This window comes from Heteronotia binoei, chromosome 7, assembly GCF_032191835.1.
Source record: "Heteronotia binoei isolate CCM8104 ecotype False Entrance Well chromosome 7, APGP_CSIRO_Hbin_v1, whole genome shotgun sequence".
Classification (NCBI taxonomy): Eukaryota; Metazoa; Chordata; class Lepidosauria; order Squamata; family Gekkonidae; genus Heteronotia; species Heteronotia binoei.
Window position 1 is genome coordinate 106,735,528 of NC_083229.1, and position 61,129 is coordinate 106,796,656.

At 40.4% G+C, this 61,129-nt stretch overlaps 2 protein-coding genes across 2 annotated transcripts; one reads left to right on the forward strand and one right to left on the reverse strand.

Moving 5' to 3' along the window:
* Positions 1–437: 437 nt before the first annotated feature.
* Positions 438–22,319, forward strand: DEK (DEK proto-oncogene). The gene is made up of 11 exons (XM_060244154.1): positions 438–749; positions 3,002–3,130; positions 5,472–5,573; positions 6,999–7,108; positions 8,139–8,233; positions 10,655–10,775; positions 13,438–13,623; positions 13,809–13,944; positions 15,415–15,563; positions 19,193–19,261; positions 20,781–22,319. The coding sequence occupies exons 2-11, from the start codon at positions 3,013–3,015 to the stop codon at positions 20,790–20,792; spliced, it is 1,098 nt and encodes a 365-aa protein (XP_060100137.1). The 5' UTR covers positions 438–749; positions 3,002–3,012; the 3' UTR covers positions 20,793–22,319.
* A 1,590-nt stretch (positions 22,320–23,909) lies between these two features.
* KDM1B (lysine demethylase 1B) lies at positions 23,910–59,575 on the reverse strand. Its single transcript, XM_060244156.1, has 20 exons — positions 59,451–59,575; positions 57,478–57,602; positions 55,120–55,209; positions 54,161–54,272; positions 51,225–51,341; positions 49,713–49,751; positions 47,894–48,098; positions 46,046–46,224; positions 43,560–43,736; positions 42,621–42,695; positions 41,917–42,054; positions 41,054–41,225; positions 39,928–40,055; positions 38,872–39,003; positions 37,928–38,002; positions 35,584–35,700; positions 34,305–34,430; positions 29,868–29,990; positions 29,105–29,257; positions 23,910–25,597 (listed from the first exon to the last, which is right to left on the reverse strand). The coding sequence occupies exons 1-20, from the start codon at positions 59,538–59,540 to the stop codon at positions 25,514–25,516; spliced, it is 2,457 nt and encodes an 818-aa protein (XP_060100139.1). The 5' UTR covers positions 59,541–59,575; the 3' UTR covers positions 23,910–25,513.
* Between the last annotated feature and the right edge of the window lie 1,554 nt (positions 59,576–61,129).

Consider the following 61,129-nt stretch of genomic DNA (forward strand, 5'->3'; position numbering starts at 1 on the left):
TAGTTGTTGTTTTTTTTAAAAAAACTGTAAAACATTTCACGGAATTTGTATATTATTATTATGTGAATGAATTACTCTGAGAGCCCTGGTTAAAGAAAAAAAGGATACCAAGCGAAATAACTAAGTAAACTGTAAATGAAGGTGATCCGTGACATACGGATCCTGTTCATAACTGGTGGGAGATAATGACACATACATTGCAATCCTAATATGAATTACATCCTTCTAAATCTTCTGGAGTCAGTAAATTAAGAGGACAATTCTCTGTTTAGGGCTGCAGTGTGAGTTTCCAGGCAGCACGGCGAGAACGCTGGAAAAACCGCCCGCCACCTGCAACATCTCCTTGTAAACACACGCCGGCGGCCTCCCCAACCAAAGCAACGAGCACCCCCTCACCGCGCATGCTCTTTGCGTCCTCCCCAGCAACCTCCCCTTTCACTCTCGGCTTTCTCCCCTTCCTTTCTTTCTGCCCTTCACTTTTCCACCCCGCCTGGCTTCGCATACGTCCCGTGAGCTGATTGGCTGGCGTTTTCCCGCTTCCTTCTTCCCCTTTGACAACCCGCCATTTTGAAACGTTGTTGCTTTTCTGAAAGGAAAGAATCAGGCTGAACTCGCGCCTAGTCCCGCCCCGCCCGCCTTGCCTTTTTCGTCAGTCTCTGGGACTCTGCTCCCCCCCCCCCTGCGCCTGTGGGAGGCTTTTGTTTGCGGTCGCCGCCATCCTCACGCTTAGGGGTCTCTCTGGCAAGCAGGTGGGTTTCCGTTACTCTCTCGGTAACCGTCGAAAACGGGGGCCCAACGTCCCGAAGCCGAGCTGAGGCCTCACGCCGCGCTCTGCAAGAAAAGGCTCTAAGCAGGCCGCCTCTGCCCCGGGCTCACCGTGAGCCTCTCGTGGCTCCCGCCTCCCGTCTTTTGTGAATTGCGAGGCCTGATGTCCCCCACCAGCTAGCTCCGCTTTCCCGCCGAAACTCTCTCGCTTCCTTCTTCCTCCGGTTTCCTTCCTTCCTCCCTCCCTCTTATTGCCGAGACGCTTCCCCTAGTCTTATAAGAGGGAAGGTGGTCCCGGGTGGCCAAAAGGCTTTCGTTTTCTTTCAAATATATTTTATTGCATTTAAATCATCAGATATTAAAGGTCATGCATATGATGTAGTAAGAACATGCACCAAACTTAAAACGTAATAAGCGAAATAGTTTACTTATTAAAATTTATTATTACAGTTTTAATATGAAAATGTGCATATATCGTATATGTGAACTGCGAACCAAGTGCTAACGACAGAGATGAGATAGAATTCTACCATAAAGAAAGATCATTAATTAATTATATTAGGAATAGATCCTTGTGAAGTGAGATATTCTAAAATAGGAAACCAGATGGCAGAGAAAGTAAAAGGTAAGAGGACGTTCAAGTTGATTGATGTTATCAGAGATCTTAGCCATTATGTAAGTACTCCATAACTTTTTTTTTTTCAAGATCCCACAAATGTTCGTCTGCTGCGATTTTCCTCCGCAGCTACCTATTATGTAGTTTAAGCAAGGGAGGAGAGGCCCAACAGTGTCTCTGTAGTCTTGCTGTTCATGGAGGCTGCAGAGCCAGAATGGTTAAGAATGAGGGGAAAGTTGGGATGTAATAAGTTTTTTTTTCATTTTAAGCAAGAATTGCAAAAGAGCCTGTATGGTGGCATGGCTTTTGAATATTTAGAAAAGAAACAAAGCCTATAGTAAAAGTTTCTCCATAAGAAGAGATCGTTGTAACTGGGATGCAGCCCGTGCTGTGTTCTTCTGAAGAGATCTGAGTTTGATTAGTTTGTAGCCAAAATAACACTTGTGTGGTACCTTAAATAGCAACAACTCTTCCTATGGATTAACCTTTCGCAACCTAGAGTCTGATTAATTAGTTGCTTGAAGTGGTCTCCTGAGTTGGGTGGAATGTCTGTCCAATTGATCCCAATTTTTGATACATTGTTTACAAAAACTTTTCTGTCATAGGGAGTACAAAGATGGCACGGAGTGATTGCTCATTTCTACCCAGTTGCCCATTTACAGAAGACAGGAAATGTTACCTAATGCCATCTGCCTTTCTGACCCATGTGGTTTTTGTCCTTGACAGTCCTATGATTCCTAGTATCTGCTGCTCAGGTGCTGCAGAAGGCTGCTGTAGCAAGCAGGGCCCAGTCCACAAGTGCAAATCTAGTAAAATATGTATTTTGTAAATAAAAATGAGTTGATGTGTTTGGTAATTGGTAATCAGACATATGCTGCCTTTTGTGCTCAAAATAATATAGTATGTTAAATAGTTTTACATAGAATATTAAAATATTTTTCTTGCATTTGTTCAGTTTTGTGTGCTTTATACTATACCCAGTATTTACATATTGTGGAGTTTAGATTTTTTTTTACAAAGTTCACTGAGGAATAATAACAAAGTCAGACAGCAAAGAAGCTTGACTTTGCTTTTTCACAATGCTACCTGTATGTTTCTGAACCACACTGTATCTGATAAACATTTTAAAACAAAGCTGCAGCTTCACAGAGAGCACATGTCACAATCATTAAGCTAGTGTGCGAGTGTATAACTTGTTTGCATAAAACAAGTTTCATTGCAGATGATTCTTCATTTGTTCTTTGTCCCATTCATTATTGTATAAGGTATGGTGCTAAATGTGTAGTGAATATTCATAGCTATCAAGGAAAGTCCATATTTTCCCCAAAATATGATTTTTTGATAAAATATATTAAAACACATACAAATATATTGAATGTTCATATAAGTTTAATGAAGTAAGTATTTATTGTGTTTTTTTGTATTAGTATATATAGCTGTTTGCAGCACATTTCACAGTGAGGTTGTATGTTTAGTATAGTTAAGTAGTAGTGCCTGTTCATAAAATAACTGGGCACTCCTTAAGTCTGCTGCTGCAGCTCTTTCCTGTGTTGTAAACAAAATTCACAGTCACACATTCAGAGTAATGTTGATGTTTTCCCCTCTTCTATTTCTATGCAGCAATACCAGCCATGACTTCTGTTTCTGAAAAAGAAGATGTGCAATCTGGTGAACAAATAGAAGAGAAAGAACCTAAAACTGAAAATACCGACGACGATGATGATGAGGAAGAAGAAGAAGAGGAGAAAGGTGGGTAATATGATCAGAAAAGACAACTATGTTATGAAACCATGCAGAGCAGGAGTCAGTGTAATGTTAAGGAAAAGGCTTTCAGTGCACACATGTTTGAATGTACATAGCTATAAGAAATATAATTTAAAATTTATTATCTGTATTACAAGGAGGTAATCTGTATTATTCTGTGGTTGCATTCAGGCATTGGAGTGAACCTCTTGACAGGTACAAAAATCTGCTTGTTAATGTGTTCACATGAAGTCTTCCTGGTTTCAGAAGCCTTCAGTCAAGTTCCAGTTTGCTGGGGCTGGTATCTGAATTCCAGGGTATTCTGCCTCTGTGTTCAGACTCCTGCTATGGATGGGTTACTACCTCCGCTTGTAGGTTCAAGAGCTGCAATTCAGTCTGTTCCTTTGCCTTGGTTCCCACTGCAAGAGCATTTTCATGGTTCGTGCACATCCCTAGCTGCTACGAATCAGACAGCATTCATAAAGAAGCAACTTAGTACCATCGAGATGCTTGAGCCTTTATTTTTAATCCAGCCATATCCCTACATAATTGTGGCACAGAGTGGTAAAGCTGCAATACTGCAGTCAGAGTCCTGTGCTCACAACCTGAGTTCAATCCCAGCGGAAGCTGGTTCAGGTAGCCAGCTCCAGGTTGACTTGGCTTTCATCCTTCTGAGGTCGGTAAAATGAGTATCCAGTTTGCTGGGGGGAAAGTGTAGATAACTGGGGAAGGCAATGGCAAACCACCCCATAAAAAGTCTGCCATGAAAATGTTGTGAACGCAACGTCACCCCAGAGTCGAAAACGACTGGTACTTGCACAGGGGACTACCTTTACCTTTAAACCTACAGTCTTGGTGATTATATGTCTAGCCACTGAGGGGGGCTGGTTATAGGTAAGCTGAATATGTTGAGTGCTGCCAAGGTGCTTCTGATGTTTGGTGACCCTGTAAATTAATTACCTGAACAACGTTCTATAGTTAACAGGCTTGCTCATTTCTTGCAAACTGAAGGCCATGACTTCCTTGATTGAGTGAACCATTTCATGTTGGGTCTTCCTCTTTTCCTGCATCCTTCAATTTTTCCTAGAATTACTCTTTTCCAACAAGTCTCGTCTTCTCATAACACAACCAAAACCTTAGTTTGGCCATTTTAGCTTCTTGGGAGAGTTCAGACTTGATTTGACTTAGAACTCACTTATTTGTCTTTTTGGCAGGCCACAGTATCCATAAAACTCTTCTCCAACATCACATTTCAAAGCAATTAAGTTTCTTCCTGTTAGTTTTCTTAATTATTCAACTTCCATACCAATACATATTAATGGGGACTACCTTAATATGAGTTACCTAGATCACCAGTGACACATCCTTACACTTAAGAATCTTTTCTAGCTCTTCCATGCACTGTTTCTCAGTCTTCTTCTCATTTCTTGGTTGCAGTCTCCCTTTCGGTTGATAACTGAGTCAAGGGTTAATTTTTTTTAATAATTTCAATTTCTTCATCATCACCCTTTTGTAGAGAAAGCCTAGCAGGAGCTCATTTACATATTAGACCATACCACCTGGCTTGGGAGCGCGTGGCTGCTGCATGGCAGGTCTGGTCAGCCCAGGTGGAGCTCTGCTCCTGCAGAAAAAAGCCAAATTTAGAAGGACTGAAATAATAACCAGGCCTGTGACTAGAGAAATAAGGTGTTTTGATTATTAAGAGGGTGCAGCCACACCTGATCATACTTGTTTGTAACCTTGGACTTCTCCAGGAGCTTGCCAGCCTGCAAACTGTAGTTGAGTTAGTCTTGAAAAGTGTTTTTTACTATCTGCATTTGCTGTCAATAGACTGATGTCTTTTTTGATTTTAGACATGGCCACATCCATACTTTGGGGCTAAACTACTATAATGTGAGTCTGGCTCTGCTGATTGCTCATCAGTGACTTGCTCCTGCAGGAAGCATGCACATTCTGCATCCTAGAAAACAAAATGCAGGTTGAAAGTAAAAGAGATGGGAATGTCTTGTGTTATTTATAATGGCTGGTTTTGTTATATCGCAGTGGAATGCCAATGTATTGTGGCTAGAGAATAAAATTTGAGGCGGTGAAGACCTGGATTCAGATCTCTACATGGCCCTAAAATTTTCTGATGATCTTCACTTAAGACTGTAAGATTATGACTCATTTGACAGAGTTGTGGTGAAAATAATATGGGAGGAGAATCTTGAAATTCCTTGCAGGGTAAAATAGGTAAAGTGCAAAGCTTTCAGCATCTTCTAATTTGTGGGTGAGAAGAATGCTCAAGAATACACCAGTAAAGAATACCTGCACAGAAAGAAAAAAAACACTTAATTGTCTCTTTCAGAAAAGAGCCTCATTGTTGAAGGAAAAAGAGAGAAGAAGAAAGTAGAAAGACTGACCATGCAAGTGTCCTCATTACAAAAGGAGCCTTTTACAATTACACCAGGCAAGTGTTTCAAGCATATTTCTGTAATAAGCACAAATGATCTTCTTTTGGTTTAGAATCTGTAAATGTGCTAAATTTAAACAGGTTTCCTCTTAGAAATTAATTGTAACAGCAGCCAACTTTCACAACTCCTTTTTCTTATCTTATTTTCTGCCATGTTACTAATAATAAGTTCCTCAGGCTGGAGAGGTATGAACCACCTTACTACTTATACCCTCAGATTTTACTATACCATATTCCTTGTCAACTTCAGGTATGTGACGCAAAGTGGATTTCTCTTAAGTTTGTTTCTTTTACGCACAAGGATACCTTAATCCTATAGCAGACAGCAGATCAGTTACAAGATCCAGAGCCCTTTTATTTGGATCTTACAGAGTATGTAGTGGGTTATATGAGTTGAGCTGTGGAGTCTTGTGAGCAAAAATTCTACTCCGTGAGTTACTAGCATTAAAGTTGTGAGCTACTGCGTAAATTAGTTTGCTCTGGGGGCATCCTTCCTGAGCTAAGACAAAAACATGTGAGCCGGAGGCTAAAAACTGTGAGCTAGCTCACACTAACAGCTTAGAGGGAACACCACAGGAGTCACATCTAACAAATTACATAAGTTTATTTAGTTGGTGGGTGAGACCTGTACTGTCATCCCACTGTAGTCTGATACACAGTTACTAGAGCTGGGTGGTGTGCTATGCTTAATAATTAAAATGTTCTTTAAGAATTTCATATTTAATGATACTAGCTAGACAACTTAACTCACTGTTTTTATTGAGCAACAGCATCTAAACTTTGCTTACTTAAAATCATAGACTACAATCCCTCCTGAACTAGTCGAAATACGTCTTTTCCTTTCTCCCTCCAAACCCTAACTGGTCTCTTTGTCTGTTGATTGACTGTTAAACTCCTCAGGGGGTTTTTTGCTCACCCTAGCATTCCATTTAACATTTCCAATCCAAATCATATGTTTCAGAACTGATGCTTGGCTGCCTGGTGATATGAATAGGTTTATGCTGTAGTGATGCTAGCGGTGTCCTACATGGCAACATTTGTAACCCAGCTGAATAAATTGTTACTGTTTCACTTCCCAGGAAATTCCTCTTATCTCTCTTCCTCTCAGGTATAAGCCTGGCAACTGCAGCTGTGCAGTATTGCCATCACTTCTCACTGCTTAAATTCCTGAATGAAACTTGCTCTTCAGCACTTGACTTTCTCTCAGAAGGGCATTATAAATATCAGTTCTTACAATATAACTAGAAATTAAATTCTGGCTCCTCCAGGTAAATCTATAGTTCTTTGAAGAAATAGTAAAAATAATTCTGTTTTAATAAGCGGTGCATAAACTGTCTGATGGCTATAATAAACAATTCCCCTTTACTCCCTTTAAACAAATATTCAGAATTCCATTGTTATATGTCCTCTTTTTTTGGTCAGGAAAGGGACAAAAACTCTGTGAAATAGAAAGGATACAGTACTTCTTAAGTAAGAAGAAAACAGATGAACTTCGAAATCTGCACAAACTTCTTTATAATAGACCAGGCACCGTAAGTATTCTTAAAATATCGTCTTTCACATTAATTTGAGATTATTATGAGGAATACAATGGCTTTTTAAAGGTATTTTGTTTAGGGTATTCTGCTTTTTTGTATAGCTGCCTAAGGTAGCTAGATATTCCTTAGTTGAACCCTGATAATTTCTAAATTGGAAATGTGGTGGGGGGGTTTTATTTGATTGAATAGACAAACAGGTACTCAAGAATTCTTTGATACGTAGCCTGTATTCTGTGTAACCTTTTGACTTTATTAAATGCACTCACAAAATGTTTGAATCTACAAAAGCCATATTTATGAAGCATCATATTTGAGGGGAAAGCCCAACTTTCTGCTTCTGAAACTACCTGCTCAGTTCCTGGGATTGTCTTTGTGATCCTATAAATTGTAGTTGCCCTGAATTGAACCTGGGGCCTTCTGCATTCAAAGTAGATTCTCTCCTGCCGAGCTTTTTGTGTTGTATTTTTAGGTACTTGTATTAGTGTGTCTGGTGCCTTCTTCCAGCACAAGAGGTCTTTCATCAGTGCAGAAAGTCATCTTTCACTAAGAGGACACTATCTAGCAGAACAGATCAATAGGCATGTCTGGGCCATTGAAGCTGCATTTACAGAAATGTGGAGAACTGAAAACAGATTGCATGCAAACACAGTAACACTTGTATTCATGTTTTTTTTTTAAAAAATGACAATAATCATTATACAGCCGGTTTTAGCATGCCTTTTGTTGCCCACAAGTATTTGCAGCTTGTAGCATTTCTCTGCCCCACCCCAAATTAAGGGTGGTTCTTTGAAACCATGGACAGGTTTCTGTATCAGGAACTGCTGTAGCAGTTGCAAATAACTATGGCGTTCAATCTTTTTGCTCTTTAATCATCATGAAATAGTAATATTTACATAAAATTGGCATGTGGGCTAGAGGTTTTACCTTAGCAATCTGTTTTTGAGCTTTAAAGAAATAGCTTATGATACACAGTCTCTCATAAATTTCAACATAATTTTTTTACATTTTTTGCATTCTGTCATAGGTTGCTTCATTAAAGAAGAATGTGGGACAGTTCAGTGGGTACCCATTTGAAAAAGGAAGTGATCAATATAAGAAAAAGGAAGAAATGTTAAAAAAGTAACCAATTAATATATTTTGATAAAATTAAATTGTGCTAATGCATACTTTCTAGATCTTGGGTAAAGCAACTGCATAAAGTCCATTTCTATCCGAGAATATAATTTAGTTAGCATTTTCACTGTATAAATATTTTGTTTTAAACTACATCATCAACAGTGTATACATGGATACTTCTGTCTGAGATGAATTAGTTTACTGGCCCTAAATAATTTCTGGTATTACACTATGTCTGTTAATAAACAGAAGAATATCTTATTGAGATTTCTCACATCAAATTGAGACACAGTCGAGTGTCACTGAAGCCATTTGAACTCAGCATTGTTCTCAGATTGAAATGGAAAACATGTAAATGTATTTAATTTTGGCTGGATTCTGAACTGGATGTGCAACTATAGTTTAATTTCTGCCATCTTAATATTTTTACAGCCCTGATTAATATAGTTCTGTGAGGCAGAACTTAAAATATTGCAAAGTATCTTTTCTTTCCTTTCAGGGTTCTGATTTTTGTGGCTGACGAATGCAGCCAACACAAGTTTATTTTCTGAGTTTAGCTAATATACACTCAGCAAAAAGATAATGGGTATTTCTGCAACTTATATAAGTATTTTAGATTTTTTATTATGTTTATATCCTGCATTTCAGTCAATGTTGGCTCTCAAAGTAGCTTGAAACTAAAATCTATCACAAAAATAATATTAGAAATATGTGGGTTTATATATCGCAGTGTCTGCTGGGTCCCTGGCAGTTGATGACGTAATCCAGTTTCCAGTTTTTTCCCTCCAGAGAGTGAAGGTAGAATAGGTAGAAAGGAGACTGAATTGATAATAAAGATGACTGTCTGCAGAGGCAGCTGTTCTATTGGTCTGGCAGGCTCTTCTTCACTTTAGCTATGTACGCACATTGGTACATAATGAGGTGCTGAACATGACAGCTTGTAGAAGTTTGTGCTTTATTCTTCGGGACCATGCACCGGTTTTTCAATTATAGTGAATGTTTGCAGCCGTAGTCAAAGCAGAGAGCCAGCAATGGGGTGCAGGTGGAAGGCGAGCAGATAGCTGACAATTAAGGCAGGCAGAAGGCAAGCAAAAAACCAATGATGGGGCAGGCAGAAGGTGAGCTGAGAGCTGAAATAAAAGTTGGGACAAAGATGAGAAAGCTTTAGAGAGGAGTAGCAGAAAAGGTGGGAAAAGAAAACAAAAGTGGTGAAGGTGAGGGAAGGTAGGTGAATGAGTGAGGACAGGCATCCTAGGAGGAACAGAAAAAGGTAGATATATAGGTGCACAGGTAGGTGGGAGAGAAGGACAGAGAAGAGGCTGCAAGCAAGGTTGGAGAAAGAAAAAAACAAGAGGGAGAAGGCAGGGGGTAATCAGACTCTTCTTATACCTTCTTATGAGTCCTTGCAGGTCCTCCACTTGTCTTTATTCTAGTAGCAAAATCAGCCAGATCTGGTGGTACTTAAATTCAGTGACTGGACAAGACAGATCTTTCCATAAACCTGAACAATCCTCCAAGTTTGCAGAAAAATCTTTTTTTTTAAATGAAGGGGGTAAAAATCCCTAAATGATGAAAGGAGTGCCTGTAGCTTTAAGAAGCCAATGGCTGATGCTAGACAACCACAACAGGCTTGATTTCTTGTCATCTGGAGCGGACACCCAGCATGCTTGTTACCTGCCCCACACCAAGGAAACAGCATCCAGCCCACTCAAGCCCTGTATGAAACAGAGAAAGTAGCATCCATCCAACTGGCTAAGCAAGCGCCTCTTCCTTCCTTCCTTTGGGGTGGGGCCATGGTTGACTGGAGTAGGGGCGCCTATTCTAAGGGTATTGATTCGCAGTCCACTACTTTTCTGAGGATAAAATGCAGGAGAAGAGATTGTCAACTGCTTTGGGTCCCCATTGTGGAGAAAGGTAGGGTATAAGTGAAATTTTAAAAATTTAAGCTGAAGATGAGGGGGCACAGATAAAAGTTAGGTTGGTCTTTGGATAGGAAGCAGAACTGGATGAGTATATGGGGGTTACCAGGAAAATTGAGAGACAAAATAGCGTGCATAGGTGAAAAGGGAAAATGAAGTCCCCCTTCACAAGTCCTTGCAACAGCCGCAGTTTTTCTGAGAGGCTATCAGAGGTAGGGAGGGAGGGAAAATGGAAGACCGGGCAGGAGAGAAGAAGACCGGAGAAGTAGAGAGGATATTGGGGCTTTCAGAGAAATGAAAGAAAATAGCTTGGGAGGGGGAAATGAAATGCCCCACATAAGTCTTTGCAGATTCCCACTTGTATTAATGTGTAGTGGTGTTTTGTAATTCTTGTTTTAATAGCTGTAATCTATTTTTATAATCCTTTATATTAAAAAGAAATATCAAACATTCTTTTCTCTGTATTGAATTAAAATTGATTAATACTTTTTTTCCCCCCCTGCAGATACAGAAATGCTATGCTGAAAAGTATATGCGAAGTTCTTGATTTGGAAAGATCGGGAGTTAATAGTGAACTGATAGCCAGAATCTTAAACTTCTTGATGCATCCAAAGCCTTCAGGCAAGGTGAAATGAGATAAATCTGTTGTTTAAAATATGAATCAGCATAAAAAGGGGGGTGGGAAAATCTGGAAAGATGTTCATGCTTTTAGTATCTAAACTGGAGTCCAGTAGTACCTTAGATACTAACAAGTTTTTTTGGGGGGTGGGGTTTTGAACTTCTGAGAATCTAAGCTCCCTTTGTTAGATAGTCTGACAAAAGGAGCTTTGACTCTCAACAGCTCATGCCTTGAAAACATTTTTGGTCTCTGAGGTGCTACTGGACTCAAATATAGCTGCTCTGTTGCAGACCAACATCCTACCCCCTAATACATGCTTTTAATATGTAATGTATTACATATTAATTTGTAATCCTTTTATCATCAAGAGTATATGTGAACAATTGTGAGCCACTAGCAACCATCTCATAACTGTTCTATGTTTTAGCTTGTGGAAAACACAAGGGAGTGGAGAAAACAAATAAAAGGCAGAAATGTGGGAAGTTAAGACTAGCATTAAATAACAACAATAGCATAAAAGCTGAATTGCGCAGTAGGGTTACCCCAGGAGATATTTTATAAAGGAATTATGCCTGATGGCTATTGAGATTATGCAAGGCTATACCACATAGGAAGCTGAATGCTTTAGTCTTCATAGAATAAGATTTTGATAGTGCCTTTTTGAAAATAAGTCAATCTAACTGAGACAGAATATTGATCTGTAATACACCATGGGTAGCCAATTGGTGCCAGTTTCATCCCAGTGGATTCACTCAGGAAGAGATGTATATCTAGAATTCTTGTATGAACACTGGACTTTAAAACCATTTTGCCATATGGAATATATATTTCTATCATATTTTAATTTAGACTATGATGGCAAATTGAGCATATTTTGAATTTGTAATAATATCCTGGTATTGCAATCTTGTGTGCATGGATATTGAGCTTTAATGCTATGTGTTTGGCTACATTATATATGTAACTTTAAAATAACAATACTTTTTAATTACATAATAATTTCAGCAAATCTAACTTTATTTAGATGCTGTTCCAGCAAATCTTATCTTCTTTCCATGAACTATTAAGATTATGCTATAGCTGAGGTTTTGGGGGTTTTGGAAATCTGGCACTTGTGGCATTTGAAACAAACTGAGAAAGAGATGTTTATGTAATGCATTGAATAATGGCCATAAAACTCAAACAGGAAATGGACCCCATCCCTGACTTTGTGTCTCCTTTCTAGAAACTGATTGCCTGGAAACCATCACTGCCCAGAAAAGAAATGTGATTCATGACTCACTGCTTGTTAAATATAATACTACTGATCTTGTTACTAAACACAAGGCAGTATTGCAGCTGCCAAGCTTTAAAATATTTCATACTACTTTCCTTCTGTCTGTATCCAGAACAGTTTTTAAAAGGGGGATGGTGAGCATAGAAGTAAAACCAGTGCGATCAATTAGTAGCTAGCTGGCAGAAATAGAGCACATAAATTAGTCACACAGGACAGCAGTATATAACTTAGTGGGATGGCAGGGCCACAAGCAGCAGTGATTTTTCCTGATGCCTAAAAGATAATAACTTCCTGGCAAGCTTCCTTTTGTTTGATAGGCAGGGTGATGCTATAATACTTTTTTTTCCTATAGCCACCTGTCTTTGAGAGGGAATAAAACAACTGTGGGTGCTGGACTACCCCTAAGGCCCAAGACCTCTGAGCTCTCTGAAGGTGATAACCAGCAGTTTGAATTGAGCTGGAAACAAACTAGGAGCCATTGAAATTTCATATATAGGTATAATGTGCTCATTATAGCAGACTCCAGTTTGTAAACTAGCTGCCCTCTGTGTTTGCAACTGGGTGAAGTTTCCAAAGAGTCTTCAGTTGGAGCATAGCATAGAAAGCATTACAGTAACTGTGTGGAATTTACTGAAGCGCAGATAACTGGTGAAGCAGTGATTTTCTAAAAGGAAGCAATTTTGGCAATACCTACTGCTGTTAAAAAGAGGGGCTCCATTGCTAAGGACACTACTTGACCATCCCTAAGTAGTGATATATCTAATCTAGGAGCACTACCAAGCTCTGAACATAGATCTTGCACAGAGTTTCCATGTGGAGAAGGACTTCTGCCTGTGGAGCGCAAATTTCTCAGGTCCTCTCCCCAATTCTGTTCCTGTGTTAGGACTTCCACCTGCCGAAATGCTGTTCTGGATCAAACTTATGATCTTTAAAGGGAATAAAGTTAGAGTCCAGTGGCACCTTTAAGGCCAACAAAGTTTTATTCAAGGTATACCTTGAATAAAACTCTGTTGGTCTTCAAGGTGCCATTGGACTCTAAACTTTATTCTACTGCTTCTGACCAACATGGCTACCCATCTGTATGTATCTTTAAGGGGAAGTTTAGTTTAGCTCCATGAATACCACATTTATGGTTTACCGAGTTGCCCACCAACCGGCCCATCTAGCTTGATAGTAACATTGATTATCCTCAAATAATAATTTTATGTGGGTTCAGTGGATTTGTGCTTAAACAATGTATCCTGGGATCCCATTGTATTTTAAAATGATTCATTAGCACAGGATTACACTTCTAAGGTGATTGCGGTCTGGCTAATTTCCCTCTTATGGTTTGCTTAAGTATGTTTTAATATTTCTATGTAATTGTATTTTTAAATGTTTTATTATTTTATAGCCATTACCAAAATCCAAGAAAACACCCAGTAAAGGTGGTAAAAAAGAACGCAGTAGCTCTGGAACAGCAAGAAAAGCCAAACGCACCAAATGCCCTGAGATCCTGTCAGATGAATCTAGTAGTGAGGAAGATAAAAAGAAGGAAAAAGATGAATCATCTGAAGAAGATAAAGAAAGTGAAGAGGAGGTAAAGGCTTTATGTGGACTATAGAAGATAATGCTGACACTGCACTAGGCTCCCTTTGAACGACGGGAGGCAGCACTGTTTCAAAAGAAAATCCTGTAGCAGAATATTGCTTTTAATCTCCTTAATGATAGAGAATGATTTGTCTTTAAAGTTCTGCCATTCTTTCTTTTTGTCTCTCCCAACAGAGACCTAAAAAATCAACTAAAAAAGAAAAACCTAAGCAGAAGACAACTCCCAAAACCAAAAAGGGCTCAAAGAATGCAAATGTCAAGAAAGCAGATAGCAGTACAACCAAGAAAAGTCAGAATAGCTCCAAAAAAGGTAAATCACTCTTTCAAAAATTTATCAGAGCTTTACTAGGTAGACTGGGATTATTTTCAGTAATCTACAAATTCCTGTGGGATCGGGTGATTTTAATTTTCCTAACCCTTACCACTACCATATAATCTTCTGTTTTCATGTTCACCATTGGCCATCAAAGCCAGTAACAGAAACTTTGAGTTGAGCTCACCTGGAGGTGATATCTCCTGGTGTATTTCCCATGGATGAAGCAATTAGAAAGATGTGATATATCGCTGTGAATCTTGAATTTTATTTTCGCAGACAAAAAAGACAAGCCATTGTTATAACTCTAGGGCATTTTTTTTCCTCTGGAAGAGTTCACCGTATTACTTCAAATGGAATCCCCGTTGACTGGACCAATTTATTTATCTATTTAGATTTGTATCCCACCCTTCCCACAGATGGGCTCAGGGCAGGTCACATCAATACGTTAAAACAATAAAAACAATTACAACAAATATCAAATAATAAAACAGTTAAAACAATTTAAATTAACAGTATACCAATCATGTGTTGGTATTGTGCTTGTTGTAATATTAAAGCCTCATCTGGGAATGGTTGGTCCATACCTAAGCAATGTAATTTTTGGTGGTGGTCCAGCATCTAAGCTGCAACAGAGCTGCAAATAATGCTTTCAAGCTCTGTGAAGACTCATATTCTCCAGTCAGCTTGTGTGAAGACTCATATTCTCCAGTCAGCTTGTGTGGTTTCCATGTGGCTGAATATAAAGTTGCTGTTCTGTTTGTCATCTGCTTAACGTATTGTTAGAACATTGGAAATGCAGTTGTATGTTCCTAACAAGGACTATTGAGTGTGTGTGAGAGAGAGAGAGAGAGAGAAAGAGAACCTAAGGTTCTTGATAGTGCACTTTTCTGTAAGATAAGTTAGTCTTTATACTTCACCTAATTACACTTCTTTACAAAAGTTACATGAGGAAAACTCAGATTATACAACATCTAGGAACTGGGATCTTAAAAACTACTTTAAATGTGCTCATGGCCTTGTTAAAAGGGAAAGCAAGGGTAACTGATTATCTGTAGGTGCAGTTTCAGATGCTTTAGCAGCGTTTCTGTAGGAGCCAAGTTAACACAGTTAATCCAGAGTATTCAGGGGGGGGGAATTTTGAGGAGGCTTTTGTGGTCCCACATAGCTCTTTTTGGAAAGAAGTTCAGGCATAACGGGCAGCCAGAGAACATGTGGATTCATCTGAAGGAGCAGGAGATCTTTGGGTGGCTTAGAGTTGGTATGGCTGGAAGTAAAGAACCACAGGCATCAGCTCATCCCCCAAGCCAGCTTTTGCAATTTCCCACTTTTTTGAGAGGTTTGTCACGAAAAAGCCTCCAAGGACCGCATGGTCACGTAGTTCTTTAGACCAGTCGAAATGTTTACTGGGGGGGGGAAGGGGGAGAAATTTCCAGCCTCTGTAAACAAAATCTCTTTTGTATTTAGAAAGTGAGTCTGAGGATAGTTCAGATGATGAACCCTTAATTAAAAAGTTGAAAAAGCCACCTACAGATGAAGATCTGAAGGAAACCGTGAAGAAGCTATTAGCTAATGCTAACTTAGAGGAAGTCACCATGAAGCAGATTTGTAAAAAGGTAAGAACTTGACATTAGTTTTGTACACTAGTATGTTACTGTGTGTGTATGTTTGGGTGTATAAAATAAACATTTGTTCTCTTGGTGCAGAAAAAAATAAAATTGATGTGTTTTATTTCTTCGACTATCTAAATCCACTACTGGCAATATTTTATGAGACCTTACCAGCATGTATTTAGTTGAGATCTGAAATAGGGCTAAAATGATAAAGAACCTATTTTGCATGTATAAACTGTTGAACCCTAAGTCTCTCCAAGTCTCACGCATAAGGCCTAGGAAAGCCATCTGTCTACTTTAAGAACATATGAAGCTGCCTTATACCGAATCAGACCCTTGGACCATCAAAGTCAGTATTGTCTTCTCAGACTGGCAGCGGCTCTCCAGGGTCTCAAGCTGAGGTTTTTCACACCTCTTTGCCTGGACCCTTTTTTGGAGATGCCAAGGATTGAACCTGGGACCTTCTGCTTCCCAAGCAGATGCTCTACCGCTGAGCCACCGTCCCCTCCCTTTGAGGGGCTATTACTCTGAGCTAACATGGTATGCTTCAGTTTATGTTCACTTTCTGTATACTGCCAGTGCAGTGCTCTTCAGCAGTTGCAGACTGCATTCTCTTTACCTCCCTGTTTATTAAACAGCAACTACGTAGTTGCATTTTTTGTCCCATGTATATCTGAGGTGATCATTCTTCTGTAACAGTAACATGAGCATTCTCACAGTCTTGTTTTTTATCTTTTTTACTTTGTGCTTGGTTTTTTGTTTTCTAAAAAAAAAATCGGATTTCAATTCTAAAGCTGTTTTCTTAGAAATATATGCTATTTTCATCAGTGACTGTGCTTAGAAGTGTCATCTTTTCCCTTGAACATTCATGTCTGCATATGCAGTGAGGGAACAGTAGGGGCAAGAAGGATTTTAGAGGCCACTAGTGATCTTAGCGCAGTGGTGGCGAACCTATGGCACGGGTGCCAGAGGCAGCACTCGGATCCCTCTCTGTGGGCACTCGCGCTTCCTCCCCGCACTGCTCACGAGGCTCTGTAGTCATATCTCATTGAAGCGCCTCCTCTCCCCGAACTCAAGCTCCTTCCCCCAAATCTCCAGGTATTTCCCAACCCAAAACTGGCAACCCTAACTGGGCACTCCAACCTTTTTGAACTCATGGGCACCTTTGGAATTCTGATGTGGGGGGTGCAACCACAATGCAGCCCCCAAGCACAACACACAGGAAAATTCCTTGCAGGTGTTTCTGCAGTTTTAGGGAGGGGGTTAGATGGGACCCACTAGGGCAGGGGTGGCCAAACTTGCTTAACATAAGAGTCACATAGAATAAATGTCAGATGTGTGAGAGCCACCAGACACAAACATCAGATGTCTGAGAGGAAGGAAGGAAGAAAGGTGGGGAGGGAGAGAAAGAGAGGTGGAAAGAAAGCAACTTGAACTTTAAATGGATTCTCCAAGCCACTGGCTGGCTTGGCTTGAAGAAGTGGTTTAAAGAGACAAATGCCTTCTCTGTGTATGAAAGAGCCACATGTGGCTCCTGAGCCACAGTTTGGCCACCCCTGTACTAGAGAGATGGGTATAAGGCAGCTTCACATTTTCATGTGGCCAAGACCTGGTTGCATTTCATATTTCAAAACTGTTGTGAGACGGTCCAAGCCGAAGGAAAGAAGAGAGCACATGGGTGCGTATGTGGGGAGGAAAGATTAGGACCTGGAATCAAGCACGTTTTTTTAAGGGATGTGGCTTTATTACAGAAAATGTTGGATCCCACTAATCTGGCAGAAACAGCGGACGGGATCACCTCTCGTTTAGGAGCGGAAAGGGAGGAACTGCAGGCTTCCTTGTTTTCAAATACAATGCTTCTGATAGCAGTATCTGAGCAGAGCTCTTTCAAGCTACAGGGACCATAAGGCAAATTGTTGATAAACTGTTTTTGAACTGTTGCACTGCTGTTCTGGTTTTCTAGAGCATCACTGACAAGTGTTGGTCCAGCCGCTGCGTAAAGACTGCCAGGGAGGGGGTTGATTGCACTGTTGAACAACTCTTACTGTTAAAACGTTTTTCCCATGCCAGTCCTCTCCTCTGCTGCCAGCAGGAACAGCTCCCTGCTGTCCTCTAAGTGGCAGCCCTTCTACTACTTCAAAAGAGCAATCATGTCTCCCCCCTCAACCTCCTCTTCTCCAGACTGAATATCCGCAAGCCCCTTAGCCTTTCCTTATTGGGCTTGCTCTCTATGGTTTCTTGGAAGTAATCTACAGTGAGCACTGTGGCACCTACTCTCTACACATGCACAGTTTTAATTTAAGGAAAGAAGAAGATATTGAATTTACATCCCGCCCTTCACTCTGAATCTCATGGTCTCAGAGTGGCTCACAATCTCCTTTATCTTACTCCACCACAAAGATACCCTGTGAGGTAGGTGCGGCTGAGAGAAGCTTTCCCAGAAGCTACCCTTACAAGGACAGCTCTGTGATAGCTATGGCTGACCCAAGGTCATTCTAGCTGAAAGTGGAGTGGAATCAAACCCGGTTCTCCCAGATGAGAGTCCACACACTTAACCTCTACACCAAACTGGCCCTCCTTTCTCACATAAGACTTTTTAGTTAATACAATTCAGACTATCCCTGAAGTTTCCAAGGGTAGCCATGCTGGTCCATAGTAGAACAACTAGATTCAAGTCCAGGAGCACCTTAGAGACCAACAAGATTTGGGAGAGGGGGCACAAGCTTTCCAACATTAGAGCTCCCTCGATTAGATAAAAGGAGCTTTGACTCTCAAAAATCTTTTTCTCTAAGGTGCTGCTGGACTCAGATTTAGCGATATAAATCAGTGGACTCTTCATCAACTTAATTTATTAACTAACATCATGTATCTGCCTTCCTCCCCCAAAAGGACACTGAAGTGGTTTGACGCACTCTCCCCTTCTCTTTTATCCTCACAACGAACCTATAAGGCAGGCTAACTCAGAGTATATTACTGGTCCAAGGTTTCCCAGCAAGCTGCCAAGACAGAGTGGGCATATGAATCAGTACCTCCCAGATCTGATTTGGACACCCTAACCACCAGCTCCTACTAAACACACTATATTTCAATGTATTCTTTTTTCCTAATGGCAAACTAGAACGATGTTTATAATGTATGTTACATGTTCAAAAGTAAATTAGGTGGACAGGAACACCTCTGGGAAAGGCATGTTCTCAGTTTAACCCAGACTTGCAAGCAACAGAGCAATGAACAGCCTCCATTTATTGCCTTATGACACTCTCACCATCATTCTCCCATTCTGACATGTTACTATTTTGTTGGTTTCCTAAGCAAATGCTATCCAGACCAAATGTCCTTTCAGTTTGTTAATTTCACTATGAGTTGTTTTTTCTAAACTAAAACCTTAGTATTCATGTTAAATTGCCGTGTTGGCACTTTGTGATAATAAGTGGATTTTGGGTTGCAGTTTGGGCACTCGGTCTCTAAAAGGTTCACCATCACTGTTAGTGTGTTAGAGAAGTGGAATAGCATTCAATCAAATACCACAGGCAGTTTTATTAATTTTGTTTAGGTAACTTTCTTTTAGATCTTTGGGAATGTATTCTAATTGTACTACTTCACTGACGTTCATGTTACATTGGTTCCTCTAGGTATATGAAAGCTATCCCAGTTATGACTTGTCTGACAGAAAAGACTTCATCAAAGAGACAGTGAAAGAGGTAAATACTAGATGAGGTGTGTGACAGAAGAACTTTCAGATGTTTCAGATGTTTGGATAACTTGGATTTCTAATATGTGTTTTGGGTGGATATTAAATTTTTACTCAAAATGGTTATCCACTCAGCTATTTGTTTAGGAGAGAACTGATATATTAGTGGTAAAATGGGTATCCCTGCAATCAGGTATGTATGTATTTATTTAAAATAATTGTATCCCACATATATTTAGAGTCAAGGTGGCTAACAATGCAACAGATTTTCAAGGATGCAAAACATAAAGTTCATTAACAAAATAAAAATAATGTACAAATTAAAAACACAGCCAAATAAACTGATCTTCCTCTCCCTTCCCATGCCCTCCGAAATAAAACTGTCTTGCATAGCTCCTTCTTAATATAGCAAATGAAAGTATCTTCTACACCCACTCTGGTAGGACATTCCAGAGGCCTACACCTACAGCAGAGAGAGCCCATGACCTAGCTGTTCAAGCCTAAGAAGAAGAAGAGATTGGATTTATACCCCACCCTTTCCCTCCCCGCAGCAGACAGCCTGAGAAAGCTCTCCCAGAACTGCTATTGAGCTGAACAGCTCTGAGAAAGTCGTGACTGACCCAGGGTAACTCCAGCAGTTGCATGTGAAGGAGTAGGGAATCAAACCCAGTTCTTCCAGATAAGAGTCTATGCACTTAACCACTACACCAAACTGACCCTAAGAGGATACCACAAGGACAAGGCTGGCTGAGGAACATAGCTGGCAGGTAGAAGAACACAAAGAGATGCATCTCAATCTTTTTTAACCTTGAGGAAGTAGTAGCAGGAGTGACAGAAAAAATCATTTTCAAAGATAGTACCATACAAAGACAGTTAACAGTTTAGGATATGTTAGCATATCAGGATAGGATACAGTAATTAAATAGCTGAGGTGTGCATGAAGAAGCATCTATTAACTTCTGAATCAATCCACCTTCTCAGGTTGCTTAACAATTTTAATAGTAATATATGTTCCAACCGTTTTTCCCCTTTAATTGCTTAAGAGTACTTTCCATGACTATTCATATCAGCAATTTTGTGGAAGGATTGATTCCTAAACTGAGACTTCACAATAAGTTGAAGTAAATATTGAATTTTCAGAGATGCAGTTTAAAGAAAAGTTCAGTGGTGGCAGCAGAAACGAAAGTAGAGGTACATGGTAGATAGTATAGGGGGTCTTCATTATCTACTGCCTAGTCCCTGCCATGTTTACTTGGAAGTAAGATCTAAGTGAACTTTGCAAGGCAAAAGAGCTTCCATGTAAGAGAGGACTCATTTATACTGTGCTGTAACCTGTACAAACCATTGATGTGCACTTCATTCACATGCCAGAGATCTAGATCCCTTCCTTGTACTGTGCTGGCATGCTGTTTAAGCTGAGTGTGAATTTCCCAAGTAGTTAAAATGGCAGTCATAATCATGCGTTTTGATTAAGGGTGGGTTTATATTGTCTGCAAAAGATTAAAAGTGTAAACGATCTTCTCTTCTAGCTCATTTCGTGATCTGATGGGAAGAAAGAGAAGACAAGATATTTGTTCCCATGGAGTTAAATATTTTGTACACACCAGCAAAAATGTTGATTTTTTGCCCTTTTTCTATAACATAGTGTTTTGTCAGGGAAGATTCTACCAACTTAATGTTCTGAGTGTTGAAACTGCTTTAACTTTTAAAAATTGTATTTAATACAGTTCTTAGGTTTCTGCATGGTGATGAGTGTTCCTTGCTTTTACTTTGTACATCATGAAATTTCTTTCAATTTCTGTGATAGCCGTTGTAATTCTTAGTGCATTGAATGTTGAGAATTTTTTTAAAAAATCAAGTAACATGAAAACTATCAGCACATACATATGTGGAGATGAATATTGCAGTATTGGGCATTGTTTATTTTGGATACGTATCGATTCTCTTGATTAAGAATAATTACATTTCCTAATTGCAAATACTCTAAATTATCTTGCATGTGTATACATCTGAGAACTCTCAAAGTAATTGGCAAATAGATGTTATTTTTGTACCTTTATGACCTTTCCGTTGTATATAAGCTTGATTCAGATTTCTTCACAAATTTTTTTTTAAAATAAGTGTGTTAGAGAATTTGACCAATATCAGTGTTCAGGAATAAGTTGAGATTAATTAGGAAGCAATTTTAACTACCACATAAAAGTTTGCTTACCTTGAAAGGAAATTCTGATTGCACTCATATTTCTCAGTGTTAAAATTGATAGTGGGGATTATAAACCTTGTTCCAAAGGTTTGACATTAGTACCCTGTATGCAGAACCTTTGGGTATAGGGGAAAACATATGGCTTTGACTTCTAAGATAAATAATAAGCTTCCTTGAAGTGATTAAAGTTTGAGAAACGGATCATGTTGAATGGGTATGTGATCCACAGTTCTTGAATAGATGCAGTACAACTAGAAAACAATTTCTAGAAAAACAAGCCGTTACATAGGAATAACTTTATTATGGTCCCTTAATGTCTTGGTAGCCTTAGCTGGACATTGCAGTATTCTTGTCCAGAATGAGGATGTACTATAAATAGGATAAAATGCATAACTGTTGCCTGTAGTGCTAAATCTGTTTTTGTTAAATAATCTTTTTTTTCTAAATTAAAACCTCAGTTCCAGAAATAAAAATGCATTGAAGTGTAGACCAATAAATACTTGTTCACAACTTCTTGTTATTATGAAAAGGTACATAACATGATCATAAATTAGTCCAACAAATGCCAAACAAGTGTGTGTCATAATGTAAAATGTAACCTCTCCATGATTGTATTGATTATAAGTACTGCAGATTTTTAAATATTGTAGTAATGTGCAGTTGATCAAAGCATAGATCTACATTCTAAACATACTAAGCCACTTAGTAACCTGATTGATCTCTACCATTTTTACTACTTGCTGTGCATGTAATTCTTTATATTAAGGCAAATGTAACTAAGTTTTGTATTCAATAAATGTCTTTAAGGAAAGTGTATATTTTGACATTTTAATACATGTACAGTAAAATTTGATAAAGAACCAAAGGTGCCTGTTGTGTGTCATCTAGATGAAAATATTCAACATGTTTCTTGAATTAAGACTTCAGCTCCAGGTGAGGAGGTAAAATTTCCGCAAAAGATTATCTCTTGTCATAACAAACTCACCTGTGTATATAGTGTGGATTAAGATACGTCCTTAAAAGCAATGGGGTTTGGTCACCATTTTATTTATTATATTAAGTTTATAAATCACCCAATCCCTGCTGTTGAAGGACTCAGTGTGATATAACAGGGGTCCCCAACCCCAGGGCCATGGACCGGTACTGGTCCTTGGCCTGTTAGCAACCGGGCTATGAGTTGTATAATTATTTCATTATATATTACAGTGTAGTAATATTAATAATAAGACATTGGATTTATATCCTGCCGTCCTCTCTGAATCTCAGAGCAGCTAACAATTTCCTTTATCTTCTTCCCCCACAACAGACACCCTGTGAGGTAGGTGGAGCTAAGAGAGCTCTGACAGAAGCTGACCTTTCAATGACAGCTCTATGAGAGCTATGCCTGATCCAAGGTCTTTCCAGCAGCTGCAAGTAGACTCTGGCAGATTACCTGGGCTCTGAAGGACCTTATGCAATTTTGCAGAGCCTGCAAGGCAGAGACGTTCTGCCAGGTTTTTGATTGAGGGCAGCAATGGCTGGCACCTATCCTTTTTGTCCACCTCCCCCTTTAGAAGTTTTTTCCTCCCCCTGCCCATGCTGATAGTTTGGAAAGCAATCTTATTTAGTGGGATGCCATGAGGGATTTTTAGAGTTTTATTGGTTCGACTCGCTGAAACGTTTTAACTGGAATTTTAATTTTTGTATTGTTTAATCTGCTGTATATTGCCCAGAGCCTGGCCTAGACTGGGGTGATTAAACAAGTCCGATAAATAATAATAATTTTCTCAACTGGCAGCATTTCTCTAGACCAGGGATGGCCAAACTGTAGGAGTCACATGTGGCTCTTGAAGCCCCCACCACCCTATCGGCTGGTTTGGAAAATGCATTCAAAGTTAAAGTTGCTTTCTTTCCATTTCTCTCTCCTTCCCCCATCTATTTTCCTTCCTACTTGCTCTCAAACATCTGGTGTTGTCTTCTGGCTCTCAAACATCTGATGTTTATTCTATGTGGCTTTAACATTAAGCAAGTTCGGCCACCCCTGCTCTCTAGACTTACCACTTATTTGTCCCTCCCTTTTCCATAGTTGTGCCATAACCGTAACTATCTGATCATAATGGCAGTTTTCTCTACAGCAACTGAAAAGCAGCAACATTGAGATTGCATGCAGAGCTGAAGAGATAGAGCCAAGGGAATCAGATTAATCTAAAACGCCATTTCTGGCTTTCTAAAGCAAGACTACTTCCCAGAACCTGCTGTGTAGTGGCCTAATGTACTTCTATATACCTAATTGTCATCTATCAAATTCTCTAAGAGAAATTATTCCATAAGAAACTTCATACTAAGAAGGCTTCTAGATTTCTTCCCCTTTCCTCCAAGAGGGATTACTATCAGCACAACCAAGTGAGCACTTTCTAGTTTTATTATGTCACCATTAAGTCACATGCACTGCACACTGCATACATCATGCATCACAGCCAGAAGATTGATTTTTTTTAATGTTACCGCAGATTATTTACAAGGCATATATTGTATGTACACAATAGAAAAATGAACATGCTTAGAAAATAAAATACACATTTTTTTAATTCTTTGGGATCAGTAGTTAACTGAACCCTCTGACTTTTTCCTGAATATTTAAATAAATGATTAAAAAAGTAGTCTCCATTATCTCAACAGCTTCTTATATGGAATAGTGTTCCTGTTGCCTAAGCACTTCTACAAGGCTATTATGTACAAGTATTTATAGAGCAAATGGTTTCATATTTACAGAATAAACTTCCATTTTGTCTTTGCACCAATTACCACAAGATCCTTACAAGTAATGCCTAATTTCAAGTGCATAAGAGCTTTGCTTCAAAGAGGCTTTTTAGTGTTCACTTCAGATTGCCCCTGAGTGCAAATTTGTCTGTTTTTGAATCCTGATAATGCAGATTAGTGCTTCAGCTAACAGCAGGACCACTACTTACCAAGGAGACTAGTTTCAGAGACAGCCAGTTAGCCTGCACTAGCTAAATGTTCACATTATCACCATTTTGCCTATTTAAATTTTTTTTTAAAACAAGAAATGCAGGGAAAGTAGCACACAAACACTTTTCATATTTTCCATCCCTTACTAAATATTTCCTGTTACACTAATAAAATGCCAGCAGTTCAACTATAAAGATCATCTTTTACAAGAGCCGCCCCGCTCTTCTCTACTGTGATCCCATAAACAAAGTACACTGCCAGGCGCTACATATTTAAGTGCTTATGTGGCAGTTTTGCTGATTTTAGTGGAAAAGATGAAAACATCTGCTTAATTCTGTCATGGAAATCAGTGGGATTTAAATGTGCTTGATACAACTGGATGACAGCATCTTATTTTACCTCTTTGTAAAACAGTACAGCTCACAAAAGTCTTACATGCCCAACCCTTACTATGGCGTAACAACTCTACATACAAATGACTACCCACAGATGATTTAAAAATTTCACTGTATTAAACAGTCAAAATTAACAGTTTCGGCTGGTCTGTTTCCATGATCAGCTAATCTCAAGCCCTACCCTATTATATACATACAGAAGGTGTCTGACATTTCCTATGAAAATAAAACAAGGTTTCTATAGGACTGTTCTATGCATCTATTTTAATCACCAGCAAACCCCACTGTTATGTTTCTGAGCAATTTCAGTAGTTTGATTCAAAAGGAATTATCTGCATTGTTCAAAGCATGATTGGAGGCAGCCGACACCTTTCTTGCAAATCCACTATTTGCTATTTAACAATTCACCCAGTATCATTTTGAAAACACTATCATACTCAAGTATTCTATGTTCTGTACTACTTAACCTCAGAGGGACCATAAAAGAAAGTATAGAGGTCTGGGCCACTCAAATGTACTGACATTGTTGATAAACCAGTTAGCTTTCCATGCTGAGAAACGTGGACATGATTGCATCTTCAGGCAGAAAAAAGTAACAACAAAGGAGTATGAAGGCAGTCTTGTAAGTATGACTTAGGGGTAGAATGATGTGTAACCCAGAAAATTTAGATGGAAGAAGTTTTTAAAAGAACATCTGTAAACAGTACTTTAGCATTCAAAATGCTGCTATCTTGCTTGCTTCTCGGACACCGCTCAAATATGCTCCAGTAACTGTCTGTGGAAAGTGCCTGTTGGTGGCCTATTTAAAAGAGAGAAAGAAATCTGAAAAACTTATATGAAAGAAAAATGCATTAGTAATACTTGCAGAAGCACACACACAGTTTCTTATTCTGATTTGATCAGAGATTGACACGAAGTAGACAAATCCCAAACAAAATGTAATATTTAACAGGATTATTAGGTGTTCTCATAATGGAGAGATTATAACGTACACAGTACTTTGATTTGGTATGATGAGCTGTCCAGATAGTAGAATCCTTTTTTTGTTAAATGGTGTTCTGTAGTACAAGAGAGTAGGAGTGGATCCAACCATTGTACAAAGAGCACCCCTCCAATTTAAGTAGCTCTTCCATTGGAGGATGGCTTCCAATGGTGGATGAAGGCTTCAAGCTTTGCTCAGTGGAGTGCTAGGCTAGGGGAAGGATCCGCCCAGTCAGTCTTAGAGCAGGGAGTTGCGCCAGTTCCACTGGATTATTTCCAAGTTGGACTGCTAACCAGGATTCCTAAGAACCACCTGGTAGAAGTTATTTTGAATATTTATTTTCCTACCTACTTCTAGCCAAAGTATAGTCTCCTGAAGCAATTTGATCATAAAAACAAATTACAAAATGTCAGTAACAACTCACTAAAACTAGACAAAGACCAGCAAAAGACAAGGAAAAAGAAACCACATTAAAGCCAGTGGACTACCAATATGACATCCTTTACCATCCTCCAATGAACAAACAGGGAGCTAACCAGGTCTCCCTTGATAGGGAGTTCCACAGAAACGGTGCCACTGCAGAGAAGGCCTACTCGCACCTCCAATGGAAAGAGTAACTGCAGCAGGGTAGCAGATATGAGAGCACAGGAAGAAAGAAAAGGCATTCTTGCAGATACCCATCACCAAAACTGACTGTTAAGGGCTTCAAAGGTCATAAAGAGCACTCTGGCTTGTGCCAGCACATTAACTGGTGGCTTTTTTTTTGCCATCAAGTCACAGCTGACTTACGGTGTTTTCAAGGCAAGAGACGGAGTGGTTTTGCCATTGCCTGCCTCCGTGTCAGGACCCCAGCATTCCTTGGGTGGTCTCCCTTCCAAATACTGACTGGGACCAACCTTGCTCAGTTTCCGAGATCTGGCTAGCCTGGGCTATTCAGGTCAAGCCAGTGGCTGTTCAGATTAGGTATTATTAGTTGGATTCAGACTAAACTGGCAATTTCCACCTCTTCCCCCTTCTAGGTTCCCTATCTATCCCACAGGAACAGCATTTTGCGGCAATCAATGAGCTGCAAAGGAAGGCAGGTGAATTCCATTCTGCCACTGGAAAATTCAGCCTTGGTCCAACCCAACGACTTTTCTTCTGCTGAAGCCCATCAGCAGCCTCGTCACTGTACTCAGACACTTCACAAGAGTTTGTTTCAGTTTTCTAGTTTAGTCACTACCAAGATGTGCATTAATTGTAGCCAGAGATCTTTTTCCTAGGAAAGGATGGAGTGCACATTACTAAAAGGGTGTAAAAGGGCCTCAGTCAAACATTCTCCTAAGAATCCAGCACCAGAATCTGGTACCTCAAACCTGGATCTTTCCGGAAGAATATGACTCTATCCAAAAGAGGCCCTAGGCTAGCTGGCTCACCTACCTTCAGTTGCTTACTTTGGTCTAATTTGCATATTACTAAATCCATTTCAAAGAATCTGTTGGCTTCACTGGGATTAGAAGGAAACAAAAATTTAAGTGGTTGTTGTAAAGAAAGGATAAATGTGCTTCTAGAACAACATAGGCTTATCTTCCAGAAAGGGGAGAGATAAGATTCCCAACCTACATTCCAAGAAAGTGACATTTTATGGTGACAGATGAGCTGAGAAAATGGCAGAATCAACAGGTCAAATTTTACCATTTGTGCCAGGTTGTCAATTGTCCTGATAAATTATTACTGGGTCACTCAGGTCTGAGTTGAACCCAGATCATTTTGCAATACTCCTTTAATCACTTGGATTGGTCAGAAAAGAGGGAAAAATTGAACTTGCACTCTGATTGGCCTAGGAAGGGAGTTCCGAAACTAGGGCGAATATTCATACATGGGGCAGCTGGAGGTACAATTCTGTGTCAAGAATTCAGTGGCAAGATGCCGAGGCCTTTAATTCCGTGTCAAGGACAGATAGATGTCAGATGTCTGGTTTCTATCTCAGTCTTGAAGCCATCCTTATTAGAGGGATCTATAAGCTTTCATAAGTAAAGATCAGCAAACAACTACCTGTTCTGTTCTTTTACTAGTACTCTGCCTTCTTATAGATCGTTCCCAAATATCCAAAACAGTGCTTTCTAGAATTTTATTTTTTTTATTGATTAGATTTCTATTCTGCCCTTTTATGAAGGCTCAGGATTACAACCAAGGATATGGCCGAAGACCTGTCTACCTTAGGGACCGTCTCTCCCCATGTATTCCCCAGAGGATACTTAGATCCGGGACGCAGAACTTCTTGTCTATTCCCAGGCCGAGGGAGGCGAGACTGAAGTCTACTAGAGAGAGAGCCTTCTCAACTACGGCCCCCTACTGGTGGAACCAACTTCCAGAAGTAGTAAGGGCTTTGCAGGACCTTGCTCAGTTCCGCAAGGCCTGTAAAACAGTACTATTTCGACTTCCCTTCAGCTGAATTATAGTACAAGAGGACGCCCAACATCACCAAACATATTGAAATTAATACTAGCACCAAAACTGTTTTAAATTGTTTTAAACTCTTTCATTGTTATTATCAACTTAATTGTCAAAACTTCAATGTTTATTCATAGTTTTATTGTTTTAGTCTTGATTGTTGCGAGCTGCCCTGAGCCTGCTTCGGCAGGGAGGGCAGTTTATAAATCCAAGAAATAAATAAAATAAAATAAACAATAAAACGCTAGGATATAAAAATTTGTAAGATATAAGAAAATAAAATCAGACACTGGTCATTCACAAATAATCAAAATATAAAGAAGACCCCCCCCATGTGACTCGGTGACATTATCAGGAGAGGTGGGGGGAGTGCCAGATTATCTAAGGCCAGCCCCGATCTCTACCTACATGATCCAGGCAGTATGGGTAAGAAATATTTTTCTTAGGGTTTGTAGAATCTTTTGGGCTCAAGTGCCGTGTTCTACTGGAGAAAGTTTTCCTTCCAGACGTTTCGTTCTCAGCTGAGAACGAAACGTCTGGAAGGAAAACTTTCTCCAGTAGAACACGGCACTTGAGCCCGAAAGATTCTACAAACCCTAATGATGTTACCAGCTGTGAAAACGTGAAATCTTTGATAAATATTTTTTTACCAAAAATCCAAAAGATCTGTTGCCACTCATGCTAGATGGTCTACTGGACCCAACTCAATGTAAAGCAGCTCATTTTTACAGGACTGGAAACTTATTTCAAGTGCAGCACCTACTTTTAGTTTTACCAGCTTTCCATAAGACCTCAACAGCTAACCGTTTATCATCTGTTTCAGCTCATAGGTTGTTTCAGCTGAAACAAAGTCCTTTAATAGATAATCAGGAAAACAATCAAGAAATTTACCTCGCCAGCAAAGAAGACTGTTCCTTGTATGTCTTCTGCTAAGATGTCATAAGCTTCACCGCTGCCACCTGTCTTTACAAAACTATATGCCATTTGAATCCAAGGCTCTTTGCTCCATCGTGTAACAAAATACTTGACTGGGTCTGGCACTTCCTGCATTATAAAAGCAAATGAATCACACAATCTAATAAATAGAGTAGATCAAATGCATGGTACAGTATGTTTTAAATGCCTATTAACTCCTAGAGTGTGTAGAATAACGCTGTTGCTGGAACACAGGAATATATTGCTTTTCACATTTCATTTATGAATTTGGTTTAAAATATTTACATTTGACCTTCTCTCCTTAAGGCAGCTAAACCAATGCAGAAAGATATAAAGAAAAGACCAACACATATAATCGGGCCCACAGGCAACCCAACACGTGCTCTGAAATCAAGGCTTTTTTTGAAATCAGGGCCTTTGCATATTAGGCCATACACCCCTGATGCAGCCAAACCTCTTGGAGCTTACAGTAGGCCCTGTACTAAGAGCCCTGTAAGCTCTTGGAGGATTGGCTACAGCAAGGGTGTGTGGCCTAATATGTAAAGGAGTTCCTGCTACAAAAAAAGCCCTGGTGACCAGGCATCTCTTATTGGACCACAAGAAGAATCCGATGCGTTATATTTTAAATGGATACATGAGGGTTTTAAATCAAAATACAAACTACCATGTGTTTCCTTCAAAGAGCATCCATGCCTGCTATTCAAGAAAACAGGCCTACCTGTTCCTTGAACAGTTCACGGAGGACAATCATGCACTGCTGAAGAACTTGCTTATCTTCCATATTCTTGATACTCGATACAGCATCACCAGTAATGACAGACATCAGAACACAGCATTTACGCTAAAAGCAAAACAGGTACAAGGATAAGGGCAATGACAGCATATTATAGCTCTGTAATCAAAAACCTCCCTCCTCAATAGCCCCCTTCTAAAATAATGATGCTTACCTATCAAATGGGAAAAACTATCTAAATTGTGGACTCACAGAGAAATGCTCACCTCCTGTGTGCATATAATGGGACAATTTGCGTCCATGTTATTTTGTTTATTTATACCCCTGGTTCCACCCCCACCCCCCAAAGCAACTTTGGGAATCAAGCCTACAACATTGTTCTGCCTTCCTCCATTTTATGCTATCCTGAGGGACAGGCGAGGTAGGAGCAGGCCCGTAGCTAACCAGGGGTCCATGGAGCCTGGCCCCCTGACAGTTTTGGGGGGGCCCTTACCCCAGGCTGCCCCTCTCTGTTCTGTGCAATTTAAATTGCACAGGAGGAGTGCCCAGGAGCAGCCGCTGCACCTCCCATGCCTTTTAAAGGGCCCACAAATCAGCTGATTGGTGGAGTCTAAATTGGGTGGGAGGAGTGGCAGGAGCAGTCACCAGCCTCCTACACAATTTAAAGGGCCCCTTCCCCTCACAGGGCTGGGCAGAAGACAGGCCAACCATGTCATGAGTCCATACATATCATGAGGATGGCCAAATACCTCACCTATTTGGAGGTGCCATCTTATAGAGGAGCCTTTACTTTGGCTCCTTGTACAGTTATTCCCTCAAAGGTGCTAGATGGTAAATATAGGAAGATTCCATATGAAGACAGATGTTGCCCTTGCTCCATGGAGAAGTGGAATCAATGATCCATATGCTCCTTCGATGTCCATTCCATCAAGTATATAGGAAAAAGTGTATTTCCCCATTTTTAGACAGAATAATAGTGGATGCAGACAAGGCCTGCCTGGAGAAACTTTTAACTGATGAAAATCCGCTTATCTCCAGACAAATAGCTAAATTTACCATTTGGTAAAATTTCACAATAAGAAATGCGATTCTGTATGATTTGTACGACTTGCCTGAATTGTAATATGATTTTATAGACATTTGATATTTGACATTTTGGACTTATTTTAGAATTTTGGATTCTTATAAGGTTTGAAAGTTTTTATGATCAAATTTTTTTAAATATTTTTAACTATTTAAATCATTCAAAAAGCATAACATTACTATAACCAATCAATACAGAGCAAAAGAATTACAACTGCTAAACAAAGCATAATTATCAACTGTGCTGTCTAGGGGTCATATACTTATTTTTAAATGCATATAGATAGTGATTAATATAAGTATTAAATCTCTCCTTTCTAATCAATAAAACAAATTTTTGTATTTTTCAGGTACTTTACAATATTCTTTATTAGAATTTTCAATATATTCAAAAAAACAAAACCAACACTCTATAAAAGTGCTTTTGCATAGTGGAACTTCTTGTTGGATGATCTGAGAAGCTAATTTATCAATCACTAGTATATCCCAAATTTTCAGGAGCTATTGTGACTGAGTAGGTTTAGAAGTGTTTTTCCATTTTGAAGCTATCAATAATTTGGCGGCCATTATGAGTAAACAGGCCAGATCCCTTTTTTCCTGAGCAAACTTAAAATTGGAATAGTCATTTAGTAGAACAAACTCTGGTTTTTTTGGAATAGTAACTGAGTATATCATCAACAACATAACACATCATCCCAAAACTGTCGGATTATAGGCAACTCCACCAGCAATGGTAAAAAGAAGCAATTTGCTTACATTCCTTCCAACAAAGATGATCTGATTTCTGTTTAAAATGGAATAGTCTAAGAGGCATAAGGTACCATCTAGCCCATAACTTAAATTGTAATATCCTCAAATTATTGGCTGGGTTCAAAAAAGAGTACCTGTCCATATATTGGCCCATTGTTCTTCTGAGATATCCCTCAGACAATCCTTTTTCCACACACTTTGTTGGGAAGAAGTTCATTGCCAGTTCTTAAATTTTAAGATTTTATAAATAATAGATATTACCCCTTTTCGCTGTTGGTAGTCTTTATGAATAATATTTTCAAAAGCTGTTAGGGGTCTGTCTGGCTGTGTGTTCAAAGAGTTGCTATGTAGAAAATGCTTTAATTGTTGCAACTGCATCCATTGGACTTGTGTGTTAAGTTTTTGGGAAAGGGTTTCTTTGGAACATAGTTGACCTTTATCATATGTCAGAAAATCTAAACATATTTTTCTTACACCAGTTTGCGTAGTCTGACTTACTTTTGCCTGCAGAGAACCAGGACTGTCCCAAAAAAGATGCCACTGGGGAAACTCCCGGAACTAAGGTTGGTCTAAATTTATCCCCCAATTTCAATGTGGTGTTAATATAAGGATGGTCTTTCAGAGTTGGATTCCTATCATTGGATTTGTTCCAAATTGTTTCAAATAGAATGTCAGGAGAAGCATAGTGGTTCTCAATACGAATCCAAGCCTTTTCTATTTGTGGGGAGGTATAGTGGATGTTTTTTAGTTGGGCAGTGAAATAGCATGAAGGTTTTTATGATCAAATATACTTTTTGGAATATTTCTGGTGGTTTTAATAAGGATGTATTATGCTTGTGGCTTGTAAATAATGTTTTTGACTGTAAATAAATATTCATTCATTCAACATCAATTCCATTATAAGTCAGCTGGACTTTTGAAAACCCCACAGAAAATTCTTTAAGCACCAATTTACACTGAAGCAAAGACAGCAAAGAGCATACTTTAAAGCACGTCCTGTTTCCAATATTTTATATGTAATCTGAAGAACAGGAAAGGCAGAAAATTTTGGCATCCAGTAAACATAACAGTCAACAAATTTGGAAAACATAACAGTAGCCACAGGATTGGGAAAGATCGGTTTATATTCCAATCCCAAAGAACGGTAATGCCAAGGAATGTTCAAACTATCGCACCATTGCACTCATTTCACATGCCAGCAAGGTCATGTTAAAGATCCTACAAGCAAGGCTTCAGCAGTATGTCGATTGGGAGCTACCAGAAGTTCAAGATGAGTTTCAGAGAGGTAGAGGAACTAGAGGTCAAATTGCCAACATTCGCTGGATTATGGAGAAAGCACGGGAGTATCAGAAAAATGTCTATTTCTGCTTCATTGACTACACTAAAGCCTTTGATTGTGTGGATCACAACAAACTGTGGCAAGTCCCTAAAGAGATGAGAATACCAGACCACCTCATATGTCTCCTGAGAAACCTGTATGAGGGTCAAGAAGCAACTGTCAGAATGGGACATGTATGTGTGTGTGTGTGTGTGTGTATATATATGTATGTGTGTGTGTGTGTGTATAAATTAAAAAAAAATTGGCCACTGTGTGACATAGGGTGTTGGACTGGATGGGCCACTGGCCTGATCCAACATGGCTTCTCTTATGTTCCTTTGACATGGAACAACCGATTGGTTTAGAATAGGAAAAGGAGTTCGACAAGGATGTATATTGTCACCCTGCTTATTTAATTTATATGCAGAGTACATCATATGGAATGCTGGCCTGGATGAAGCACAAGCCAGAATTAAGATTAAACATCAACAACCTCAGATATGCAGATGACACTACTCTAATGGCAGAAAGTGAGGAGGACCTAAAGAACCTCTTGTTGAGGGTGAAAGAGGAGAGCACAAAAGTAGGCTTGCAACTCAACTAAGATCATGGCATCTGGCCCCATCACACCTTGGCAAATAGAAGGGGAAGACATGGAAGTAGTGACAAACTTCACATTTCTGGGATCCAAGATCACTGCAGATGGCGACTGTAGCCATGAAATAAAAAGACATTTGCTCCTTGGGAGGACAGCTATGGTGAACCCGGGCAGTATAATAAAAAGTAGAGACAGCACCCTGCCAACAAAAGTCCATATAGTCAAAGCGCTGGTATTCCCAGTAGTAATGTATGGCTGTAAGAGCTGGACCATAAGGAAGGCCGAGTGCAGAAGAATAGATGCATTTGAGCTGTGGTGCTGCAGTCCCTTGGACTGCAAGAAGATCAAATCAGTCCATCCTAAGGGAAATCAACCCAGACTGTTCCTTGGAAGGTCAGATGCTGAAGTTCAAATAATTTGGCCACCAAATGAGAAGGGAGTACTCACTGGAGAAGATCCTGAAGCTAGGAAAGAGAGAAGGGAAAAGAAGAAGGGGACAGCAAAAGATGAGATGGCTGGACAGTGTTCCTGATGTAACAAACATGAATTTGAGCAGACTTTGGAGGACAGTTGAAGACAGGAGGGCCTGGCGTGACTTTGTCCATGGGGTCTCAAAGAGTCGGACTCAACTGTGCAACTAAATAAAAATACATAATAAAGTCTCCAACAATACCTGTGGGTCCATGTCATAGAAAACACTGAACAGACCACGTTTGTTGGAAGAAGGAGGTATATGGCCAAAAAAATCAGCTCCTTGAATTTTGCTGTCCCAGAATCTGTAAGGAAACTGCAGGGCAATCTAGAGAAGAAAGAGTGGAAGTCAGAACAGTCACAGTCTTGTTGCATTTTACAAACCTCTATGTAAATTCACATATTTGTAATACGTTTAAGCAAAGCCTTTGTTGATCCCAGTGGTATACTTACTTGTAAACTTAGTAGATTTACCTCTAAGTAAACATACAAAGGATCCACCTTCCTCAAACCATTACATATTTTAGAACAATAGTGAAGTGATCCATTTTGAAGCACCTGACTGAAAACTCCAGAGGCGCCTTATAGTATTTGCAGATGTCTTCCATGCAAATACAGCAACTTGAGCTTAGTTCTGGCTTGAAGGAAGCTAACAGCCCAAAAGAAAGAGCTTTCTTTTTAAAAAAATCAAGGGGAAAAGGGTTATTAGGAAACAAATTTGCACTGCATTGCTTCATAGAATCATAGAGTTGGAAGGGACCTCCAGGGTTATCTAGTCCAACCCTCTGCACAATGCAGGAAACTCACAAATACCTCCCCCTAAATTCACAGGATCTGCATTGCTGTCAGATGGCCATCTAGTCTCTGTTTAAAAACCTCCAAGGAAGGAGAGTCCACCACTTCCCGAGGAAGCCTGTTCCATTGAGGAACCGCTCTAACAGTCAAGAAGTTGTTCCTAATGTTGAGCCAGAAACTCTTCTGATTTAATTTCAACTCACGGGTTCTGGTCCTACCTTCTGGGGCCACAGACAGATGAGCATACAGACACCTGCACCCTCACAGATGAACATACAGTCATCTTTAGCGCAAAAGACCGGCCCTGCTATGTTACAACTTGCTTTACTGCAGAGCATGAAAGCAAATTATAGGTAGGTTGTTGAAATGTGGGAAACCAGGACTCAAATTTACAAAGGAGAGAGTAATTGGGGGTGGGATTTTTATTTAATATAGTTATACCATTTCACCTACCAAAGTACCCTTGGAGGTTACAAGCCTTCAATATGAGGCAGCTATATCCCTAAACAAGCAACTCTGTTATTCTTTCTTTGAGCTTCAAAGTTGTGATGTTTCTTTACAAATCTGAACAAGTGGAAGCATGCACTGCTTCCAGACACTAAACTGCAAGATAGTTCTTCTAAATCCTGCAGAATAGGATACCCCAAAGCACATCATTATCACTGGATTCAAATCAAAACTCTTACCTTCTCAATGACCCCTGCTCCTAAACTGTTGATGGCTTTCATTTTTCTCTCTGGCAAAGCTGGGTTAAATTGAATGGCACCTTTCTGAAGTATAGCCAGAGGTATAGCAATTAAAACCTAGGGAGAAAGGGACAAACCTAATTAAAGTGCAGTTAAAGGTACTCAATATAATGGCTACTCTTTCAAGATTGCTCCAGCATCAGATCATTCTTGTCTTTTAAGGCTTAGGTGTATGAGCTGCTGTACCAAGATATTAAAATTGGAAGGTAATCACTGAGTGACTTCAGGACTGAGAAGGAGGAGGAGAAGGAGAAGGAGGAGAAGAACTGCAGATTTATACCCTGCCCTTCTCTCTGAATCAGAGACTCAGAGCAGCTTACAATCTCCTATATCTTCTCCCCCCACAACAGATACCCTGTGAGGTGGGTGGGGCTGAGAGGGCTCTCACAGCAGCTGCCCTTTCAAGGACAACTCCTGCGATAGCTATGGCTAACCCAAGGCCATCCCAGCAGCTGTAAGTGGAGGAGTGGGGAATCAAACCTGGTTCTCCCAGATAAAAGCCCACACACTTAACCACTACACCAAACTGGCTCTCCCTCTCTCTCTACTCTCCCTTCTTGTCCTGAGTTTACCTGAAAAGGCCCGATTTCCAGCCAATAAAGCATGACCTTTCTCTGCCTGAGATTCCTTAGATCTGTTCCCAGACAAATTATGGCCCTGTTCACACAGCGTGTTGAGTCCATGATAAACTGACCCGGTTCTGTTCCAAATAAAGCATGCAGCACAATGGACATGCTGAACCCTCAACTAAGATCCAACAGTTGCCCATGCAACCACATCTTTCTACCTTAGTCCTAGAACTCCTGTTGCTTTCTCTGGTGTCTTGCTGTAGGATAACCTGCTCTTCAACTTCAGTCCTCCACCTCTTCACCACCTGTCCTGAGCTCAAACCAGGACAGACTCCTTAGCATGAATGGATAGATGTATCAAGTAAGAGGTTCCATATTCAATCCCTGGCATCTCCACTTAAAAGATCTTGGCACTAGCAGTTGAGAAAGACCTTTCTCTGCCTGAGATTCCTTAGATCTGTTCCCAGACAAATTATGGCCCTGTTCACACAGCGTGTTGAGTCCATGATAAACTGACCCGGTTCTGTTCCAAATATCTTTGTTCCAGATATTATCGATCAGACTGCCATACTGCAATTCGAATCACTCCACAGTGAAACCGTCTTCTGCCATTCACACAACAGCACCATGCAGTTCTTTTTTTGTTTCCTCCACTATTATGCGTATAAGAGCATAATGCGCACGCACACATAATGCACACACAATGCACATATGCTAAAAAACATTATGTGGTTATACAGTTATGCACATATCGCTAAGTAGTAAAAAACAGTATGCGGTTATGCACATATCGCTAAGTAGTAAAAAAAAATGGTGACTGTAAACCGGATGTCTGAGGCTCCTTTTGCTCTGGGACAGCCTTCAGACATTCGGAAGTTGGTTAATATCTCAGCAGAACTATCCAGATGGAGAAAACTATGAGGTGAAACCAGACAACTCAAAAAACACTGCAAAGGAGCAGGTAACAAAATAATCCAGTTTCGAGAAGGATTGGAGGGGGGTGACAACGATTGACTACCAAGAGGCAGATGTTGCTGTCTGATCAGCCACTTTTAACACCGTAAGAAACAGCAGCGACAACTGATTAAACTGTGCATCTGAACAGGCCCAATATTGAGCTAGGTAGACCAGTGGTCCGACTCAGTATATGACAATTTCTTGTGGACAAACTAAGAATCAGTTGGCTCTGGTTGGTGAAACTTTACTCCAGATCTCTCAATGATCTCTCCCAGCAGTTCATGTAGATATTGAATTACAAGGGACACTGTCCAATAGCTTTTCAACACCATTTTCTGGAATCCACTAGAGCCATTGCGAAACAGTGCCCCCTAGTGGTATTGAAAGCCACTGACCAGTCCAATTGTACTAACAGCACACCTCCCCCCACATGTCAGCTGTCCAGCAAAGGTCATCCAGCAGGCAAGTGTGACCTCCACAAATAGGCTGAAACCCAGACTGGAAAAAATCCATATAATCAGACATCAACCAGAAACCCATGGAGTTCAACCATCACTACTTGCTTCAGCACCTTGTCCTCCAAAAGGCTAACCTGACACAAGGGGAAGATTATTCAAAATGAATGGTCCAAGGATAGTCCTTGCCTTTTTTGATTTTTCTAAGGGATGGCGCCATCTTGTAATAAGCAACTGTATCTTTGTTTAACTTTGTTCCACCAAAATTAATGTCAGAATTGGGAAAGGAATGAGAAATGTGACCTTTTGGGCAGTCCACTGAGTTCCATCTGTTGCTGTCACCTTGACCTCTTCTCCTGAATAGTCAATGCTACGGACCTGTTAATAAAGAGGCACAGGAAACCACACATTATGAAATAAGTTTTTGTATAATACTGTCACATCCATACAATATGGTTGGGTTTTTAAAAAAAAAAAAAAATTATAGTCTTCTTTCTTCCGTTCCAGCTTTCTTTTTTTTATAAATGGAAAGATATTCACTAAAAGAAATGCTAAAAGCAGAAAAATGAACCTACATACCAAGGATAAGGGATTAAATGACTAACAAAAGAGCAACAGTTCTGTATCAGATCAATGGTCCATCTAGCTTATCCTATTTTGCACAGTGGCCAAATACACGATGCCAAGTGCCCCTCAACCACCAAAGGCCTACAAGCAAAGAATGGAATCCAAAGCCCCCTCCCAGCACTGCTAGGGTTTCTGTTCTCTGTTCAAGGATCAGCTCACTTTGTGAATGACCAGAGAATTATGTAGATAATATTTCACTTTTTATTGTTTTTCACAGGAAGGGAGGGATGTGGAGCAAAATGATCCCATAGCTCTTGTGATTCATGGGCCCTGAATATTTGCCCTTGCATGCTCAATCACATGCCACACTCACTGAGATTCTAGGCAAAACCTCTCATGCCTCCCCAATCTCTCAAGGATGGCTGAGAGAACAAAATCCACTTAACATATATTTTAACAGCTGGAGCATGCACAGTAGGCATGCATTAAAATTATGGTGGAATAGTCCATGGTGGAGGGAAATCACATATTCCAAAGTAAAAACTACTAACTAGCCATCACCAGGAGGAATTTTAAAAAGTTCAAGTAAACCAAACCAGACACTGGTGAGATTATATGCTGTCATGCTCTACTACAAAGCCAATAAAAGATGGCCACACTTCCACTTTCTTTGTACTTACTGGGGCCTTCAACCGAATGTCCAAGCCTTCAGCCATTTTTTCCATTATGGCAGAGTACCCTGAGCTTAAAAGAGTGTGATCACCAGCGAATTGAGCAAAAAATTCATTGTGATCCCAGGAGCGTGCAGAAACCTGTAGGGAGAGCATAATTGTTTCCATAATGAATCATGTCACAGTGCTTGAGCATGGGAAAATAGGCCTTCGAGAAGCTAAACTGGACCAATATATACATAATGTCTCCTCTCAGCAATTAAGTACTCAAGACAAGCATCACCTTTCTTTTTGGTGGAATGCAGGTAAAGAGGACTTATCTTCAGGGCCAGCCCCTGCCACTAGACAAACTAGGCAATTGCTAGGGCGCCGGCCCTTTGGGGATGCCAACTTGGGCTTCCCCCATGTGACTCAGTGACATTATCAGTGTGGGAGGAGGGGGGCAGAAGTTAGCCTTTCCTAGGGTGCCAGATAATCTAAGGCCAGCACTGCTTATCTTGAACCATAACTGCAGCATCTTTCATGGCCCAGGACTTTGCAGCCTTGGAACACTCAATATCTTCATTTCTCACAGCGGGCTTGCTGCATTTCAGAATGAAAAGCCAGCATGGTGTAGTGGTTGGAGTATCTGGCCAGGATATGGTAGGCCCAGGTGTGAATTCCCCACTCTGCCAAAGCAACTTGAGCAGGGTCACCTTGAGTCAGTCACTCTCCTTCTCAGCCTAGACTACTCCAAGGGGTTGCTGGTGTGAAGCTAAAATGGAGGAGGGGAGAACAATGTTGTAAACTGCTTTGAGTCAGAAAGAAGACTATAAAATCAAAATGAAAGGATATGACGTTAGTTGGAGGCTATCGTTTAGTGACAGTGTGGAGCTAGCACAGCTAGTCTTACAAAGTCGTGTTTTTCATGCCATGTTTTTCCACAGCTTGTGGCCAGAGTAAATTATCAAAGGATCACCAATGCTCAAAGCTGGTCCATGTTTAACGTGGGTATGCATGATTTGGAGCTTTTTAATATGGTATTCTGACAAAACATTGCGGTATGCAAAAACTTTCTATACTCACCTTATGGAGGTTGCTGCCACAGGCATATTCAAGGTTACTGAGGTGAAACTGCAGGACTTTTTCCTCCAGTTCACTGAACTGGATTCCAGATTCCTGAATGAAAACTTTATAGATCTCTTGGATTTTATCTGCAAAGTAAGAAAATATTCCACAGTTACTAATAATTGTTCATTTTTCTTCTCCGCTACCCAATGATGGGGAGAGGGAGAATCCTTATTTGATTTACGATGAAGGACACAGCTGTTACAGCATATACAGAAATCTCTTCCACTTGAGAAAGAAGGAATTACTTTTCAAAGATGGCATTTGTGAACTGAAAATAGTTAAAAATTGTTCTGAAAAGTTTGTGGGCTGATTTAATTAGGGTGCTCATGAAACAAAAACAATCAAAACATTTCTGAACACATGAAAATGCTTTAGAGTTAATTATACTATGGGGTCTTCTTATCAGCAGATCTCCAGGGTCTCAGGTTGAAGTCTTTCTCATCATCTGCTATCTGATCCCTTTACCCTAGAAGTGAACTGGAACTTCTGCATGCAGGGAAAGGGCTCGGCCCACCATTTAAATCAATTAAATACTGCAGCTCTAATTTATTCTGATTGTGTTACTTTCATAAAATTTCTCTCAAGACAACAGAAGATAAAGAGCCAAATATAAAGCTGGGGGTGGGTGGGGGAGAACCCTAAATTTCAGAAGTAGACTCTTCCTCCTTGTAATGAATGTTTTGGAACACATCGATTATCTTACCCACTTCCAATAAAATAGCATAACAGCAGCACTTGATACATTTTATCCAGGATTTCAACACACTGATCAGGTTGTAAATGATGGGAATGAAACCAAAGAATCATGTGAATGTAATTACAATCTCTCTGTGCACCAATAAGTGATTTCCTTCCAGTGGCAATTTATAGTACTAAGAGAATGCTGCTCCAGCATGGCCTTGATATCTGGAAGCAGTTTTTCCTGCTGCCAGCAAAGCACAATATGGGCACTGAAGGTCATTCAAAAATCAATGAACTGCAAAGCAAGTTCACACAGATTTCTGGTACTACTTCCACAGCTCCACTACCTCCTTTGTTCCTACTTACTCCCTTTTGAGAATCTCAAGTTGTTTCTCCTTACCTCCAAGAGGAACATCTTGATGCTGGTTTTTATCTTTTCTCCAATCAGCTACAACATCAAGGATGGCATTGAAATGGAAATCCATGCGCTTATCTATAGTAGGGTCAGTTATCCTCCCACCTTCCTGGATCAAGTCGCATTTCTCTCCAAGTTTATGCATCTTAATCCCCAGCTTTTAAAAAAAAGAGTTAAAAGGAGAGAAGGAGAATCAGAGCATCTTTTAATTAATACTGATTAACACCATTCAGTAGTGGAATGCTGTTGCAACAAAGTTAAACAAAAATACTTTTATACAACTCTCTGGATTTTCAAAAAACCAGGGTGGACCAAAATTCAGATAAAAACTGAGAGTCAGCATTGAGATCTTTGCATTTAGGAGATCCAAATTATTTCAGTTATAATCAAAAGTTATGAGTACTAAGTACTAATTGCCTAAGAAATCTATTCTGGATCTGTGCAGCAGGACATCACAAATGTCCAGGAAGGCAATCTCATGTGGCAGGGAATTAATCACATAAAATCAGAGCCACTGCATGAGAACTGTCAAAACAGAACATTTTAAGACAAATGCATAGAACAGTAGGTAACCAACTTCCCTGACCAAATAAGACAGATCCTCAATGTTACTCCTTCACATATGGGAAAATAAGGCAGAGAAACTACTTTCTCCAAAGCCGTTCAATGTTTCCACAATCTAATTTGCACCTCAAACCAGTTATCTCAGACCCAAGCCCAATAAGCTTTTCAGGAGACTACAGAAAAATGGAAAAAGCATGCCTCCAAACTACATATACATAAGTCAGTATATATTAACCAAATGCTTTCTAACAGCAATGTTTTCATTGGTCAAAATGCAAACCCACTTGCTCACACATAAGCGCTATTGGATTGTTGACACCGCCATTAACAATCTGTGCCCCTTTTCCAACAGTGATTCCCTTGAAAGATTTGTCATCCCACACACGCCCGCCGATTCTTTCCTTTGCTTCAAGCACAAGAACCTGCAATACACAAATAGAAGTGGTAAAAAATGCTGTGAATGGTAGTTATATCAATAGCAACATAGTTGGCTAATACAATCATCCTGCTAAGAGTTTACCCAACTTGTGAGAGAAATGTGATAACTGAATTCTACAATGAGTTCTGAACCTAAGAGATTTAGAGCCCACACATTACCACTGAGTTCTCCTTTTAAAAAAAAAAATAGATAAACCAGATGCGCAGGATCTACCTGAACAGTTGATAGGCCACAGAGTACCAAGCAACAAACCCTGTTTTCCATAAGAAGTTCTATGTTTCATGAATACATGAAACGACCTTAAACCGTTATCAGACCACTGGTCTATCAAAGTCAGTACTGTTTATTCTAACTGGCTCTCCCAGGTCTCAGGTAGAGGTCTTTCACATCACCTTTACCTGACCCTTTTAACTGGAGATACCAGAGACTGGTTCTTCAGTCACCACTGTTAGTGTCTCACCCTTGCCATAGCATATCATCTCCTGGAGCAGACTGGAGAAACGTACAGAAGTATTCAATTTCATTTTTAAAAATCTAAGCAAGCCTTACCTTGATTCCAAAATTGTGAAGTTGCCTTGCAGCTGCTAATCCTGCTGGACCAGCCCCGACCACAATTACAGATTTCTTTTAAGAAGAAGAAGAGGCACTAGTAAGAACACCTGAGAAGTCTGTGCAAAAGGTTGATCACTGTACAAAATTTTGCTCTTAAGTGTTCCGCTGCCAACATCATAGGCACAAACTGAGCAAAAGTTAAAGTGATGCACAGGTAACCTTTTGTGAAGGACAGCAGGCCTAGACAGGTTTCACAATGGTGAACTCTGTGTGATAATCTGGTTCTGGAAGAGGATTACTGAATAATCATCATCATATAGATAGATGCAAATGCAAATTATGTTATTCTTTAGTAAAGTAGCACATAAAAAGGATTTGTTTTGGAGCGGGACGCAGGAAACTGAGTTTAAACCCTGAGTTTATCAAAGTCAGTAATGTCTATTTTTTGTGTGTGTCAGCAGCTCTCCAGAGCACCGGGGACAGGTTTTCTCACTTCTGGGACCTTCAGTGCACAAAGGTGCTCTATCCCTGTGCTTTAGTCCCTCCCCAACTTGTGCTTGAAAGAAGAATGAAACTGCCAGATGCCATTGAGCCTAAGAGAATAAAGGGATTTTATGCTTTTTATGTTGTCTGTCTCCTATTCTAAACTTCATGGAGGGAAGAAAGAGCACCAATAATTTATTATCTGACCTGAAAAGATATGGTGAGTACAGTGTGAGCCACCCTCTCATTTTTTTTCAGCAATGGACTTCCAGTTTTAAGAGCTTGCTCCCCGCACTTTTGAGGCAGTTGTAAAGAGGTGATAATCTTCAAGATAACCGCCCCATTTCTCTCCTTAGACACAAACAAGGCCTTCCATTTTACTTCCTTTCTCCTCAACCCATCAGAATTTGTCCGGATCTAGTTTATTTGTATATTGAATCTTAAAGTACTCACATTGTGATAATCTTTGGGAAGAAGAGGCTGGTCAGGATTAACAGACAAAATCCCTGTATTAATCAGACCTTTCCTGGTCATAAATTGAAGTATCCGTTCTGTCTCCCGTACACAGCGAATACGCACAAGACCTCGAACAATGATGAAATGAGTACACTTCTGAGGGGTGAGAGGTTCCTGTAGGTTGAGGGGAACAGAAAGGACAAAACCTTCTCAAGAGATGAGAATTTGGTCCTTCTCAAACCATGTAACTTACTGTTACTTCAGATAATGAAGCTTAGCTGCTAACCATTTCTCTAAAACTCATGTATAGTTAAACTATGTTGTTATACTCTTCCACAATAATTCAGGACCATATACAATGTAATAACAAACCACAGCATGGTACAACATTTCTCTTTTAAAGAATCTGAGATGTATAGAACAAAGTCCTTAGAAGAAAATAAAACATAAACCATATACATCTCAGAGGAGACAGACTCCCAAGCACCCAGAGTTCCCCACATATAAGGTGAGCAGAATATTTACAAATGTTGGTCCCAAGGCTGGAAGAACCTGGCTTTAAAAGCCCTCTGACAGGAGTAGCTCACTGGCAGAAGTGGCATTATTACCTTCTGTCACCTGCTAAATACACTGTAGTGAATTCCGCTGTCACTTCCCGAATTACCCCTCATAATTCCTGGGAAGTTCTTACCTCATGAGCCTTGAGTATTTTTCTCTTCCCTTTTTTTCAGGGAATTAGGAGTATATGCCAAGGGCATAACTTCCCAACACTGGTGTCTTCCTGTCAACTTGTCCATCTATGTTTACATCTGGATGTCTCACTAAAGGACACTGGGAAGCTCTTCTGGACACTACCTCACATACAAGGAAATAAAAAAGTCTCCTCTCTCTTAGTCCAGCGGCATTACCTCACTTCCCTTTGAAGAAAAATTAATTTTCCTTAAAATGGCATCTTCTTTTAATACTTGTGGCTGCAGATATTAAAAGATAGTCTCTTTGGCATCATAAGCATTACATTAATAATAATCATATCAATTATCATATCAATAATGACAACCAGAGTGGAGTAGTTACTAGAATCTGGAAGACCCAGATTCTAATCCTGCACTCTGCCATGGAAGCTTGCTGGGTGACCCTGGGCCAGTCACATGTTCCCAGCCTCACCTACCTCACAGGTCAGTTGTTGTGAGGAGGAAATGAAGAGAGGAGAGCAATGTAAGCTACTTTGGGTCCCCACTGAGGAAAACAGTGTGGTATAAATGAAGAAAACAAACATTAAACAAGCAATGGGTTTTTTTTCTAAAACAGTAAAAATATATTAAATGTTTGAGAAATGGGTACCTTCTGGGATATATGAAAACGCCATTACTTTTTAAAAAATGTTTTATGGTTTAAGTGTCAAGTTTGTATGTACTTTTGTTTAGGAAGTATCAATAAAAATAGAAAAAAATTGTTTTGATTAAGGATTTAAAATCAGACTTTCCCCCTCATGATAACTTAATTAAATTGTCTTGATTTAGATCAGTCTGTCCTGCACTCTCTTGACTAGCAAGTTTCCCCATTTACTTCAGTGGAGGAGACAACTAAGTATGCATGTTGTCCCTTCCACTGAAAAGCTGATCCATGTGCTTTGTATCTGTGTACCAACATATAATTGAGATAAGCAAGACTCAGAAGAAGAAATTGGATTTATACCCCACCCTTCACTACCCAAAGGAGTCTGAGAGCAACTTACAATCTCCTTCCCCTTCCACTCCCCACAATTTACACCCTTGAGGTAGGTGGGGTGAGAGAGCTCTAACAGAAACTGCTCTTGAACAGAACAGCTCCAAAAGCATTATGGCTGACCCAAGGTCACTCCAGCAGCTGCATATGGAGTGGAGAAAAAAACCAGTTCTCCTAGATAAGAGTTCATGCATTTAACCCCACTACAGCAAACTGACTCTCAGGAGATGAGACAACAAGGCACAGTTGTAAAAAAAAAACCCCTTAAATTCAAGGGTCATTTCATAGAAAAAAGGGGTGCCAGAGCTCATTAGCACAACTCATTGGCATATGCCACACACCCGTGACATCACCGGAAAATGTACTAAATTATATCAGCTCAGCATCTACCTTAAAATGCTTACTGAATTATAATTGTCATAATAAAACCTTACTCGCATCATACTTTTTAAATTACATTCTCCTATGTGGCCACAGTGGCATGATGATTTCCATCTGTCTGCTTTACATGTTTTGATTATTCCCCCATTTTGGGGGGGAACTATTAAAAAGTTTGTCAAATCTTAGAGTTCAGCAAAATTCTCACAGAGTATTTGAACAATGGAGCCCAAAAGCAAGTATTTGGGAGAAAGGTAAGAAAGAAAGCACAATAAAATTTAGAGGTTCCGAAGCTCCACTCCTGTGAGCTCCTGCCCAAAATGAGGCCTGCTTAAATTACTTATTTGATAGTACTATTCCAAACTTTTAGTCTTGCTTACTTTGCAGTTTGTATACCACAGGGCCAGAATGAGGTTTCTCAGAGCCAGGTACATGGTGGGATCTCTTGAATATTCCGGAAACTCATAGAGTTCGTCTAGTTCCATTACATCTGGCCTTACACACAGTGCTTTACCACATTCATTGGGCTGATAGAATGGCCAAAAGTACTTGTTCATTCCTGAAAGGTAACAGAGTGAAACACAGAATTAGTTTTACCCAGTACCTGCGCCATAAGATCTGACCGTTTTTCATTAAAGGTGAGACAGATGAGGGTCAGGGCATCCTCACAAACAGCATAAGAGGACACAGTAGAGGGCCGGCAGTGGCAGAAGAAGCAAAAGAAATCACTCCCACTTCTCCACACCCACTTCCTTAAGAAGAAGACTGCAGATTTATACCCTGCCCTTCTCTCTGAATCAGAGACTCAGAGCGGCTTACAATCTCCTTCCCCCCACAACAGACACCCTGTGAGGTGGGTGGGGCTGAGAGGACTCTCACAGCAGCTGCCCTTTCAAGGACAACTCCTATGAGAGCTATGGCTGACCCAAGGCCATTCCAGCAGGTGCAAGTGAAGGAGTGGGGAATCAAACCCAGTTCTCCCGCTGGGAGAACTGGGTTTGATTCCCCACTCCTTCACTTGCACCTGCTGGAATGGCCTTGGGTCAGCCATAGCTCTCATAGGAGTTGTCCTTGAAAGGGCAGCTGCTGTGAGAGTCCTCTCAGCCCCACCCACCACTACACCAAAATGGCTCTCAACACCAAACTGGCTCTCAGATCCAACCCCTAGGCTACATGACAGTAATCTGCCAAGGCGAATGAATCCTTTGGGCTTTTGTTGTTTCTCACCCTGTATCCCCATCATTTGGCTTCATGAAAGCCCTGTTTGCTCTCAGTGACTGTACCACCAAAACACAGAGCTGGGACTGATACAAGCTTAAAAGAAGAGAGCAAACATAATGGAGACAAAAAAATGGAATCTTGCCTGACTCAGATCATCAACATGTCCACAGCTCCTCCTTGAAACCATCCTTACAAAACTCAACACACAATTGGTTTAGTCAGCAAAATAAGTGATGGGATGATGAATGCCAGAGTTTAAGGATGTGATGCAGTTTCCTAACATAAGAACCAAGACTGCTGTATGACTACTACATAACATTGTAGTTAGAGTGAGAGAAACCCAGAAGAACCAAAAGGGCACAGTAAGATCTATTTCAGCTGAAGCACATTTAAGAAGTTGCTGCCTGCATGCTCTGGATGGTCATATGCAAGATCAGAATCAGGGCTTGCTTTTTTATAGCAGGAACTACTTTGCATATTAGGCCGTGCCCCCTGATGTAGCCCATCCTCCAAGAGCTTACAGTAGGCCCTGTACTAAGAATCCTGTAAACTCTTGGAGGATGGGCTACATCAGGGGTGTGCGGCCTAATATGCCTAGGAGTTCCTGCTACAAAAAAGACCTGACAATACAGTTCACATGATGTATTGTTAATGGATAACCCAGACAACCCTGATCTTGTCAGCTCTCAGAAGCTAAGCAGGGTCAGCCCTGGTCAATATTTGGATGGGAGACAACCAATGAAATCCAGGGTCACTATGCAGAGGCAGGCAATGACAAACCACCTCTGAACATTTCTTGCCTTGAAAACACTTCAGGGTCACCATAGATCAGCTGTGACTTGACGATGATGACAACAAATTGTTAACAGCTTCACAAAAGGAAACCACCTTTTAAATCAGGCAGCTGCCTTGCATGGAACACGTACCAAGTGAAGTACTGCCCACGCAGCCTTTAACTCACACCTATTCACGAGGAGAGAGAGAAATGCAGATGGGAGAATCTTTACCAGCTATAGTAGGCGGGGTCTTCAAGTGCTCCATTTTTACAGTGTTGGATTCACCAAGTGAGCGGTGGGTGCTGGTGCAAGAGGGGCTCATGCCCACACAGTCTGGGTAGTAGGCAGACAACAAAGGTGCCGCCACACTGTCCTTCAGTAAAGGAGGAAGAATGAGCATAGAGTACCACCAGGAATCTGAAACTTCAGCAACTCTCTAGGAAAGAGTAGAAGCAGATGGAGAATATGAGAAAGCAATTAAGATTCTTCTCAAATGTTCCCACTCAGTCCATTAACTGACCTTAAAAGCACTAGCTTAAGAGACAGATTCATACAAGAGACTCCCTTCTTAGTGGTGTGATTATGAGCAGGACTAATTCCCCCCCCACACACAATAATTCCTTGTCTATGAAATTAATAATGTCCTTTTCAGGATCCATACATCTAGCTTTCCATACAAGGTGTTCCAAGAGAAAAAAGTTTGCCTATTGCAAGAGATCTACCAAGAGAATGTGTAAGTGCTTTGGCACCAAACCTGTTTGCACAGAAAAATTCAAAGACAGTACTAGCTGACCCAGTTCTCAGCTATCCTTTGCTTCCAGTGCAGGGGTGCGCAAACTTCAGCTTGGGAGTCACATGTGGCTCTCAAAGCCCCCAAACCTTGTCAGCCAGCTTGGAGAAGGCATTTATCTCTTTAAATGACTTATCCAAGCTGAGCCAGCAGGCAGCTTAGAGAATGCATTTAAAGTTAAAGTTGCTTTCTTTCCACGTCTCCCTCCCTCCTTCCATCTATTTGCCTTCCTTCCTATCTTGAAGCTCTCAAACATCTGACATTCATGTCTTGCAGCTCTCAAACACTGGACATTTATTCTATGTGGCTCTTATGTTAAGCAAGTTTGGCCACCCCTATTCCAGTGCATTTCAGATATAACAGTAATTCTAAATGTAACAAGCCTGAGAGGTGAGATTTTACTATGACAACCATCTTTTAAAGGAAAACATAAAAGTTCACAGCATAAACTCAGAAGAATATTAACCACATTCATCTATATCTTCTGTATGAGGTGCTGCAGACATGTAAACTTCTTTGCAAAATTTATATGCCTTTCCTACCCTCAACAGAGCCACCAAGGCAGCTAACAGATTAAAAACATATACAATTAAAAATGTCTAAAAAACCATTAAAATATTAAAACCATGCTAAAATAATTATACAAAACAAAACATTAAAAGCAACAATTAAAACATAGGACAGGAAGAAGGGATCATTCACCATGCAACAATAACAACAAAAAGCCTTCACCCATTGGTGGAACATGGCAACAGAGAGAGAGATGTATCTCCCTGTGGAGAGAGTTCCAGAGCTTCGGTGCCATAACTGAGAAGGCCTTCATCCAGGTTGCCACCCACCTAATATCAGAAGGCAGGGGCACCCAAAGCAAAGATTTGAAAGATGACTATAGCACTGGAGTAGGTTCATAAGGGAGGAAGTCCTTCAGGTATGTTGGTCTCAAGTCATATACAGCTTTAAAGATCAACACCATCACCTTGAATTGTGCTCAGAAACAGACTGGGAGCCAGTGTAGATGGGCCAAGACTGGACTGATATGGTCTCAGTAGCCCACTCCAGTCAACATGTTAATTATAATACACAGATTAGGTTCAGGATTTGATCTTTTCCCTTGGTAATTTAAGTACAGTGCCAAGACATGAACATTTATGCTAATCACTTGACCGCTATAGTATATTTCAATCAAGGGAACAATCAATCGGTGTCATTTCCACACTTCATTCCATCCTCTCAAACACAAATTTAACACACAGCGCTTACCAGATCCTCAGGCATGGAGCACTGATCTGAGCCCTCCACCTGGAATATATGAAACTATGTGAAAGAACAGACCTATACAAAGTCACAAGACATTGTTAAACAAGACAAACTTCTGAAGCAATAGTATAAATGCTATTAATTAAAAAAAATTGGGCCAGACAACACATTATAGACAGATGTGTGTGTGTATGTGTGTGTATCATGGGGCAGTCAAGTTACAGTGACCCAAGAGGGTTTTCAAGGCAAGAGACAGACAGAGGTGATCTGTCATTGCCTGCCTCAGTATAGTGACTTCATTGGTGGTTTCCCATCCAACTACTAATCAGAGCTGACCCAGCTTAGCTTCCGATGTGTGGTGAAATCAGGCTAGAACAAAGCCCAATAGCAGAATGCCACTAACTGTCAAATACTGAAGACCAGTCAGCAGATAAGGGCTGTTGCCAATGGGCCGTGTTTGTGGGTCATCTGACTAGCCATTGTTGTCAATGAGACACTGTACTACCTTGGCCATTGGCATGATCTAGCACAGCTTCTCTTATGTTTCAGCACCTACTGCTTCTAAGGAAAAGAAGCCTTGGGAGAGAACAATTTGAAGTACAGCAGTAGCACAGGGAAGAGATTCCCAGTTTTCACCACAACTTCCTCCCTGCAGGACTTTTTCAGATGCAGGTTTAATCTAATAAACATGTCTGGAATCCTTATTGGGAAGGGAAAACAGTCTGGATATGAAGCTGCAGAGAAAAGTAAAAGTCAAGTTTCACCTTTAAGATCAACAGAGTTTTATTCAGAATGCAACTTGACTCCTACTTTGTTCTACTGCTTCAGACCAACACAGCTGCCCGCTTGGATCTCTCTACATGGATATGAAGCTGCAATGGATAGCTTATATACCCTCTCTCCCTCTTGCCACTTCCACTTAAAATCACATCCCCTCCCAAAACTGCTTTTTTTCTTAGAAGCAGACACCATTAGCACTTTCTTTCAGAGAGAGAGAGAGAGAGAGCAAATGAATGAACACTAGCATGCTGTCTTGGTTCTGGTTACTGTTTATTACTTTTTCTTCAGGAAGCTTACATTTAGATATGTCGGAAGAAAAAAGGGCCATTTCAAACTGATTCACAAGCACCACAAGGAGATCTGCAAGCCAAGGAGGGCTCCCCTTCAAAGAGGAGGCTGAAGCCCTTCCAGCCAGAAGACCAGCTGTTTCATGCAGTAGTCAAGTTCCTCTTTAAAAGGTAACAAGAGCAGTAAACAGTGACACACACACCAGTACTAGACGCTCCTGAAAACACTTGTGGCTAATGTGTCTTATAATGCTGGGGAGCATGCACAGCTACATCATTGCAATTTGTTTAAAACATACTGATAATTCATAACAGATATCAACAATGGCATGAAGCAGTGATTTTTAAAGAGAAGCCCAGCACAAATGTTTAGGACTAAGAAAAGTATCTATTTTATAGCAACAGAAAAGCCAGTGGCATTACAAACAGGACTGAACATAGACAATACCTTGATAGAATTGTTAAGTTTCATGCCGCAACGGTATGTTCTGGCTATTTGTGAGGTAAGCTGGATTTCCTTTGTCAGCTGACGCCACTTTCCACACTCTGGTTTTGTGCACTGTACCTGGAAATACAATCAAAGAAGTGGTTATCTGTGCTTGTTTTTTAAAAAAAATCATCAAGAATCAAAGACACACCAATAATTTGAGAGAGAGAGAGAGCACTTTCAATATTTGAACCAGACCTCCTCTAAGAGGCATGAACAGCAGCGCAATTTTTTTCTTGAAGCTTTCCATCAAACTTAGCTGTCATAACTTAACTATAAACGGATTTCAAAAAACTAATGCAGCTTGTACCTCATTTCCATCCTACCCATAAAGAGTGATTCACTTCCTCATTTCACAAAAAAAAATGTGTCCCTCATTTAAAGAGGTACTAACTTCTCTGCACTTTATTTTATGTCTACTCTACACAGCACCTGCAAGAACTGTCCCTTGTCCTTCAAGTACTGCCTCAAATCCTTCCAAAAGATTCAACACTACTGTACTCTTTTTTCAGTTGAGAGGGAGGGAATACATCAATGGATGCTGTTTCTGGCCCTGACTTGGATAACCCAGGCAAGCCGATCTCATTAGATCTCAAAAGCTAAGCAGGTCAACGTTGACAAGTACTTAGGTGGGAGACCTCTTTGAAATACCACAGGTGGAAGAAGGGGGAAGACTTTATTCAACCACCTCTCTGAATATCCTCCAGGCTCCCAGTACGGGTCTGTCACCAGAGATTGCCATGACTTCTAAGTGTGTGTGTGCACGCACACACACTATAAATACAAAAAATGTCCCCCCAAATAGATGCTGTTTCTGGCAACCTGCTACCTTGTCTTTTTCTCAGGTAACTTTATTCAAGAAGTGGTATGGAAATGTCATTTTGAGCCCCCACAATTGTCTTCACAGGATTGTACTGTAAGCAACAGTAAGAGGAACAACATGAGGCAAATCTAAACACAACAATAAGAAGAACTACAATTCATGAAATTTGGAGCAGACTTTCGTCTCTGACCTAATCCTCAACAACTTCCACTCTGCCTTCTAAACCAAAGAACTGTTGTCTGTTCTTGGCATCTTCCCTGGGATCCCTATAACCTTATCACACAGGACCACACATGGTGTTGCTTTCTCCTTTTCCATTGCTTGACAATGCCTAGCCTTATAATGGAACTAAGTGCTGTCACAATGTCCATTTTTGTTGTAGTTCAGATTAATGGTATTAACTGTGGTGACTCACTCTTTAATTGTGTAACTAAATTCAGAGATATTGTTGATGCTTACTATTTAAAATACTTATTAGCTGCTTTTCTACCTTGTGGAACTCAAGGCTACTTAGAATATAAATAAAATAACAATTAAAACACACACACACAAGACCACAATTTAAAATCTCAGAATCGCCGATAAATAAAAACTAAGTTAGTCAAATGCAGTCCTAAATAAAACCGTCTTGTGTTGAAAGAAGGAGGGGCATGAGGGAGAATCAAGAAGTACCAGCCCCACTCAGTTGAAACAACCCACAAGCAGAGAAAAGAGCAGGAGTCCAGTAACACCTTGAAGATTCATGAATGCTCATATCCTGCCACAAATCTTGTTAGCCTTTAAGGTGCTACTGGACTCTTGCTATCCGTCTTGATCTATCTCCATGAGCAGAGAGGCATACTAGCAAGTTTTATCCACCAGCTAAGCCTCAAATAAGCCTGATGACTGAAATCTCAAAAGGGGTAAAAAAGGCTTACAAAGAGGTCACAATGCAATCCTAAACAGAGTTGTAGCCTTCTAAGGTCAATAGTCTTAGAACTCATAGTTAGACAGGGAATGCCAGCAAAGAAAATTATCTTCAAACATTAAATGCACTTCAAATCAGGGGTCGTTTGTAGAAAAATAGGTGGTGGAGCTCATTAGCGTAACTCATTAGCATATGCCACCACCGCAGGCAGGGAGGAGGAGAGCCAGTGCCTGCTCGGCATGCTAAGCGCGGCCGGCCTGCTTGCTGGAGCGGGAGCTGGGCCTGCTTCAGAGGAGGTGCCGCGGGGCCTTGTTGCATTGCAGGGCGAGGCGGAAGCAGCAGCTGGCGTGAGAATCACCTCCCCAGCCACAGACACAAAGGGCGGAGAGTTTCTGCTCCGGAACCAGGAGTGGGGGAATAGAGCTGTCTGGCTTTTGGCAGAGGCTGGCACTCACTGTGAGCCCTCGGGGTGGGGGGGGAGGTGGAGGTAGGAATAGGAACCCTGGAATGCCCTAAAAATATCCACAAAGGAAATCCTGTATGCAGGATTGTAGAAAAATTCGTGGCAGAGCTCTTTTTTTTTTTGGCAGAGCTCATTAGCATAACTCATTTGCATATGCCACCACCCCCAGCCAAAAGCAACCCAATGCAAGAAAGGAGAACCCCAGGCAAGTGAGACCTGCTTAGGTTGGCTAGAGATCCAGCCAGCCCAAGCAGGCCTTGCTCGCCTGGGGATCTCCTCAGCCACCCGCCCCCCCAAATCAAAAAGTCAGCAAGCCACCCGCCACCCAAAATCACATAAGAAATGGAGAAAGGATAGCATGGGCTTCTCCAAGAGTTAATGAGGGCTGCTGGAGGCGTGGCAAAGCCCCTGGTGGCTGGCTGACTGCCTGCTCTCCGAATCCAGGGATTGTTATGCAGCTGCACCTACTATTCGATGGACATGGTAGGTGAGGAGGAACCCTCAGAAAGGTTCAGGAGCTGCATTCCTGTGGGCTCCTGCTGAATCTGAGGCCTGCTCCAAACCATTCTTGATCTCCTTTTAGATTTTGTCCTTAAGAAACTAAGGTCTACTTCCTCCAGAAATGGTTATCATGCAGGATAAAAAAAATTCAAAAAAATTTCTACTATTTCACAGTGATGCATCTTTATGAATAAAGCCCTTACCCAATAAGGGAGTTGTTGATCAGCCATAAATGCTTTAGGACTTGGTTCACTTTTCCCATTACTGGTCCAAATCCGTTTCCAAGCAGTGTATTTTTCATAGCCATCTTTGTGACTAGGAGAAATGACAAGAGTTAGAGGTAAATAAAGGCAACAAAAGGAACAGCACAATTCAATCCATTTTACAATTTAAAATTCATTCCAGACATGAAATGCTAAGAACAAGAAAAAAGGCATAAGGGCAACAGAGTTGATTTTTCTAAGTACGTACAGAAGTTAGAAATACTATTGTATTCTGGTTTTTGTTTTTACTTTGTTCCCTCTGGTAATTGTGCCAATTCAGAATTCCTCAAGTATCAGTAATGCATACTTAAACTATGATTAACACAGGAATGCACTTGCATGAGTTCTTGATTATCGGGACCCTTCTCTCCATGAGAGTTTCACTGTTGGTTTTTACTAAACAACTTGTGTAAGGAGGAGAAGGAGATTGGATTTATATCCCGCCCTTCACTCCGAGTCTCAGAGGGGCTCACAATCTCCTTTATTTTCCTCCCCCCACAACAGACACCCCTTATTCACTTTTTTTTATTGTGGTATCTTTCAGAAACAAGAACCAGCATCAATTTTCAGCCAATGGCTTGAATCCCATAAAGTGCTCTTGCTAATGGTAGAAACCCCCAGGAATAACACTGCAAAGGAAGTTATTCTCTACTGATGAAAATCCTTCCACCTGTGGGATCCATCCCATTATTGGCAAAACTTCAGTAGATTTAATCCAGAAAAGCATGCACTTTATAAACCAGTGTTCATTTAGCACTGTTATTTTAAAGCTATGAAGTCAAGTAAGAACAGCAAAGTATTTGCAATGAACAGTATTTGCAATGAACAAAAACAGTCCAACCTAAACAGATTAAGATTAAACAGCAAACAGGCGATCATCTCAGAAGACTTAAAGTTACCTTCTGTAATAATGATCAAAACATTCATTGCAGAAATGTTCCCCACATGAGAGATGATACCATCTTGATGTATAGCCATTTTTAGCACACCTGAAACACATGGATACAAAGTGTTACAAATTTATGTGGTTTCTTTAAAAGCTGTCTATGTAAACTGTCTATGAAGTACCTCCACTTGTATATACTGAACAAATTAAGCACACAAGGGATGGAATAGATCTTACAGATCTGTTCCATTAATAGTGGCATTTTTCCGGACGTAAAGAGCCTTTCCCTGATAACAGAGGTTGTTGGTAAAAGAAACCCTAGCACACGAAACAGGTCTTCAGCCTAAATCCATTGTATTTTTCAACACTGTACAATAACAGTTGTATTTCTACTTACATATATGTTACATAACACTTCCTCTGGCTGAATACTTTTAAAATGTCCAAATCTGTGTTCTAATTACATTTCTGGACTTCCTCCATTTAAGAACTAGTACACAGAGAACCATGGAGGAAAAACTATAGGAGTATGTGTTTTCTTTGTGGCAATGCCTTTAAGCAAGAAGATTTCCTCAGCTTGAATCCCTTTGTTCAGTTTTTAAGTTGCTTAAATTCTGAAGCTGTGTCCCTGTTTCCTATCCATACTGTCTGAGGATACATAATTGTGCTTTATGAGAATATACACACTTAGCTCATTGGGTAACTATGTCATTCCAGTTTTGTGGTTGTTTCATGCAATTATGTGCAATAATGGAAGGGTTCTGTAGTTGCTTGAACAAAGGCATTATTTAACAAGAGAATTAGGCAGAGTACAGTTGCCAATAGCTTATAACAAGCAGCCTCACTTTCAGGCCTTCCCTTCACTCTGCTTCTTCCTACATCTCCAATACCCGCCTCCAAATCCTGTGGAAAGTTACTCTGTAGTAATTCAGTGAAGTGCATTCCAAAGCCTCTATGCATCACACTCTGTATGCCCAAAGAAATTCAAATATGCTGGAAGTGTGCTTTTTTTTTTAAAGTGTCATTTATGTGTGCAAAACTCATCTTCAATTTTTAAAAGGAGAGTTCCTAGCTCTCATGATTCAGAGGTATTTGAAAGAGCACAGGCAATTCTGACAGAAATCTAAGAACCCAACACTCCTAATGTTTAGGCACTAGGTTTCAGTGCCCTGAATTCTATTTCCCACTTCCTAAAACAGAAGTTATTGTGCAAAACACGTGTCCATATACAAATAGAAGTAATTTGCATAATCTGTATTCATCACAGAATTGAGATTTTCTCTCTTTTTTAGCATGGAGTACACACTGGTTATAAAAACACTTGGGAAAGGTGTAGAAAAGGGCATTTTTCAGGATGTTAAAGTAGCTACCCTATGAAAAAAGGCTGAAAGGTCCGATGATTTTCAGTTTAGGAAAAAAGACAAAGCAGGGATTCGATAGAGGTTTGTAATATTATATATGAAAACGAACTGAGAAAACTTTCTCTCTTTCCGAAAATACTACTATACCCAATGAAGTTGATGAGCAGTAGATTTATGATAGACAAAAGAAAGTACTTCTTCACACACAATGGGAACAATCCTGAGGAGGTCTACTTGGAATCCTACTCAGATCTATTCAATAGGGCTTACTCCCAGGGAAGTGTTGCTAGGATTGCATTGAATCCTAATGTCACTTACATGTGGCACTCACCATTGTAGGATAAGGCGCTGATTGCTAGTATAAGGCTGTGATCACACACACTAAATAATGCACTTTCAATCCACTTTCAATGCACTTTCCAAATGGATTTTACTGTGTGAACTGGCAAAATCCAGTTAGAAAGTGGATTGAAAGTGCATTACTTAGTGTGTGTGATCTCAGCCTAAGCGGCTTCAAAAGGGAATTAAACAAATTAGTGGAGGATAGATCCATGATGGCTAAATAGGACCTCCATATTCAGTGACAGGAAAATATTTCTGAATGCCAGTTACTGGGAAACCATAATAGGCAAGGTTTGACCCCTACTTAGGGGCTCTTGTGAGCCATTTAGTTGGCTGTGGGAAATAGGATATAGGATGAGATGGAGGTATCATCAGGAGAATGACAGTCAGTTGCCTGACTCCTCCAATGTGTATTTATTTAAGTACAATATTTCTATATCTACCTTTTCCCCAGGTATCTCAGGACCCAAAGTGTGTACATATAAACCAATTTGATAAAACACATTAAAAACAAAACTAAAAACAACTTGTCCCTCAACCAGCAGAGTAATCTCTTTTGCCCAGGATCAAAGATAAAGTGGAAAGGGTCGGGGGGGGGGGGGGTTGGGACCCTGATCTGAAGAACACTTTATTGACAGTCGAGAACAGGTATCAAAAGAAACCCAAACCTTTCCGCTGCACTTGCAAAGCAAACAGGACATGTCGCTGTACACCCTGCCTTTTCACACTTCCGATACTTTTTCTCTGAAGTATCTTCATCCTCCTCCGCTGCGTCTGCAGCCTTCCTCCGCACCTAGCAGAAAGCAACAATGCAACTAAAGAATCTGCACCAGATCTAGGGATCTACAGGCTTTGCTTCTGATTTTGTACTACCTGTTTTTATGATGACATTTTAATTCTGAGATGTTGATTTTATTATTGTCAGCTGCCCTGAGCCCACTTGCGGGATAGGACAGGATATAAATCCAAAAATTAAATCAAATTGCCTCTGAGGTTCTGTGATGGAAAACAGACGTGCTGAGTTTCCACCCCAGCTCATGGAGAGAGTATTTTAGCACTAAACTAACTCCAACAGGTCACTTGGGATGCAGAGCAAATGTTTTAAAAGAAACAAAAAGTTTCATGGGCTGTGTGCATGTATGGTTTATAGCAAAATGTGCAAAGTAACTGAAAGGCTGGCTCACAATTAGCTTTCTAGAGACAAGGAAACATTTCAAAACAACTGTGTTTTATGCCAGGGTACTGAAATTAACTTCACCTGAGCAAGCCTTCAGATCAGCCCAGGGAACTTTAAGAAGATGATATTGGATTTATATCCCGCCCTCCACTCTGAAGAGTCTCAGAGCAGCTCACAATCTCCTTTACCTTCCTCCCCCAACAACGGACACCCTGTGAGGTGGGTGGGGCTGGAGAGGGCTCTCACAGCAGCTGCCCTTTCAAGAACAACCTTTGCCAGAGCTATGGCTGACCCATGGCCATTCCAGCAGGTTCAAGTGGAGGAGTGGGGAATCAAACCCGGTTCTCCCCGATAAGAGTCTGCACACTTAACCACTACACCAAACTGGCGAAAGTTAACAATCACCCGCTCAGTTTCCTCCAAGGGCATTAATTATACAGCTTGGACTGCAATTATACAGCTTGAACTGCAACTAAATTACTAATGTTTAAACCAAATCAGTTCTGCTTACAAGAGTACAAGCCAAAAAGTCAATGTAAGTCAGTGGAATTTGTTTACAAGCACATATACAAAGGATCTAACTATCACTTTAGTTCTTAGACTGAATTTTTAAACATTCACAGAATCATAGAGCTGGAAGGTACCCCACAGGGTCTTCTAGTCCAACCCCCTGCACAATGCAAGAAATGCACAAATACTTCCCCCTACATCCCCAACGATACCTGCTTCATGCCCAGATGATGGCCAAAAAAAATCCCCTTCAGAATCCCTGGCCAAACTGGCCTGGAGAAAAATTGCCCAAAGTGGTGAACAGCTTTCGCTGAGTGTGTAAGAAAGGGCCACAAGAGTTAAGTATTAATGCAACCCTTCCTGCCCTCCTTCTCATGATCTGCCTAACCTCATTATACCCTTCCAAATCCACTGACTTCAGTGGACTCAAAAAGAGTATAATTCTGTCTAAGATGGCACACAACATGCATTCTGTTTAATTTTTATATAGACAGATATATTAAAAAGGTAAAGGTAGTCCCCTGTGCAAGCACCAGTCATTTCTGACTCTGGGGTGACATCGCATCATGACATTTTCACAGCAGACTTTTTATTTTATGGGGTGGTTTGCCATAGCCTTCCCCAGTAATCTACACTTTCCCAACAGCAAGCTGGGTACTCATTTTACCAACCTCAGAAGGATGGAAGGCTGAGTCAACCTTAAGCCAGCTACCTGAACCCAGCTTCCGTCAGGATCAAACTCAGGTCATGAGCAGACAGCTCAGACTGCAGTGCTGCAGCTTTACCACTCTGTGCTATGAGGCTCTCTTGGCTCCCCGTCGGAGAATCGAACCCCGGTCTCCCGCGTGACAGGAGGGGATACTTAGCACTATATAAACTAGACAAATATATACACACTCATATATATATACACACACACAATTTCATTTTAATACTTAAATCTATTTCAATTACCTGCCTCCCTGAACTCCTCAGAGGAAGGTTGTCAGGAGACTGATCCAAAGTCACTGTTTTTTTCTTTGCTCGGACCCTCCCAGAAGACATTGTGCTGTAACATAAAAATCAAGGGGACATCTGGTTTAGAGTACTGCCCCAATTCAAGCTTTGCCCTAAAGAGCCTTCCTACAGCAGGAGGAGAAAAGGCTCACCATAGCTAACCATCCTGAATTGTACAGACCAAAAACTTAGCCCTGAACTGGACAGGAGACAAAAAGAGAAAGGCAACTTGAGTTGTTGTACACAAAAACATGACATATAGAATAGCAAATACACTGGAAAATATGTTGGACACACTCTAAATCTGCATAGTGGAAGTCAAAAAACAAGGCAGGGGAGGTGTGATGCAGACTTAATTAGATACCAAATAATTTTTAGAGTTGCGCAACAGGAAACCAAGACAAAGACATCGCGGCAGCTTTTCTTTTCAAAAGATAAAAGCTGGCAGTAATTTAGATGCATCTCCACAGCTGTATTAAGAAGCCATTCACTCCTCCCAACCTTTCTGCTCTCTGGCTTGCTTTCGGCTGACTTTGAGACTAACAGCAGAAGGAATCCAGGGGATACTGATGCCATCGGATCTGAACATCAGAATGTTACTAGCACCAACTGTTTTTAAATTGTTTTAAATTTAATTGATTGTAATATGATGATTGCTGTAAGCCACCCTGAGCCTGCCTCGACGGGGAGGGCGGGGTATAAATTTAATAAAACCTAAACCTTTATTACACTTCTCCCCATTTATTCCTGTAGGATTTCCATGGTGATTGTGAAGGGCTGGCCTGTTTGCAATGGATTTTTTTTAAGGATTCATATTTCTGGAATTCTTTTTTAAGGATTCATATTTCTGGAAGTGAAGAATTCAAACATTTGGTACACAGTAAACACCTTAAAAGCCAGCATCATTTGTCTTCTGTGACAAGCCAGCCCATCCTTCTCCCAGTGCTGTGTTCAGAACCCAGAGTGTTCCAGACTCTCAACATGTGCTAAAAGTTGAAGTCTGCACAAAGTGCATGCAACCAGCTTGCATCAGATCTGAAGGCGAGCCTTGGACAAGAACTGCCATTCCAAATACAGCAAGCCTAGATACTTTATTTATACTAAACAGAGGGTTCAATGCTTACAAAGAATGCGAACCCTTCCAGAGCAGATTTATACAGTGTATATGAATACACATTAGCTTCTTTCTCTGTTACCAAGTTACTATGTGACTCTCTTGGAATTAAATTCAGGGCTTTTTTTGTAGCAAGAACTTCTTTGCATATTAGGTCATACACCCCTGATGTAGCCAATCCTCCAAGATCTTACAGGGCTCTTAGTACAGGGCCTACTGTAAGCTCCAGGAGGATTGGCTACATCAGGAGTATGTGGCCTGATATGCAAAGTTTTGGCTACAAAAAAAAGCCCTGAATTAAATAACTTAGAGTAACTTAATTCCTGGTGTAGATTTGTTTCCTGTAGGCTGTATTGAGGAATTAATGTATACAGAATATATATCCCACATAGAGACTTTCAGCTCCATTGTATATTCCCCCAAACTACAAATCCAAAGAGACTGGGCAGCAGTTATGCAGGAAGAAGAATTTTTTTCAGGAGGAAGGGCAGGTTTCTCCTCACTCTGGATTCAAATCACCCAA

Excerpts from the sequence above, each read along its gene's own strand:
- DEK (XM_060244154.1), top strand. The coding sequence starts at position 3,013 with ATGACTTCTGTTTCTGAAAAAGAAGATGTGCAATCTGGTGAACAAATA. Across the intron at positions 8,234-10,654 it reads AAGGAAGAAATGTTAAAAAA|ATACAGAAATGCTATGCTGA; the intron begins GTAACCAATTAA and ends CCCCCCCTGCAG. Across the intron at positions 10,776-13,437 it reads ATCCAAAGCCTTCAGGCAAG|CCATTACCAAAATCCAAGAA; the intron begins GTGAAATGAGAT and ends ATTATTTTATAG.
- KDM1B (XM_060244156.1), bottom strand. The coding sequence starts at position 59,540 with ATGTCTTCTGGGAGGGTCCGAGCAAAGAAAAAAACAGTGACTTTGGAT. Across the intron at positions 42,055-42,620 it reads TTCACAATTTTGGAATCAAG|GTTCTTGTGCTTGAAGCAAA; the intron begins GTAAGGCTTGCT and ends TGTGTATTGCAG. Across the intron at positions 35,701-37,927 it reads CTCAGTGGACTGCCCAAAAG|GTTTTAATTGCTATACCTCT; the intron begins GTCACATTTCTC and ends CTTTCTCCCTAG.